Here is a 72,089-nt window from a genome sequence, read left to right as displayed (position 1 = left end):
ACTTCCTAACAGGACAAAAGGGCTCTTTTTCTCTGCTTGAAATTACTTCAACACAATTTCTTCACCTTCAGAAAAATAAAAGGTGATGTGTCTCAACCAGGGAAGGAAAAAAATCAAGACGTTTGATAGTCTGAAGAGAGGAATGTAAAATGAAAGTAAGTATGGCACAAATCCTAAGGTCTTTGCTTAGAATTATTACAGACGTTTAGGTACAACTTCTTTTGGCACCCATGGGATGTTGGTACTCTTGCTTCTCCAAAGGATTTTGGGCAGATCCTCTCCAACAGAACAAATGGCATTCATGTTATTGAATAAAGATGGAAAATGAGAACAGTAAAAAGGCACTGGTAGAATATCAATGCATATTGAGTTTGACCTACATTATAAAAGTTTCAGTTACATTTGCTAAGAACTCATATCATTAACTCCAGTAAATGCACACAAATTACAAACTAAGAGTTACAAACAGCTCTCACACCGTCTCTAGCACCCTAAGCTGTAATTTCTAAGGAATTTAGACATTCCTTCACTTTTACAGTTATGAAAATGTTAATTTTCTTGTTTACTACCAGGGAGTATTGATACAGTAAAACACATTCTATCTAAAAATTGCCCACTTTAATACGGGTTGGACCATTTCATGTGAACTCCCTGTAAAAGCCTAAATATGCCATTCCATCATTGTATTAGTACATAAACTGTGCTTGATGCATCAGGATCACAGCAGAACAAAGTGTGACCCACAGCATGACCTAAGAAACTATTTGTGCTGGTAATATACCATCTTCTCTCTTCATAACAAAAATATGGAATACAAATTGTCTGAGAGGTAAAAAGAGCACATTGTATAGCTCTAGATGACTTAACATTAACCCTTTGGGCAGTATTAACATATTGCCTCTTGCTTCTGATTTACTGGAAAAATATGTTGCAGTATATTGCAAACTCTTGCAATAGAAACAGAAACTCTTATAGAAACAGAAATTAAATTTATTGAGTAAGATGAAGTCCAGTAAATTCAGGACTAAATAAATCCCACACATTGTCTGCCGGTCTCTTCAATACACTGGTGGACATCAACTATTTCATGAGATCATACTTACTAGTTTGTCATCAGATTGTAAAACATTTTACCTAAACTGTCAGTAAATGTAAACCAAAATAAATATTGAGTAAAATGAAAGATGATACTGAACCTAATGATAAATTCCCTTCATCAGCAGAGACTTTTTCTTTCATTCTGATTTTCAGAAGTAAAATATTTTTCAAGCAACAGCCTGAACTACTCAGCCGAGAAGTGATCCAGTTACAACGCTTTATGTATGGTGTGGTTCACAGTAGCAACTTTTTTGACAACTTTTGCACATTTTTAGTTCAGAAATAGTTTGCGGTTCGTGTAGTGGAATAAGTTCTTGTTCCTTTCCACTTAATAACCCTGGAGTTTCTAGCCGTGATACCTTTGAGAAGAATGTTGTGGTTGAAACTTTCAATTGCTGTACTAATGCATCTCTGGTGCTCATTGTAGAACTACTGTGCAATTGAGGGGAAGACAGTAACAACTATTATTTTTAGCAGCCATCTATTTGCAAAGCAAAGTGCTGATGACTAAATAATTTGTTACACGTGTACTGGTCCAGATTCTGCTTGTCTTTTGCAATCAAAGCTCTCCTTGATGTGTCTAGAAGAACTGAGAGTGCAAGCATAGCCAATTCATTCCCCTAAACATTGAAGGACATGTTTTTCTACTTTTCTACCCATTGAGTATGAACACACCCTGGAAATAATATTTGTAGGATCAGTCACACAGTAAAAAAACATTTACTGAAAATGAAAAATTTTCCCTTAGATTTATAACATGCTTGTACAGGCAGAAAAAATATTAAAACTATGAATACTCAAAAAAAAAAAAAAACCACAATGACAATACATATTATCATCTAAAAGCAAGGATGTCACAAATCCACTGCCACTCACCGGTCAGTATCTGAGCTCACATAAGTGATTGTCATTCCTTTGATCACCATATCTCTCAATTTACATGTGCCAGTGGTGTAATTCACTCTTCTAAATGGTATCCAATGGCTACATCTAGGTTAGTAAATCAAACAGCGTTCCCAGAAGCAGGAAATCAACTGTCTCTACTATTAAATTGCCAAAATAGTCCCTGGGATGGCTGTGTCCAAGGCCAGCTAGCATCCTCCCAAGTAATTCTTGGGTGCAATTCGGGAAGAGGCATAGGCCAGAGACATTGCAGTTTGGATCTGGTGACCACGTTTTGAAGGACGAGAGTTTATCATCAGTAGAGATGCAAAGCATTCAATGCCAGTTTGCTTCAGTACCAAAGAATGATCCTGCACACATGGATTTACTTGTACGGGCGTAGCCAGTGAGGACCACGCCAGAGCACAGCCTCCGAGCCCCCACTCATGGTAAATGCAGTTTTTTCACCAGCAATTTCAGGGTACAGAATACGACAGTCTGAATAGCATTGCCCACAAGCACGAGCTTTTCTGTATTACCAGAGAAGTACAAGAAGTTTCAATAACCCTCTTAATTCTCACTACAAGGGGTCTTTCACCAGAAAGCTCTCGCACCCTGGTATCCAGGTTTGAGTTCGGGTCCTGTGATTCATTCACTAGAGGCAACTCCATTGTAGAAGTATCATGGAGATTTTTCTCTCCTAACCTCCAGATGGTTGTTATTATAGTTAGGAGTGACCTAGCCATCAGCTCTGTTTCTATGATGCCAATTCTTTAAGAGATGTTATGAGTGTAAATGACAACACAGTATGGTTTCTTATGCTTGTGAGGGGCTGCTAAAATGTATATATTCACAATTTTTTTCCTTTGCCTGTGGAAATAGGCTAAAGATATATGCACCGTTTCTTTGTGTTTCCACAATAAGCAATTTCAGGACATAAGCTGTGTTCCTCTGGTCAAAGTTTCCATCTGAGGCTTACTTTCAGAAGCTGGAAGACAAGCAGTTGTTTTGCAAGGAAGGGCTGTTGACGTCAAAGCTGTGTTTGAGGCAGGTCTGGAGTACAGTTTGAGATTATAACTTCCCGTATACTTTGGTCCTTTTGAGAAAAGTTGCAGTTAGACAAAAGGCAGTTGATTATTTTACGTGGTTACAGAAGTGTTTGGGTTCCCTGGTAAGTCCGGATGCATAGACACTCACAATCATCTGCAGATATTAAGATTTAAGACCTGGAGATGAGTGAAGCAGAAATTAAAAAAATGCCCATATGCAATTCACTTTGGTGTCCTTCAGAGATGTTAATTTTTACCGATCCTACATCAGTATTCTACTTATCTATCTCCATCCATCTATCAGGCATTTTTACATTCACTGCTGCCTTTTGCAAAAATTGCAGTTCCATGGAACAGCAAATGAGTAATACAAAAGAAAAGCAGAGGACATATTTAGTTAAAAAAGACAATAGAATTCATCATTGGACTTGAAGGAAAAATAATGCATTTTTAACTCATACTTCCCGCACAATCTCATTAAAAACCAGGTAGGTCTCGGGTGCGTATTTGCTCGATCGTCTCACAATGGTATTAATGGAACTAATTTTTTATTAGTTATGACACAACACAAAACAAAGGTAGCAGATGGGTGAAAATATCTGGTCAGAGAGTATGCCCCTACATTTCTAAGAAAGTTGGATGTATGTTTATACAGTTTTGGAAAGGCATAGTATTCACTTCAACTCTGTGCTACTGGCCTTTACCAAACAGCTAGCAAGATATGACAAAAGATCCAAGAAGTGCCTGCAGATGTATTTTAGAATAAAAAGTAGCTTGTTTGTTAGGGAATTTAGGAAATACTTCCTCATGCTTATCAGTCTCTATACGGAAAATAAAAAAGATACACGTCCATTTCTACCGTAGCTTGCAAAAAAGTATATACTAAAGTGCATTATATCAGCACCTCATACAATTTGTTATTATTGCAACTGGGCTGTTATAAAGCTGGGGCTACGTAAGCATGGTGAGAACTGTAAAGAGGGCAGATACCCCTCTGATTTCTAGCTGTTCACACATGCTAAGCAATGTAGAGGCTAATCAGGCCACATTTGGGAAGCATATATGATCTCCTCCATAGGTGCATAGGGGATTCATCAACTGCTGTCAGGATTTAATGCTGGCAAACTCTCTGTTGGACACTTCAGTGGACCTTGACAGATGGAAGTCCCTTCCTTGTAATGACAGGGCCTCATCATAGAACAGGCAGGAAATTCAGATTATCAGTGGTCCATTTTCATCCTTTTTCAGTATGGATATCACGGTTAATGTTTCTGTGGAAGGAAAAGCTCTGCAACTTTTAGATTTGCCATTGTCAAATGTTTTATTTCCAAAGTGAAAGAATTTCTTTTGAATCAAGGAAACTTAAAACTTAATTTGCCAATACCTGAGAGTCCTTTAACTAAGGGCACCAGCAGGCAGACAGCAGGAAGGAAAGGTCTGGGGGGGTAAGTCTGGGTTTTATGGTTGTTGGGGTGGTTTTTTTACTGGTAAAAGTAAAAGACAGAGAAGAGAAGACAGTAGCTGCTAGAGAACTGGAGGAGATCTGGAAAATTGCAGAGATAATGAAGATTATCTGCATGCAATGGTTGCAGGCTGAATGTTATCCTTGAGCATTCAACAGCAGTCTGAGCCACATCAGGTCATAAGACAGACCCCAGGAAAGAGAAGATCCAGAAAGGTGTTTGGAGTCCCCAGTGAAGTTGAGAGAGGGATGTTATGGAAAAGAGGAGAGGAAAAACAAGATTTGCAGTTACATATTGATGAGAAGACCTGAAAAACTGATCCATGAGTGGTAACAGTAACCCATCATATGACCAGGAGAACAATACAGAAGAAAAAGGAGAATTATTGTGCATTTGCTTCATGTGAGAATGGAAAGGAGAAACAAAAGATGGAAGAGAAAGGACATTCTGGATCAGGAAGAAAAGAAATATAGTGGAGACAGTCAATGGTCACAGCTTACACAGAAATCATGGTGATATTTGGGAGATCATCAGAAAGAACAAAAGATGGAATGATACTCAGAAAGTTGGGAGAACAGAAAAAATGGGACTTGAGATCCACACTAAGAAAAGGCAGGTCTGCCTTACAGAGGAGCCCTTGTTAAAGATTAATAAATGTGCAACGGCAGAGAGCAAAAGACTAGAACAGAAAGGTATGGGCAGTGTTAGTTTCAAGCCTTGGAATAGTAGGCCAGCAGGCAAAAGGATCCTTGTGGGACTAGAAAAAGTCCACAATCCATTCTTCAGTTTGGGTTAAATGCCATGGTGTTGTTCCTGTTACAATAGATGTGAATTGACTGTATCATCTTAAAGAAAATGTTCACAGAAGTGCTGTAAATCAAAGGACAAAAACTAGTCATGTGGTATGAAGCAACAACCACAGTTCCACCAGAAGAACTTCTTAGAATGTAGACCACATGTTTGTGAGGCAGGCAGATGGTCAGAGAGAAGTTGAACGACTTTGACAAATTTTCCAAGACATTCAAGGCCAGAAGATCTGGAGCACAGTGACAAGATACAACAGATTTGGAAAACACGTTGTCCCAAATGATCTCCTATCCCTCAGTCAACCTACAAAGTCTACCCATCACTCTACTATCGAAGCACACAAATAAGAGGGCTCATGCTGGCAGAAGATCATGACCTGAAAGCCACTCAAGACTAGCATCTGTTCTTGAATAAACCCTTGCTCATATTAGTACAGATTTGTGATGCTATTTTAGAAGTTGTTAAACTCTGAGTGATAAATCCTAGAGTCTGGCTTTCAGAGAACGGGGCTTACAAACTGCACTAAGGTCACAGGTGGTATGAACATACTCAGTTTTTGCTCTTTCACCAAAGGAACTAGTGAATAAGTGAACGTTAAGATGTTCTTTAAGACCCCCGAAGACCATAGAGCAAGCTTATGAGCACCAGCCTGGGAGGCATTGGCAAGATACACAACATCTGTGTTTGGAGCAGATAAGACACACAGACCCTTGGACAAGCTGAGATCTTTATTCTCTCCCACTAATAACATTCTCAATAGGGTGCAGGTGCCTCCTGTTATTTTGAGGAATTCCATCTAGCTTCTCCTGCCAGGACTTAAGAAGCCAAATATACACAAAGTGCATCCACCCAGTGCATACTCTTACAGCCTGTAATCGTTGTGGAATGGTGGTGGATTATTCACTGGGAAGGCTGGAGGCAAGAAGGCATGGTTTCCAGAGTCACTTGAATGCCAATATTATAAAACGTATATATATGATGATGACCTGCTTTACCTTTTTGCAACATATGGGAAACTGGAGGTAATTTTTTTTATTATTGGAATAATGTCTGGATACTGATGAACTCATTAGCTGATCTGAAAATCTGGAAAGGGCTCCCAAAGGCAATGCAGGTCCTAGTTCAAGAGACGAGGGAAATTAGGAAAGTCACACTGGAACTTTAGTGTATAATAATTACAAATTTTTCAGGATCACTTTATGGTCAATAGCATTTTTATAGCACCTTTTGTTATTGAAATTCTTCACATTTTTTTTCCTGCTTACTTTTTCTGCCTTCACAGAAAAGCATGAGAAGGACAAAAAGTGTTATACAAAAAAAGCAACAACACCTGTTTTATTATATGAAATGTAACACATATACTTCTTTCTCCTCTGCATATATACACCAAATAAATATAGCCCAGATGGCACTCTGAGTATGTATGTGTTCCCATTCATGCCACACATAGTTATCCTTTCAAGAAGTCACCTGCTAACTCGTGCTATTCTGCAGCCTGGAAGTGCTCCTACTGTTGCAATACTGCACCAAAGAAGATGCTGATCTGCAGGGCAGATGTTATCCCTGATAAATTCTAAGTAAGTCTGGTAGTGTATAAAACATTGATTTTTCTGCTGAATTAAGTATTGATTTAATTGGAGCTTTTTCTGCCTGCAATTTTGAGATCATGGAACACTATTTCTGAGGCTTGTACATATTGCTTGGTGGTTTGTAATATTTCAGTAATGTCTTGAGGCTTTCTGTTTCATTGCAATTGCATTTACAGCAATAAATTGTTCAACAAACACTGAATTTTATTAAACTGGCAAAATATGTGATAAAGCAAGCTAAACAAGTCCACAGTCAGCTGTGCCAAAAGCAAACAAGTGTTTTCTTTTAAATGCTAAAATAATGTGCAAATGAGACTCGGCAAAACTAAAATGCAGAATAATTCCAAAACTGAAGTGTGTATAAAATTAAAACTCAAGAGAAGAATGGTCACACCATCCAGCTGCAGTTCCACAACAGAAGGGATTCATCATTCCACGAGTAAGCAAATCTTTAGCCATTTTTTCCGATCCTTGGCCACAGTGTATTGCTCCTTCAATATGGTTAACTTAACCGAGAGACTAGATCCTTGGCCCTGAGCTGGAACAAATGATCTCCTTTTTTAAACCTCTTTTTGGGTTAATTTTCACCTGCCTATGTTTACCAGTTAAGAACCAGCAAACATTTGTACCGGCACAACTGAGGACACATTATGTTCTCAGGGATGAGACAACAGATCTGGACAAGACAGGCAACTCTTTACACCAGCCTTGCTGCCTGATCTTATATATGGCGTAAGTATGGTTCCCCTAGAAGTGATGCCCTCTACTGTCTTTTCCCTTTGCTTTCTACTTTCGTTTCCCATTTTTTCTCCAGTGAACAAGTGTGAAAGAAGTGGGGACAGCCTTGGCGTCGCAGTTGCTGAGCTCCCTCAGCACCCTTGGAAACACCATTAGGGTTCATCTTCTGGCCATCTGCAGCAGCAGTGCCATATTCATGTTGATCGGCAGGCAGCTCACCCCCCAAAACCCCATGTGCTGTCAGTGCAAAATAAAAATAGTTCCTTCGGTGTTTTGTTTTAAATTAAGTACATGTAGTTTCTCCTCCTCTCCTCTTATATCCTGTCTTAAGTGTTACAAAGCTACAGTGTGCATTTTATAGTTTTATCATGCCTACGCATATCCAAGATAGGTAATTCAGAGGTGAACACCAGAAGGCAAAGCAACTGCAGTCATACCAGAAGGTAAGTCGTTTTCTTCTTTCTCATACAAATAATATAGAAAGTCATAGAAACATGAAACCCATCCCCTATTTCGTCTGTTCTTAATACCCTTCAGTGACAAAGACTCCACAGTCAGCCCAAGCAGTCATTTACAGCACTTAATTATCTTTACCAATTTTTCCTTGGTGTCCTATCTTGGTGGATAGCAATCTCCCTGTAAGTGGGACACGGTTATGGCTGATATAAAAGATTTTTTTCACTAGCCAGGGCTCCATTGCTCTCTTTCAAGCTGATCATCTTGTTAGGAACATAAATATTTTGCAGGTTTCTGGCTGGAAAAGCATGGTGGCTCTTCACACCAGTGAAGAACTTTCTTCAAAGCCTCTCTTTTACAAGCCTTGTGACTGCAAAACATAGACATGAACAAAGGAGAATGATTATTTCCTTAACTCACCAATTAGTAAATGTATAAAAACTGGCAAATGTCACTTCTTTACAATGGTGAGAGAAAGGAAGAATATCACCAGAGGGAAGAAAGAAGACTCTCAGGAGCTTTGTGTTGAGAACTTTAATGACGCATTCCCTAAGAGAGAGAGATTTGCTAAAAGCATTGTTTTCTCTTTCCCATTTTCAGTGGCTCTAGCAATGCTCAAGCAAGGGCAGAAGATACTCCTCTAGGGAGAATTCATCTAACTAAACATAGACATTTTCAATAAAGACATCTGCAGCTGAGCTAGTCCTCTTGATTCCCTTTACAGTTAATGGACAGAAATAGTTGCCTGTTGGTTGTGATTTAGCTTATGCCTTGGACACCTACTTTAGGATGAGATGCACCCCACAAATGCATAATTTGCTCCACTGACTACAAATCGAACCTGAGATAAATAGCTTGTATATAGACATCTAGATTGTATGCATTTAAAGTGAAGTGAGATGAACCCTTCTGCTGCTGACTTCTAACATGAACATTTTCCATGTAAGGAGTCATATTATTTGCAAGCAAAATCATAGCCTTGTTTTGATTAAATTTTTTTCTGAAGCTGCAGGCCATTAACACTCACTCATGCAGATTGTAATGATGTATTGTATATTCTTTTTACAATCTTTTGTAACAGGTCTAGTGTGTAACGATGTCATGTAGAATCACAATTCAGATTATTATGGGCATTTGCTGTTTGGCTTGTGCTTTTAAAGTGTTATTTCTCTCATTTGGCAGCCATACTGCCAAGGATGTGGCAAGGCAAGGGAGATGTGCAAATCATCCACTAAAGTTTCTATCCCAAATCAAAGCTAATGACACCCCAGGAAAGTCAGAATCCTCCTTAACTCTGTTTTCATTATCAATCCATGAGAAAACTTCCTCCTCTCCTTGAAATTTTTCTTCCAAAATCAAGCAAAGAGGGCAGAAATTGAGACTGCCTGGTAACTTGGGGTGCAGCTGAGGCTGCAGTGCCAAAAGCATCTGCAGAGAACCTCCCCAGGTCATCTCACGGGGCCGGTTCAGAGCACATCGCTCTGTGCTTGCAGAGGGATACCTGCTATTGCAGTGTCCGTGTTCTACCGCTGCTCTTCTCCCGTCTGCTTCTGCCTCCGAAAAGAAGCCCCAGGCTGAAGAAGAACTGGATGAAGCAGGGTATGCAGGCAAGGCATTCTTGGCCCTCTAATGAATTTCTTTTGATTCCCAGTTGACCTGTTTCATATGTTTGGTGTGCTCATGGCTCTAGTAGAATAAAAATGCAGCTGAGGAGGCTGCTGCCAATACTGATGTACGTTACTACTGCAATGGTGGTGTTCACTGTAGCTCCTCCAGACATGCCCTGTCCTTTGGATATGGACTCTACTTTTCTAACCAGTGACTTGGAGTGTGACAGCAATTGGTTGGACTAGTAAAACAGCAGCTAGCTGGCAGTGTGGAAACTCATAAAGGTTGGCCAAGCAGCCCGGAACATTGTAAGGAAAATGAGGGGTTAAATGACAAATAACAAGGTATACATTGCCACTAAGCTTCTAAGAAGTCAAGGTAGGAGAAGGGCTGGAATACCTAGAAAAATTAATGTTGAAGTTTGACACCTCACAAACCTACCCTAATTGCAGCAGGACCTGGCAGCATATGCTGTGAGCAGCACGTAAAACAAATATGTGTGAATACCTAATAGCAATATGGTTAAAACCAGGAATAAGGACTTTCAAGTTGGACAATTAGATTGTGCATGAACGGGGGTTAAGTAAGTCCTTTGTTTTGCTTTAGGAGTTGAGGTAAGTTACATCAGCTCCCTGTATTTTGATTTTCTCATCTCTAATACTGAGATGAGAAACATTGTATACAGAGACTTCTTACTTCCCTCAGTATGAGGAGATGCCTTGCTCAGGGAACAGCATGGAAGTCATTTCTGCCTCTGCTGAAGCGAGAATGGATTAGGTACCACCGACAAGCTGTCACCATCATTTTGCCTTGGCAGGTATGGTAACCAGTCCCTGTTTCCATTAGGCTTTACCGTTCTTTGTAAGGATAGAAACACAAACCACTGTATCCATGAATAAAACATGCTGCTCTACAAAGAGACCATTTCCCCTGCAACTCCAGTGATCGTCCTGACAAAATCATCTCAGAAACATCGCAAAGATAATGAGATGTAGCTGAACACGAGGAGAGAACTTGGAAAAAGGAATAAAGTTAATAAATAAGGATTGCGGGAAAGCACAGGAGAATTATTTGTGACACAGACACGAGGTTCAGAAATGAGAAGATTTTTAAATGGTCAGGATGTCAGGAAGGTGTTAAAAAAACATTCTGAGAGCAGACTTCAGCCCGGGGAGAGCGCTGTAATTCCCTTAACTTCAGCACAATTTATTTCAAGTCAGTCAGAAAAGACCCCAAATGTATATGACACAGTACTGCAGCTATGAGGAGATGAGTAACGGGGCTGGGAGCTGGAGAGGTGAGTGCGGGAGGGAACACCCGACCCCTCTCGGCCGCAGGCCTGCAGGCATACAGCTGCCTGGTGGCCCCCACCACCCTTGAAGGGTCCATGGGACCTGCTCAGCTGCAGCCCCCCGGCCCCGAGCCCTCCCGCTGCCTCCTCCCCATCCGCTTCCCCGACAGCCGATGGCTGGGGAGCACTGGCACGTCTGCTGCCTCAGGAGAGGGGCTCTCTGTGGCCCCGCCGCTTCTCGTCCTCATTTCTCACGCAAGAGAGTACTCATCGCGGCAGGCACGTGGGCAAGACATTTATCTCTCCTGCTCTGCCCTTAGAGGGGTATTGCTGCTTGCTACGAGCAAGCATGAGACCGCCGAGCCCTGCAGGCCTGCTCAAGGAGAGCGGCGCATTCACGCTGCCCGGGGAGCGGAAGAGAAATTGGATGAAAATCGGTAATTTGCGCACGTTGCTCCCTCCCGCGCCCGGCACCGCTGTCAAGGAAGACTGGGGCGGCAGGGCCTGACTCTGCCCATCTCCCAGCTGGGCTGGCCCCGTTCTTGGTGCCCACCAGGAGGAAGAGGAGGCCGGCAGGCACGCGGGGCATCCACGCTGGCCCCCGGCTGTGCCCCAGCCTGACGCCCCCTCCTCAGCTCCCCGCCTGCCCCCAGCAAAGGCTACTCCTTACTGCAAATTTGTTCACTTTAGCTGTAGGAAATAACAGCTTCCAACACCAAATTTGAGCTTCTGCAATGTATTACTGTTAATGGATTCTTGCATTTAATTAATGGCCACAAGATCTAGGTGAGACTCTGAAAAAATTCTTAATTAAGTATGCAGAGAGCTGTCTTTGGGACAGCACTTTCAAGCTTGTATATATTCAGCTAGTAAATGCTAAAAATGAAGCACATATTACCTTATCATATGAACTCAGAAACTTGGATCTGTGGTGTTTGTTCACTTCACGGCCATTTTAAAATCAATCTCGGGAGGCTCTCAGGATACAGTTTAGAGTATCGAGCTGTAGAGCAAGTGCTGTTCGACTTGCTTAAGGATTGTTAACGTTGTCAATTCATCAAGTTGATTTATATTTCTTGTTTTCCCCAGCTTTCAGAAAGTGTCTCCTCTTTGCCTTTTTTCATGGCACGCTGAATGATGTAATTCTGGCATGTTGTCCATCTGCAAGTGTCAATAGCCAGGAAGGTTTATAGCTCAGGGATAAAAAACTCCTCCAGCTATGGTCTCCTCTTGTCTTTTAGTCTGATAGTCAGAAAGAGGGAATTGATTTTAAATTGACTTTAAATACTAATGCTGAAGTACAAATTCAAAATGTTACTGCTTTGCTACATATATTCCAATATATAGTAGTTTGTGCTACTCAAAATGATAAGGAAAAAACCTCCAAATTTTCCAAGATGAGTTACAAAATTTTTACTTGGTATTTCTTATTTGTGGTGATGCTGTGATAAAACTCAAAAACATGTTAAAATGTTCTCCTCTCTATATTATCCCTCATAATAATCCCCTAAAGCAAATTTATTCACTTATTTTCTTAGCTATTTTTCTTTCGTGTTGGGAAATTTTAAGCTTGATGTAACAAAATATCTGAAGTTCCAATGTTAATAAATGAATGCCAAGTTGGATCAGGCTCAAAGGCAGCTACATTAAAGCAGAGTCCTTAAGTCATGTGATTCAAATTTCTTGAATTTCCTGTATTTTTCATCCACTAATTTATCTTCTGGGACTGATCTTTACCATCACTACAGAAGTTAATAGTATCTGTAAACGTTCCATACATAAAATGAAGTTTGTCCATATTCTTGCACAGTGGGAAAGTGCATCTTAACAAGCAAATGATCCATTTGGTTCACACAAAAGAGAAACTAGCACTTTATTCATTCACAGCGTACATGGATCCTACATGTGTACGTTCTCCCTTGCGCCATGACTGTCCCGGAGTTGTTTTCTCCTGTCTCATACCTACTTGAAGGATGCCACCACTGTTGTATTACTAAACTAACCCCAAAATTACTAAACTAAAATAGATTCTAGATCCTATTAGGTGATGAGCCCAAATATCTCTGTATGTCCCCTATCTCATGCACAGGACACAGACTTCCACACTTTGCTGTATTGGTAAGCTGTAAATAAAATTACTATGTTCTTCCTTAGTAGGTGTCACTTCTCTGAACCATAATTCTGAATGAATTATTATTGAACTGACTGATGGGTTTCACAATAAAAGAGAAAGGTCTTCTAACAGGAAACTGAGCGAAAAAGGATATTTGTTAATTTTTTTTTCATTTTCATTTGGTAATACATAGAACTAGCTGCGATACCTTTAAAAAGCCTATGCTGAGTTTTCTGCATTTTTAAATAGTCCCCTCAAAACACCTTGCATTTACCATTATTATGTGAGATTTGGATCACCACCTTTCTGGTTGGTTCCTGCAGAAGTGGCACAAGAGCAGAACATGACAGATCCAGAAAAGAGATTTCATATGACTATTGCCTTTTTAGAGCATTTTAAGCTTTATTAGCAAAACACTTTCAACTTTGAATTAAGTGATGGAGCTCCTTGGCATTAGAAAATGGCTTTCAAAACCACTGTTTTAGTTTCCGAGAAGAAAAAGCTTAATACCAAAACCATTTCTGTTTCCAACTATAACAGTATCTGGCAAAATGGGATATTGTAACAATAATTCCCGGCTCTTGGTGAGTGTGGATGGTTTTCTCTTCCACAGTAAGAGCAGAGGAATGCGGTGGAAGGGTCAGTTTTGAGCTCGGCAGACAGCAGTGTATGTGATTTTAGGCAAGTCATTCAAGACTACGTCCAAAAAAGGCAGCAGGCAACACTTACAGTGCATAACTTCAGGATCCAGTCTCCTCTTACAGTGCAGGTGGAGGGCTGCACGTCTTAGGAAGCAATCCAACATAACCGGGGAGCTGTCTACATCTAGCTAGCAGAGAGAACAGAGTTATCGCCGAGAACAGTAACTGGACCGAGCGCCTGTGAGGTACTGTCTCCTGCCTCCTGCTGAGACAGAAAGCTGTGGGCAGGTGCAGAAGCAGAGCTAGACGCCCAGGGAACTGAAAGTCCGAACCCCTCCCAAACATTTCAAACACACATTTCTCAAATTTCAGTTCCTTCAGCATTAGGTGGCAGCTGACAGGGCTTTTAAAAGGATCAAAATTTTGGATTTATATCCTTAAAAGTTCTATCTGCATCCTACATTAGGAATTACTGCTAGCTCAGCAATCCAGCAGCACTGAACTCTGCAAGCTAATTTCTCATTTTACCTCAGCTATTTCAGTGTTACCCTGTAATGTGCAGAGCAGGTGTGTACTAAATGCTTCATGGATCTGGCACGTAACCATTCTGCATTCATTCCTTTACCTGTAAAAGAGGAGTAATAGTTCCCTACCCACGGGAATACTATGAGAAAAAACACATACATGTTTCTGGAAGTGTTCAGATAATACAGACACTGGCATTGTAAAATTAGCTGGAAGTACAGCTGTGCTATACAAGACCTAAACAAGTCAGTGACTTAGAAGATCAAAAACCACTTTTGGGGGAAGAAAAATTAGGCATAGAGAGTCTTTCTAGACCACCATTTGAATTCTGGTTGAGGCCTTTTAGCTGTCAAAGTCATTACATGTAATTACACTGTAGATTATATTAAGAATTAGTAGTTTATTCTAGTTCAGAAGCAACACAATAAATACAGAAACAGTTTTCTTGATACTAGGGTACATTTGCAGGGGATTAATTTTAAGTATGGAGTCTGAGGCACTTCCCAGAAGAGATCCTGTCAGAGTTGAATGTCAAACAAGTAAGTTTCTGGCGATATTTTCTAAAAACCGGTTCCTTTATGAAGTTAACTCCTTTGTGAAGTTAACTCCTTTATGAAGTTAAAAATCCATTGCCATTTTTTAAACATCTTCATCAGAGATGCATTTATTCTTAACAACTACACAGCATTGCGATCGGGAGAAACCCTTCATCTCCGTGACTGGTGGTCAGCAGATGCCACAGTGTCGGGTAATAAATGCCGGCGAGGAGCCAGCGGCGGGCCCGGCCCGGCGGCAGGCCCCTGGCCCACTCCTGGCTGGGTGCCTCCAACACGAGGCATCGGGTGGTTCGCCCGTGGCGGTTCGTCGTCTCCAGGAGCCGGGGGCACGAAAGGCACTGGCAGTCCACAAGCTGAAAAGACACCACAGCGGGCGCCTCCTCACGCAGCGCGTACTCAAGGTGTAAAACTTTGTGCCATGGGAACTGGATGTGGGGAGTCTCATGCGCATTATAAAATAAGAGAAATTAATCTGCAGCCCTTAGTGCCGCCTCTGGTTCAGGCGAACCCAGCAGCCACTCTGCCCCTCAGTCCAGCTAAGCCAGGCCTCTCCGGCCGCGGGCAGCCCAAGCCCCGGGTGCCACGGCGGAGGCGGAGGCACGTCTCCCCCGCTCACTGCACTCTCGAAGCAAACGCAGATTAAAAAACCCCAAGCCCGGGACGGACAAGCGGTCCGGGCCAGCCCGGCCCCGTCCCCCGCGGCCCCGCGCCCGGCGGGTTCACGCCGCCTCCCGCCGGCCTCGCCCGCCAGGGCGGGGGCGGCGGGCGGGATTGCGCGGGCGGGCGGCGCGGCCGGCGGCCGGGCGCGGCAGGCGGACCCGCGTCCCGCCGCGGGGCGCCGCCCGCCCTCCCCGCCAATGACGGCCGGGGCCGTCACGGCGGCGCGTCACGGGGGCGGCCGCCAAGATGGCGAAGGTGTCGGAGATGTACGACGTGACGTGGGAAGGTAACGCCGCGGCCAGCGGGCGGCCTCGCGGCCGGGCCCGGGCCCGGGCCCACCGGCCGGGCGCAGGGCGGGGGCGGCGGTGCCCGCACCTGCGCGCTGCCCCCGGAGCCGCGCTGCGCGGCGGGCCCGGGGCGGGCCGGCGCTTGTGCCCCGGCAGCCGGTGCCGGGCGGTGGCGGTACCCAGGCGGGGCCGGAGGCGGGCGGTGGGTGGCCGACACAGGCGGGGCGGTGTTGCCCGAGAAGCGGAGCTGGCGAGCTGTGGTCACCCCCGCGGTGGGCGGCGGCGCTCCTCCGGGCCGCCCGCCGGCTCGGAGCCGCCCGCAGAGCGGCGAGGGCCGCCGCCCGGCCGCGGGGTGCGGGGGGCCGGCCTCCCTGCCGCGGTGCCGCTGCGGGCGGCGGCCCTCAGCCGCTGCCTCCGCTTCGTGGGGAGGGACCCCCGTTCCCCCAGAGTCTGGCGTTCTTGCCGCTGCTTCCCAGCTCCCCAGAATACTGATACGGCGCTTGCGGGGAAAAACGGCCCCTTGGCTGTGTCAGGGGCGTCTGTCCCAGTTCACCTTTTGGAACGCCTGAAAAGTACCTGATGTTTTCCTCAAGCTCGATGATAAGCGTTTGCGGAGGAACGCCCAGAAGCTCTGAAGTGACACAAAAGTTTTTGAAAATCCTGCTCTCCAAGACTTTGTAGCTTTCATGTCTGATTATTTTTTTTAATAGCAATACTTTTTGTGGTTTACCTGGCATTCCAAATGATTCTCTTGTAGGCAATACATGTTCAAATGTGAGTTCATACAGTACTCAAGCCCCTTACAGTCTCCTATCAGGAATAAATTAATGCTTCTCCATAATTTTGTCCGTAAAGGGGGAACTTTTAGCTAGATGGTCCAATACATTGCAAACATTATACAGTAGAGGAGATAACGCAGAGAGAAGCTGTGTGATCTTTGGGTTTTTATTTACTGCTAATATGTGAAGAAATAATTGAGCAATAGAATAATTCCCTGAGCATAGATTATTGGTTTGTTTGGTTTTGTAGTATGCGGATAAGAGGAGGAGCATTGCATGGGATGTATTTTAGCAGATGCTAGTAACTTGCCCATCAGAAATAGTGCCCGTGCTGTCTTTCCTGCAGCTTTTTGTAGAGGACTCAAAAAAAGTGGAATTTGAAATATTCCATTTTCAGCTCAATTTGCATTAATCTCAGAAAATATTTGAGATGGTGTTGAAGAAAATAGTGCTGTAACTGAATGATTAAGGATGAAGAAAAGGGCTTTCTTGGCAGCGTGTCTAGTGGTTGGTTTATAGGTAGTTTTGCTCTGGTATTTGGTTGCATCACCGTGATGTCATTAGACTAATTTAGCACTTTGGGAAAAGATTGGTTGCCCATTCTTTTATATCCCTTGTGAGAAGGTACAGTGGTTGTGAAGCTCAGCTTGGATAGAGAGCAGGCGGGCCACTGTATGGGAAGGGAAGTTGTAAAACAGCTTGTGTAAAGATCTTTTCTAGTTTTTTATTTTGCTTGAACAGAAATGGTTAAAAAACCCCAGAGATTTGGGTTTTTTTTCCCCTCCTGTTGTTTTCAGGTGTCAGGGATTGGAAAGAGAAACGAGATTTTTCACAGGAGAGGTAACATGCACTGTGGATATGTTTCTGTACATTTAGCCCTAGATTGTTTTGGCTCAGAGTTTTGCAGAGTTGGTGTCTTTCTGCTCTAAAGTAAAGGCCGAGTATAGGATGCTCAAGCTTACTGCTTTTGGACTTGGCTAATTTGTGCTGAGGTGAGCATCCTACACTTGGAAATAGCCTCCATATTTTACTTCCAAGACTTTTGATTGACATTTGTGGCATTGTGCTAGGTGCATGGTTTTGCATATGGGTATGCTGCATAGGAAATTTTAGCTAGGTGGGGAGTTTTGTCATATCAACTTTTAAGTAGACTTCCAGTTTACATCCAAATGAAAGACTTGGAGTGTAGGGGAAAACCTTTAAGATCTGTGTTGGTACAAGCAGCTGTCTGCATTTTAGAAGGACAAATTTGAAAAAAAATATATTTTTTTTTTTCCTCTAGTTTAAGAGATACAAAGTAAAGTAAAAAAGAACAGATTCCTGCAACAGGCCATGGCTCTCCTCAGAGAAGGCGGCTCTTCTCTCTGCTCGATGTGTACTTTAACAGATCCCTGGTGTAATGAGGCTTTTCATGAGTGATCTCAGCAGCATTGTGACCTAGTCCCTAACAAAGAACTTGAACACAGCTCTGGGAATTGAATGTAGCTTATCTTGAATTTGTCTAAAATGCTTAATTTCTGTGAAACCAGGTGTATGGTTGGTATTAATCTGAAAAATGTCCTTTATGTACTCGGTCCTTTGTAAACAAGATGCTCTTTACTTACATATTGCTCAAAGATGAAACTGTGATTGGAGGTTAGGGAAGAAGAATAACATGAGGCAGATGAAATACAGTTTGTAGCTTGCTTTGCTTTTCACTCAGGTTCTTTGGGACAAAGGTGGGAATTTAACAATGATTAAATTCTATGTTAGGTAAATGCATTGTACAGGTGATTAGGAAAGAAAACTGACAATAACTCTTATTTCCACTGTTGGAGATGTCTTTATTTTTTCTTTCTTTCTTTACTTTGCCTGCAGCTGTGTCTTGAGCTTTATAGTGTATTTTTAAACCCTTGGAGCAGGAAAACCTCTCATTTAACTTCAGGATCTTGATCAGTGGACTTTGATGATCAAAACGTGGCTTCAGGGTGCTACTGTATTAAAAGAAATGCTTATATGTGGACATGCATCATATATTTTACAGCTTACTTATTTGAGACTAAGGTGATATGTTGCTCTTTTTTTGCCACTGTTGCTAATTATCCTGTAGAAAATGACATTCTGTTTCCTGCTTCCTTCATATTTACAAGAATTAGAAACTACTTGAAGTGACAGGGAGCCAAGAACTGCAAGTCTGGCAAAGAAGTATGATGTAGTTCAGCACGTCAGTCATAACTGGTGATGTGGAGCCTCTTACAGCAGCAGCCTCTTAAGCCATGTAGAACTTCACAGGGACTGTTAATAAATATTGAACATGGTTTCAGTGGTACATTAAAGATGAATTTGGCCAGTTGGTGGAAATATTTAAGGAAAAAAAAAAGAAAAACACACCTGTATAACTTCATTTTAGGAACCGGTTTTGTAGCACACAAGTTTGCTTGCATGTGCAGAGTTAGTGTGATCTACAAATAAGAAGCAGTCATGATAGTCAAGAACTAATAAAATGACAATTGGCTTTCACAGAAAGCCAATCTGGCATATTGTCAGAATTGAACAAAATAAACCAGGTTTTCTTTTCTTTCTCTACCTTGTACAGAAGCATAGTAGCATTAACATCTCAAACCCAGCTAAAATGAAGCAGTGATTTTTGGCTATCTGGAGGTCTTTGAATGCTGTCATGGCAATTCTTGTTCCAGTCAATAATTCTTCTTCACTGGATATCAAAACCAAAAAGAGAAAGGGATGGCATATTCTCTAAACTAGATTTCTTTTAATGTAAATTGAAAACAGGTGAAAAGAATATTTTGGAAGATTTTGAATAGCTCATGATGACTGTTGCTTAAATTACTGAAGTTTTCTGGATCATTAAATTAGTACTGCTGTTTTCTATATTAAAAATTGCACTGCTTAAGTAGTGGCACACTACGAGTTTTTGTTACATGTTCATGTGAGACTTTTTTCATGGAATCCTTTATAATTTTTGAAAATATAAAATGCTTTAGAAGACGCAATTTAACAGTCTGTATATGTGGGGCCATTTTCTTGCAAATGTATGTATCGGGGAACAGCATATATAACAAAGAAAATCCCAAATTAATTTTAAAAGTGAACACTTTTGTCTGTAGTGTCTCTAGTCGTTAGAGTCCACTTTAGGTGACAAAATTAATTCCTTGAACTGGTGGATTTGTGGGTTTTTTGGTTTGATTCATATTTTGTAAGATGAGGACGGGTGGAGCTGAGGTGTGGTGGAAGATTTGGTGTCTGTAACAGAAGAACAATATATAAATGAGCTCTAGAAATATAATGGTTATGGGGTCCCTGCGTGACCGCTGGTGGTAGCGGTTGTTATATGTCAAGGTAATGTTTTGGAGTATGCAGTGTATGTCTCTACTAATAGGGGTACCTTCCTTCATTTCATCAGGTGTTTTTAGATATCAAGGACTTGAAAACTATGATCCAGCTGAACTATCGAAGTATAAGTAATTATAAGAGGATTACTTCATATCTCGTTGCTAAGGCCAAATTAACTGATGCCTTAACAGACACAAAAATAAAACACAGGTTATTTCTTTTGGCTTCCTACAGACTGCTTGCATGTTTTTAGGGAACAACAAACATTGTGGCAAGTGCATCTGCTCCTTTGAACTTGTAATGTTTTGATTTATATGTGCAAAGCTTGCTAATTTTAGAGAACCTAAGACTAAAACAAATGTCTCAATTGCTCTGCACCAGCCTATATACGTAACAGGAGTAATTGTAATTAAAACTAGACATTTCTTTAACAATTTTTTTTTTCTAAAATCCCTGATTGCTACTGCCCAACCTTGTATTACATGCTGTATGTAGATTTGCCTCGAAGACTTAAATTATTATTGGCTGACTCTCTTGATAGCTTTCGTAGTAAAAAATTCATTAAGTTTGACAACATTGTAAAACGCCATGTGTAAATTTTACTGCAGTTTTTATCATTTTCTTTCTTCTACATTTACGTAAAATTCAGTATTGCCTCTCAATAGATTCACGTGAATGAAAACACTTATTTTTACTTTGTTTTTTGGTCATCAGCTGATGTACTCTTCTGTGTCCTGCAGTTTTTTTCCATAGCTCTAAATACTGTGCTTGGGTGATGAATGGTAGATGTGTGTTCTGTTATACATAATTCAGACACTATTCCATTTGGAATCACACTGGAATGGAGGCATTGATAATTTCCAAGTAAATGAGTAGGTAGAAATCAGACAGTTTATTTATTTTTACGGGTTTAGCTTGTCAGCTTTTTTGAATGTTTGTGTTCTCTCACATTCTTGCTGTCTAACCTTGAATTTCCAGGGACCATCATGTGTCTAGAACCATTTAACTTTACCCGTGCATACGAAATGTAACCCTGTGGTGGTTTTGGTTGAATTTCAAAATACAAAATGTAGCACAATAACAGTCTTATGAGCAATCCGAGATCACTTCAGGTAGATGGAAGAAAGTTCAGCGCTTAATTTTTACTGTCAGTTATGTTAACTATGCATTTTGAAGTGCAAGAAAAACTGACAGTGTTTAGATCTGTCCTTGTGTTTGTTTTTCCAGCTGCTGTAAATTTAAAAAAAAATATTGGCAACTGCTGTCCTGGTACCTTCCTATTAGTAAAGCCACTGTCTATTAATGAAAACTATTTTCTGTTAAGTTTCCTCAGAATTTGTTCTTGTATATGGAACATCCACACGTATATAAATGTATATGTGTATATAAAATTGCATTCTTAGCAATTTCCTCATCCAGAGGATAAATAAAACCTAGGCTAGGTAGTGCTCTCTAGCTGACTTCATGAGTATGCGTGCTCTCTTGGAGATCTGAGTCATAGTAAATGTACTCTTGAAACAAAAATCCTAGTGCTAAAATAAACTGTCTTTTCTGTCTCACCTAGATAAACAGTGATAATTTTTATACTTTTGGGCACTTCCCCGCTGTAGAAAGCCTTTCCATGTCTGCTTTTCTTGAGGCTCCTTTCCATAGGAGCGAGTAGATTCTTTTTAGATTGCAAGTTCACAACATTTATCTTACACTGATAAACGTGAGCAGTGATTGAGTTCTCATAGTTTTTCTAATACTTTAAGTGCAAATTTATTCACCTGGAGCAGAAATGCAATTTTGATACTGTTTGTAAATGTGTGAAACTACTTAGAAGAAATCTCTTTTAGCCTATTTTTCCTAACCGTGTAATGTCCATTAAATTTTATTATTTATTGGATAACTAGGTATAAGGGTTTTTTATTGCATATGGTACTAACCTGAGAGACTGCAAATTTAGAAGTTGAATCAATTATATTAGAGCATGAGCATGGTTTCAGAGGTCTGATACACCTATCTGTTCTCTAGTAGTTTTCTAGTAGTAGTAGTTTAGTGGAAGTCACTTTTTTAGATCTATTGCTCTCCAAACCCATTCTTCATATGTATATTTTCCAGAAATAAAATTCAAATTACATTACTGTCTGGAAATCTCAATATTTTCTTTTTAATTTTTTTTTTTCCCCTTTGCTCCCAGATATGCGTGATAAAATGAGGAAATGGAGGGAAGAAAACTACCGAAACAGTGAACAGATAGTGGATGTTGGAGAAGAGTTAATTAATGAATATGCATCTAAACTTGGAGATGACAGTAAGGAAACAATAATTATTTTTAAAATTTCCATTATCTGATTTTTGTTTTCTCTTTTCAGCCTCTATTTTGTACTTCTGTGTTGCCTTTCTGTATCTGCTGATGTTGATGAAAGATATATTATTTTCATAGTCTAATAGGTTGCCAGAATTAGTAGATTTTATTTCTTTCCGAAATATGGGCTGCAGTGAAAAGAGATGGAAAAATTACCTACTAGAACTGTTAGTTTGCTGGATTGGTGGTTAGACCATTATGTGAAAACTTACCGTGACACTGTTATCTGGCTGTCATTTGACTGATTTTCTGTTCTTCGACAAGGCAGCAAAAATTGAAAAGTATCTTTTTATAACAGAGAATGCTATTCCTTAATCAAGTCATACATACTGCAGGAAGTAATATTAAGGCTGTTTTTATTATAGCATTACATTTGTGCCATTGTAGTTGAATGTAAGTCTAAGTTTCCACTGTTCATGAAATTATTATTTTCAGGGGATTTTAACTACCTCATACTAATTTCAGTAGACAGAAGCTTGGATATAATGCTTCATACTAAAAGAAAATTGTTTAGAAACATGTCACAATGCAATAGCACTCTTTAAGTATAAAATAAAACAAAGTATAACAAAATGCTGTCAAGAATTTATAGGTTTGCATATTAATCTCACACAGGTTTTGATTTTAATGCTGTTTCTTTCTTCTTTTTCCTTTTTTATAATTCAGGTAATTTAATATAGACATTCTTTAATACACTTCTCTTGTAGTTCTTTCATTTTACTCACTGCTGTTTTGTAGTGACAAGTGGATTTTAGCAGCCTCTGTAGTGCATTGTATTTAATAAAAGTTACAGTATTCCATATGATTAACTTTGTTCAGTTAGTTAACTTGTTCAGTTGGTTTAGTAAGGCAATTTTAATTTCAAATACCTAACTTCATACAGTGTTCCATGAATTAAAATCCACATAGTCGTTTCAGAAAGACACTTTGCCTCCCTTTCTTGTCAGGTGAGGAATCTTTCAGTATTGTGTTTGGGGTTCTGCAGATAGGATTTGTTTTATATCGATGCGTTGCTCTGGTTCTGTCTTGCACCCTCCGAGCTCTAATTCTGTTCTGGAGTTCTTTCCATCGTAAGGAACTTGGCCACTGCAAATGTTGTACTTTTTTGGGTATAAATACATGGATGATCTACCCAAAGTATCACCTGTTGAAGACACCGCTGTGCATAGCAGTGAGTCATGAAGTGCATTTGGAGATTCAGTGCCCGAAGAAGGTACTGCACTGTGAGGGGGTCTTGCACTGTAACTGTGAGCAACATGCTTGTTTTTAGACGGCATGGGTAGGCTTAATACACCCACCTGCAAGAGAGTTGCCGTAGGTTCCCTCTGCTTTAGAAGAACTTTGAGAACTAACCTTGATTTTACTTTCTTCTTACCATGTTGCTAGTCATTTATGAGAACTATATTTTAGTAAGAAATTGTTGAGGAGCTTGATACTCCTCTCGGATCTTACCGATGGCTTCCTGAAACATTGCTCTCAGTAATACAGGCTGAGTCATTCCTTTCTTGTCAGTGTTGAGTTTGTCCTTTTCAAGATATATGTATTTTATTCTTTCATAAACTTGGCATTCAGGATTCATGAGATAAATCGGCTGCAATGTTCCAGAGGTTCTTAGCAAATGCATAAAAGTATCTGAAATTTATTTATGTATTTGCATTTTGTTTAATTTTTTGTTTAAAGTAGTATCAGAATGGCAACTGTATACAGTTTTAAGAACAAAGAAACAAAAAACAACCACCAAAAAAACCCCAAACACATATAGTAGACCTAGAATTCTTTCTTGGGTAGCCACGGAAGGTGGATGAGTTGTATATGACGGATGTTAGCCTTGTTGCTTCATGTGTTTTCAGAAGATACCTGGATATTACAATGGCTAATTTCAGGATGCATATAGAAGGGAGAATAATAAATGCAATGGGGTAGATTATTTGGATATCTCTGTAACTTGCCTCCTCAGGCAGAAGACATCCAGTGTAATTGGGGAAAAAAAGAAAAGATTTTATTATTAGTGTTTTCAAAATTAAAAAAACTTATTGAATATTCAGTCTAAGGGGTGAGGATACTATTATCCATGTCATAATTTTAATAAAAAGTTGGGATTTTCTGAGGGACAATCAGTAGTCTAAAGCTATAGAGATGGACTTCAAAGTAGAGGAATAAGGCCTTTGGCATTTTTTTTCTTTGTTTTTTTTTTGTTGTTTTTTTTTTTTTTTTGTTAAGCTTGAACAAGAAAGCCCTAGTACAGATTAGAAAAACACATCCCTCTGGGCTGGATGCATGATTCTCTTACAAGTGTTCTCTTACGTAATACCTGACACTACCTGTGCTAGAGTGTCAAAGTAGAGGCTTGATCGAATGGGGAGAGCAATGTCCTAAACCATAGAAGTATCTTATTCCTGTGTTTAAAATTCTGTTAAAAAACATAATATATAATTTATAGAAGGGATATATGTTATCTGTATTTTATCTATATCTATGTGTGTATTTTTACATTCATGCAAAGAATGTATACATTATCTAATAAAAATAGAATATATCTTATAAGTAGTTCCAATGGGGAAGAGGGGTTACAGGCAAATTAATACCTGTTTCTCTTCTTTTGTATACTTAGCAAGAAGTAGTAATTTCTTTAAAAAATATTGGAAATTCATATCATAGAAAGTATTTTTAAAAATGAGAGGGCCTTTGCTTTTTTTATTTTATATTTTATTTTTATTTTATATTTTTGTTTTGGAAGACATTTGCATCTGTTTCAGTTCTATGAAATATGGGGTGCACCTGATTGGATTTACATGAGTTCAAAACACTCAGTACTTCTAATACTCGCATTACATGTTTTCCTCTACTATAGCCTCTCTTTTCTGCAACGTAGTAACTGCAGTGTTAAGTTCTTTACATTCAAGACCTTGGTAGGCCTAGAACAGAAATAATGTAATCTGTTACTGATTTAGAGAAATTGTTCAAATTTGGGAAGAAGACAACATTTGTAGGACTTTCAGCAGTGAAACAGTTAAAGGAAATTTGTTTTCTTTCTAGCCCAAATGGCTGTTCTCCAGGTCTGATCAGAGAGCAAGTCCTAGTGGGGATCTGTTTAGAAGACTGCAGCTATAATGTTAGGAAAAGCAGAGAATTAGAGCTTTTTTGCCTTTCAAGATGTCAAAAGGTACTTTGTTACTAAAAGCAATAAAATTGCTTAAACGCGTTTTTAATTAATTCCAGCAGTTCTTAAAATGTCCCTGTTTCAGTAGTGATCCATGGGAGTAGAAGGGGAAAAATATACAGACAGAATTCATTAATTTTATTTACATTGTAGGTGTTTCCCGTTATCTTAAAAAAAAAATCAATTATCTGCATTTAATGTCTCTTTTGTGTCCAGTTTGGATAATATATGAACAGGTGATGATTGCTGCCCTGGACTGCAGTCGAGATGATTTGGCATTGGTAAGTTTTCAAGTTGACTTTACCCTCAAACCTTAAATTTTCTTCTTGGGTATCTCTTCCAGATAGTTCTTTGGTCAGATAGGATATCTGTATAGGGTATTCTGTACTCCGTAGCTTGGACTTGTAGAATATCTATCGAGAAATACACTGCTGGGAAGAAACCGCCTCCACCCACCTTCTCTAATGTGTAACTTTTGTTTAGACAGATCATGTCTCTTCCAATAGCCATGAAAATATTTACGGCTACTCTTGTATGGGCTAAATGTCAAGAGTAATATTGAAGTTGCCAGATTGTACAGAGAGTGTTTGTTTATTGAAAAACTCTCAAATTATATTGGTTTTTTGAATGTTTTGAGGTAAAATGTCCTGTCATGCATATCATATTAGATGTCATGTTGGCTATCATCAAAGAAAGTCATTGACATATTGGAGCAAGTCTTCAAGATGAATAAGGAGCTGGACTGCATAATGTGTAAGGAAGGGCTGAGAGATCTGAGTTTGTTAAGTCTTGAGAAAGCTAAGAAGGGATTTTATTGCTGTCTTTGAATATGTACTAATGGGAAGGTATAAAGAAGGTGGAGACAGATTTTTGCAGGTGTGGAGCAAGAGACAAGCTGCAACAAAGGAAATTTCAGTTAGATATTAGGAAAAAGTTTTTAACAATGAGGTTAGTGAACACTTTGGGACAAGTGGCACAGAGAAGCTGTAGAACATCCTTTGGAGATGCTCAGAAGGGGATTGGGATATCGCCCTGCACTCACTTGGAAGCTGGCTCTGTTTTGAGTGGGGATTTGGAGCAGGTGACCTCCAAAGGTCCCTTGCAATCCAAATTATTCAGTGATTCCTGATAAAAATATTGTTATTGGATATTTGGGTTTAATCAATTTGTATGCAAATTTATTTGAATTATACAAATAACAATTTAGATAAAATGAGTTTATTCAGAACTGTAACACCTGTTCGCTAGATTAAAAATGAAAAAACACTGAAACAAACAAAAAAACCCAACAAGCTTAGCTAATCCTTTAAAGGCAGCAACTGAAAAAGTGGGTTTTGCAGGCAAATTTTAATAATCTTTTCATCCCTCTTTCACAAAACACTGGGGGGAAAAAAAAAAAACAAAACATTAGCTTGTCTTGTGCCCTGAAAGCCAGCAAGCTTGAGCTTATACTGCATAAAAAGCAAGATATTTTCAGGAGTCCAGGTCTTTCATGGGGATTACTCTTCTAGTGCCTTGTTCTCTGTCAGATGGCAAAATACCTCATAAAGTCTTTGAGCTTCATGTGATGTCATTTGGGTGAAACTTAATGGTCTGTGATATACAAGAGGTCAGACTAGAGGATGTAGCTGGGAGAAGGGCAATTTGAAAGTAGGCAGAACTAGACAAGTTTATCTGGCATCCCATAGGTATATGGTAAAATGGAGTACACTGGAAAATACGGCACAACACACTGAACTTGTTGTGAACCCACTGAACTTCCCTTTCCTTTGTTCCTCAGAAGAAAATACTGTTGTAGTATAGCTGTCTGTTTAAACAAAACCAAATAGACTTACTGTTTAAATAAATATATTTCTGTTTTCTGTTGTATATCTAAAACAGTTTTGGTCTTTATTTTCAGGGTCTTTTTAGGAAGACACTCACAAAATTGTTGAGGGAGCCAGTGTTGAAAGATCAGTTGTGAAACACTAGTTATTTTTACTAACCCTGGCAGGGATTTTAAATTTCAGTTTCTGTGCCCTCTAAGGAATATTGCTTGAGATGACGGAGTGCAACATTTTATATGCAGCTCAGAAAGGAGGTTAAAAGCTTAGAGGGAAACTTATTTGGCTTTTTATTTTTTTAAATTTGTTTGATTTATAATAAAAAAGTAGTTAATTCGAACAACTCAACATCATATGTGGCTTTTTGCTACAGCTGTAGCCTGAAAGTAGACAAACAGCTTTGGAACTTCTGTTTTTTAGCAGAAGCTTTTGACAGCTGTGATGCATTTTGCTTAGGGGGATAGGTCTCATCTGCTCCAAATGAGGAGGCTGAGATGATTTTCAGAGTCATTTATCTGACTTTTGTTTTTCCTTTTTCTTTCCTCTTTTTATTAGTTGTTCTCTCTGTCCTGCACAAAATGACTGTGCGTAATGCATGCTTCAGTCAGCCAGTTCTTTCATGCACATGTTTTAGTGAAATCGCCTACTGTTAACACGCACTTGCACTACCAGTGTTTCACGTGCTGAAGTCCAGGTTTATATTTCTTTGCCTTTGTCAGACCTTTAAAATTAAAAACCTACGTGATCAAAAAAATCAGAAAGCAAATGAACTGCAAATTACAGTGTCACATACAAATGAGATTTGCCATTTTAACTGCTGAGTTTCTGAGAGAACCTTGAAAGTAGATTATTGGCATAGTGCAGAACCAGTCCTCAATAACATAAATGATTATGGGGATTACAGGTTAAATTTAAAAAGAGGGCATTGCCTGCTGCTGAGTCCAGAATATTCTGAAGATATAGCTAGTGTAGTTTGTTCATGCACTTTTGTTTTAAAAAGTGTGCAGTGAATTGTTTGTGACTGTCTCACAACTTTTCATGTCACTTTTTTGTGTCTGATGTCTTAATCTACAGGAGTTTATTTTGGCATTGTGGCTGCTGTATTTAGCTGAATAATGATCATGTAGTCAGATCTAATTTGAACAATTCTGGTCTTGTAGTACTCCGGCACTTGAGTGCTACTTCATCAGCTTTTTTTATATTGTCGATGGCGTTTTTCTAGATGTAAAAGTCCATCTGCAGATTGTGGAGTTTAGTATTATTGCAAATGTTAAAATTTTTGACATTTAAAAATTTTATTGGAGAAAAGCAATGCATGTTTTTGTACTGAAAATCACTGTCCTTTGGGATTCCCAGATCACTGGGCCACAGGGTGAATTTATTGTCTGCAAAAGTTGTTTTTAAAACCTGAAGGGTTGTTTGTACAAAAGCTGGAGTGAAACTACTTTTCTGTAGTTTCATGTAAGTTGTCCTGTCTCTTAAGAATGTTCACAGATTCGTTCATACCTCATATAAGGTGCTGCTAAGTACACACAGTTTTTTGTGACAATTTCTTGTCCTGAGCAGCAACAGTTCACCTAGACATCACTCAAAGTGCCAGTAAACTGTTTCTGTACTAAACCTGAGTCTTGCTATGTAAAATTGCATTGTTGAGATCTTGGTTCATTGGAAACTAAGATGATCATGATGAAAATATTCTGTGCTTAGTGAGGTTAAGCATTACTTCTTTGATTACTGTTTTCTTTCTCTCTTCCTTCTCTATTTTTTGGCAGCCAGCAGAGATGTTAATATTTCTCTTTGCTGTGCTCTGGCAACCTGTTTATCTACAGAAACAGAGAGGGAACCTACTAATTCTTACTGATTTGCTTCTGTATTTTTCCTTTGACCAGTGGACGTGGTGAGATGGAACAGATTATGTAGATAGGCCTCTGCTGGAGTCTTCGGTCTGAAGAAGAAGTTTATAAGCTGAGTTGTATAAATAAATGCCTGGAAAAGGAGGGTTCTGTGTGAAGCTTTTAATGTGATTCAAACCACTGGTCTTTTTGAGAGCCTGGGGACTGTCCTGCCTCCCACTGTAATGAGTCAGCTACAAACTTTGCAGTGCTATCTAGCCACATTCATGATATGATGAGAGTTAGTTTGCTCTGGGGAAGTTGACTCAACCCTTCTACCAAACATCCTTTTTTGCTAATCCAGAGAAATCTGCCTGTGATTAATTCCTTTTATCCAGCCCAGGTGTCTCATTGATTTCAGGAGTTAGAAGCTATGCCTCTTCTGCCAGCAGCTCAACCCAAGCCACTGACAAACATTTTCTTTGGATTTCAAAGTTTTATTTTAAAAATAAACACAGAGCATAGTATTAGCATAGTTTGTTCCATTGTGAGATATCCATTTATTAAAGAAGTATCACGTAAGCTCTTTCTTTATTTTGTTTTTTACTGTCTCGTGTTATGAGGCAACTAAGTAGACTTCAAGTTTTAATAGTATCAGAACTGTTTTAGTAGATGAGTTTAATTTTCTAGACAAATAACTATTTCCAAGAAGGTCTGATGATCTGTATGGACGATATTTCTTAGAATTAGTCTTCTAACAGACAAAGTTTTAGTTTCTGATATTCTCTTTATCAATGTACTTTATTGCTTATTCCGAAAATTGGTATTTGCTTTTACTCAGAAGTGCTGTTCAGGTTGTTGAATTATCAGCCAAGGACTTTTTTTTTTTTTTTTTTTTTTTCCTTCCAGCTTCTGTGTAGATAATTTTATTCACAATAGTATTTTTGATTTTATTTGTTTAGTTTTGTCTTCAGGAGCTAAGGCGGCAGTTTCCTGGGAGCCACAGAGTTAAACGATTAACTGGAATGCGATTTGAAGCTATGGAAAGGTAAAACCTCAATTAAAAAAAATTACTTTCTGTCTGAAAAGGTGCTTGCTATTTCTTAAAAAGGCATTCAGGCAGTATAAAAACATGGCAAAGTAATGTTGGGAAGTTTCTTTATAGAAAATAATCGTGTGCATGTTCATATTACAATGTTTGGACATTTTTATTGCATTTTTGTGTGTATTATGTGGTGTTACATTTTTGCAATCTTCCTATCAGACTTCATAGATTAAAAAGATCTCTTACTTGACAGCATAAGTCATTATACAGTAAAACACTAGGCACTTTTTTTGGTGAAGTCTGTGAGGTATACATTTCATCTCAGAGAGGCAGAGCAGCATATGAAAATCAATGCCAGTGGTTTTTTTGCCTTCATTGTTCTCCTATGCTCCTTATTACTGCAGGATGTAGCTGTTTTCCCTTGTTTTCTGAGTGTGGATAAATCCAGTAGAACTTAGTAAGGATTAAATCTATAGAGTTTGTTATAGAAACAACTCAAAAAACATATGGAATAGAATGGCAGAACCTAAAAATCAGACTGATCTTTTTGAAATATCCTATAGAAGGGTTATAACATAGTAAGTTTAACAGGAATTATTAAAATAATGAACAGCTTAAAACTTTACAGCTTTCCAAGATGAATGACCTCAGGGCTTGAGTTTGACCTTTCTTGTCCGCCTTTCTCCTTGGATACATCTTTCATATCTGTGATGATATCTATACATCTATCATGATATCTATACATCTATGACTGGAGTATTGGAATGGAAGGATGCAGGCTCTTTAGGAAGGACAGGCAGGGGAGACGATGAGGAGCTCCACCTGGGGATGGATGAGGAGCCAACCGAGAGTTTATGGGTCAGGATTAAAGGGAGGGCAGGGACAGGTGATGGTTATAGTGGGGGTCTGCTACAGGACACCCGACCAGGAAAACTGAGCAGGTGAGGCCCTCTATAGACAGATAAGAGCAGCCTCATGTTCACAAGCCCTGGTCCTCATGGGGGACTTCAACCATCCTGACATGTGTTGGAGGGACAACACAGCAGGGTGTAAGCAATCCGGCAGTTTCCTGGAATGCGTTGATGGTAACTTTCTTCTCCAAGTGATGGAGGAGCCAATGAGGAGAGGTGCTATGCTGGACCTTGTTCTCACCAACCAGGAGGGGCTGGTGGGGAATGTGAAGTTCAAGGGCAACCTTGGCTGCAGTGACCGTGAAATGGTGGAGTTCAAGATCCTTAGGGCAGTGAGGAGGGCGCACAGCAAGCTCACTGCCCTGGACTTCAGGAGAGCAGACTTTGGCCTCTTCAGGGATCTGCTTCATAGAGTACCATGGGGTAAAGCCCTGGAGGGAAGAGGGGCCCAAGAAAGCTGGTTAGCATTCAAGGATCATGTGCTCTAAGCTCAGGAGCGATGCATCCCAGCAAAGAGGAAGTCGGGCAAAAACCCCAGGAGGCCTGCATGGATGATCAAGGAGCTCCTGGACAAACTCAAACACAAAAAGGAAGCCTACAGAGGGTGGAAGCAAGGACAGGTAGCCTGGGAGGAATACAGAGAAATTGTCCCAGCAGCCAGGGATCGGATTAAGAAAGCTAAAGCCCTGATAGAATTAAATCTGGCCAAGGATGTCAAGGTCAACAAGAAAAGCTTCTATAGGTATGTTGGTGATAAAAGGAAGACTAGGGAAAATGTGGACCCTCTCCGGAAGGATATGGGAGACCTGGTTACCTGGGGTATGGAGAAGACTCAACGACTTTTTTGCCTCAGTCTTCACCGGCAAGTACTCAAGCCACACTGCCCAAGTTGCAGCAGGCAAAGGCAAGGACGGGGAGAATGAAGAACTGCCCGCTGTAGGTGAAGATCAGGCATGAGACCATCTAAGGAACCTGAAGGTGCACAAGTCCATGGGACCTAATGAGATGTATCCATGGGTCCTGGGGGAACTGGCAGATGAAGTTGCTAAGTCACTATCCATCATATTTGAGAAGTCGTGGCAGTCCAGTGAAGTTCCCACTGACTGGAAAAGGGGAAACATAACCCCCATTTTTATAAAGGGAAAAAAGGAAGACCTGGGGAACTACAGGCCAGTCAGTCTCACTTCTGTGACTGGCAAGGTCATGGAGTGGATCCTCCTGGAAACTATGTTATGGCACATGGAAAATAAGGAGGTGATCAGTGACAGCCAACATGGCTTCACTAAGGGCAAATTGTTCCTGACAAATTTGGTGGCCTTCTACAACAGCTGGTTACAGCATTGGTGGATAAGGGAAGAGCAACTGATGTCACCTACTGGAAAGGACCGATAGAAAATATGGTTTTGTCTCGACCTTGCCGCTGTAGCGCCATCCGGCGTTGTGCTTCGAGAACAACCATCTTCTCCACAGTTTTGAGAAAAATAACCTCATGCGCCTGCGCAGGGGCAAGAGGCACGAAAAGAGCAGAAGTGGGGACAGCACATCCGTGACAAACCGCACGTACACATTTGCGATCTGCGCATGCGCAAGAACCCCTATATAAAGAGCACACGTGCCCCGCGGCGGCACGTGCGACCACTCCTTCCCTTCCTCCACCCTCAGGCCCCCCCCTCAGTCCCCAACAAAGCCTGAGGCCACCAAAGACCCAGCGGAAGATCCTCAGACTTGGGAAGGTGGCGAAAGACTCCTTCTTCTCTCTCTCTCCCTCTCTCTTATTCTTTTCCTCTCTTCCCTTGCCCTCCCTCATCCCTCCATTCTCTCCCCCTCCCCCCAAATAAAAGTAAAAGGTTGTACAACATCTGACCGATTTCAGCGTCTTAATCTCATCCTTGGGATTGTATCAAAATCTCCCCCGACATTGGATCAGGACACCTACATGGACTTGTGCAAAGCATTTGACACTGTCCCGCGCGACATCCTTGTCTCTAAATTGGAGACACGCGGATTTGGTGGATGCACCACTGGGTGGATAAAGAATTGGCTGGATGGACGCACTCAAAGAGTTGCAGTCAACGGCTCGATGTCCAAGTGGAGACCAGTGATGAGTGGCATTCCTCAGGTGTTGGTATTCGGACTGGCGCTGTTTAACATCTTTGTCTGCAACATGGACAGTGGGATTGAGTGCACCCTCAGCAAGTTTGCAGATGACACCAAGCTGAGTGGTGCCATTGACGCGCCTGAGGGACGCGATGCCATCCAGAGGGACCTGGACAAGCTCAAGAAGTAAGCCTGTGTGAACCTTAGGAAGTTCAACAAGGCCAAGTGCAAGGTTCTGCACATGGGTCAGGGCAATCCCAAGAACAAATACAGGCTGGGGGATGAAGAGATTGAGAACAGCCCTGCAGAGAAGGTCTTGGGGGTACTGGTGGATGAAAAGCTGGAGATGAGCCGACAATGTGTGCTTGCAGCCCAGCAAGCCAGCCGTATTCTGGGCTGCATCAAAAGAAGTGTGGCCAGCAGGTCGAGGGAGGTGGTTCTGCCCCTCTCCTCTGCTCTGGTGAGACCCCACCTAGAGTACTGCATTCAGCTCTGGGGCCCCCAACAAAAGAAGGACATGGACCTGTTGGAGCAGGTCCAGAGGAGGGCCACAAAAAAGACCAGAGGGATGAAGCACCTCTCCTATGAGGAAAGGCTGAGGGAGTTGGGGTTGTTCAGCCTGGAGAAGAGAAGGGTCCAGGGAGACCTTACAGAGCCTTCCAGTACCTGAAGGGGGCCTACAGGAAAGCGGGAGAGGGAATTTTTACAAGCACATGTAGTGATAGGACAAGGGGTAATCAGAAAGATGGTAGATTTAGATGAGATATAAGGAAGAAATTCTTCGCTGTGTGGGTGATGAGGCACTGGACCAGGTTGCCCAGAGAAGTTGTGGATGCCCCATCATGGGAAGTGTTCAAGGTCAGGTTGCATGGGGCTTTGAGCAACCTGGTCTAGTGGAAGGTGACCCTGCCCATGGCAGGGGGGATGGACTGGATGACCTTTAAAGGTCCCTTCCAACCCAAACCATTCTATGATTCTATGATCAACATTCTGTTCTGAAGCACTTGTCTTGGGTGTTGAGAAGGACTTCCAGCTTCCAGTGCCTTTGAATGCTAGCAGATCTGTTCCGTGCCACATTTTGCATACGGAGTTGGTGAGATTTGGAGCCTTTGGGCCATCTTGATACAAAGGAATTAGAAGTAAACCCGAAGTGCTTTTTTTTTTTTTTTTTTTTTTAATTTATTTATTTAGCACGTGTTCTTCATCCATCACATTCTTGCAAAATTAACTTTGAAAATGTTATTTGATGTGAACTACCAATGAATGGCCATTGCTTGCATCAAAAAGAGTGGATAACTGGGCTCCACAACCACAGAAGCAGTTTCAGGGCAAACAGATGTTCCATATTTCACACTCACTTTATATCAAATACACATTCATGAAGAATTTCCATTAAACTTTGCTCTCTTTCTGTCTTCATTTGATATAGGGTAGGAAGACAGTGAGAGAATGGCAGGTTTCCCCCCCTTCTTGAAACCTGTTCGGAAGTGCAAAAGATCATAATTCTGTTCAGGCTTATGTGACTACATTGAAGATGTTATTGCATGGGAGCAGATCTTTGTGGGAGATGACTGCTGCACAAACATTATGTGTTGTTTCAACAATGAAGTGCTGTTGAGCCACAGTTTTCTGAAAGTGCTCGTACAAGTTCTTGACAAAATATGTCTATCAGGTTAGATCTTTGAGATTGGAATATCAGGGGAGCAGAGGCATCCATGAAAGCTGAGGTTTCATCTTCATAGATTTTCTCCAGAAGTCAGGGAAGAAAGAGGCCTCAGCTCTGGGCTGTCTTGAACAGGAACCCATCTGCAGCTGCTCTAAGCCGTGCCCTGGAGAAGCCTGCCTCTCTCCACTGACTGTAAATGAAGCCTAGGGAGACTTAGGCTGGAGGGATCACATTTCCAGTTGAAGAAGTGAGCTTCTTGTTAAATTCTAAGTGACTGCTAGGATCTAGGAAGGATCCAGCCTTCCCCAGCAGGAAGAGAAAACAGTGAAGAACATCCCTGTAGACTGAGTCATCCCTGTAGGCACTTGCTAATCAAAAGAATAGTACTGGAACTTCACCCTGTAAATCTCGGCCATCATGTTCAGTCTTGTAAAATACATTTGAGAAAGTAGCAACTAACAGAGAACATGAATACAGTGTTTTACAGCACGTCTGCTCAAGTCTGTAGCAGTCACCTTCTACTCATTTCTGCTTTTGTGCTTCCTTTTGCATTTGTTCTCATACCTTATGGTAACTGAACTGGACAGCTGAGCTATGCTTATGTCAGCAGTGTTTAGGGAGCAGTGAGAGTACATAAATGGGTGTCCAGGGTGAGAAGGGGATGTGTAGCATCAAAATCAATCAGCAGTACCTCTGGAAAACTACTTGTCAAAACTATACATGAAGACACAAGGTATGCCCTAGTTATGTGGTGATAGCACAACAGCTGTGTAGTCAAATGTGTTTTGAATTGAATTATTTCATTTTTCCGGTTTGGGTCATGTACGCAGCTGGCTGAACACATGGAGCTGTTTCCCAGAAGGTTTAAAGCATTAATAGAAGCTGGAGTAACCTGTTTTGAGCATACTTCAGATAGCAGAATTAATTAATAAAACCTACATAGTGATGGTGGAAAATATTTTCTTTCAAGATTTATGGTATAGTCTAGGCATGGACTCTTGTGTGAATCCCCCCAGTTTACTGTATGTGGCTGCTTATACTTTATAAGATCGTAACAGAAGAAACTTACATGAAGTTTTAAATTACAACAATGAAGTGAAAAGTCATAATTTTGGATGGTCTTTCAAATTTGGGGTTTTCTGTTTCTTGGGAGAGGTGAAAGGGAGAGTTGGGAGGTGATGATTGGACCTATTGAGTACAGAAAAAGAAAGAACAGACAGGAGAGTAAGAAATTGGGTGTAAAATATATAAGTTGCTGCTGAAACAGTATTCGATGAACCAGTTACCATATATTTTTTTAACTTGGTGACATAAAATACTGCTGTTCGTATTTAGCACTCACTCGAGAATTTTGTTTGAATATAATTTGCTTAAATATATTCCATATAAAATGTGCAGGAGCGTTAGTAACTATTGCAAGGACAGTCAAAAAGTCAGGAGTTCTGTCTTAGCAGAAATAAATGTGAATGATTTCTTTCAACAGGTATGATGATGCTATCCAGTTATATGATAGAATTTTACAAGAAGATTCAACTAACACAGTAAGTTTAAAAGATTTTTCTGAACTGCAGTGGTTTGTTGTTTGAAATCGTGATTACATTTTGTGGGTTTCACTGTGGAAAAATGTGTGTCTGTATTACTGTATTTGTTTCCTTTAGTTTCCTAGTATAATAACCTATGTTACCTTCATTAGAACAAATGAGATTTGTTTCGTGATGAGAAGGCATGATGTAATACCTACTTAAACACTGAATTTAGAAGACAGTATTATAACTAGCAACCTTTCCAGCAGTTTTAGTAGGGTTTAGATTGAGCCATTCAGCTTTTCCATTTTCCCTGAATATTTAGTATCTAAAGGACCAGTATAGTTTGCTATGTGTCTTCTGTTTTCCTTATGGTTAATCTTACTTAAAGATTAAGTATGAATACACTCAGGTAGTGCTTGAATAGCAGTTATTTTGATTTATTGTCTGGGACACTTTACTAGCTTTTGAATGAAAAAGCTATAAAGCTTTCCAATTGTATAAAACAAAATCTGAGACAGTCTGTACTTTTGCATTTTTTGAATACTGGTTGTGTAAGCAACCTTGAGCTATTAGATGCCAAAATGAAAGTCTAGGGAAACTTGTAGCAATATATTTTCATACTTTTTTTTTTCACAAGGATAAAACGAGGAATATGCAGAAACTGTAGAGTTTCAAATTTTTATATCACATGTTGCAAAGTCAGTTAATTATTATTAATCATTGTCCGTTTGAGGGTATATGTTTGTCTGTGTTACTTGGTTTCGAGGAACTGGTTCTCTTTATTGGGTGAACTTCTATGTAACTGTAATACTTGGGCTAGTGCCTATGTTTTGGCAGTCTCATGTAAACCTTCCTTGGTGCGTTTTGAACCTTTGCCTTTTTTAAGTCACCTTATTTGATGTGGTCTGCTATTCAGGAGGGGAAACCCCACAGAAACACAGATAACTGGGGTTAACTAGGATATGCCAGAGCTGGATAGAGATGAAGTGCCATCACTTAAACTAAGTAAACCCTTAAAAAAACCCACAAAACAAATTAAGAACAAAATAAAACAACAGCCAAAAACCACCCAAACCCACCACACCAGAAAATTATTTTCAAGGCAACACATCTGAAAATGTTAATACCAAGTTAAGCACTCAGACGACAGTGGTAGATTAAAGTCTGTGTCTTTTAGCAGTGATAGAACTCATATTTTTTGTGCAAGGGTAAAAAGAACTATTTCAATTCTTCACTCTTATTTTTCACCCTCCCTAGAGCAGTACTACTTGAACTGCGTTCTGCAAGACAAATGTAGGTGATCTGCAGTTGTCCTTTGAAAGTCTATAGTGGTTTTGAGCAGAAGTTTGAGCACAAGGTGCATAGCTGTCTGCAGTAAATGTTGGTGGATTTTATCAGTGTACGGCCCAAAGAGTTTCAGAGACACTAAGTCTTCAGAGTCACATTAAAACAAGATGGAACCCATCTGCAGTGAAGGCACAAGAATAGGTCACCTAGGTGCCCGTTTTATGACCTTTTGCTGAAGGCAGTGAAAAATGGAGCACCATATTACAATGACTTCTGTGGACCAAAGATCTTTGAAGTGTGCATTTTGGGCAATTCTACTCTTCAGCTGTCTCAGCATGGCTAACGTCATCTGAGTGGTTTGTTGGACAGTTTTATAAAACAAAATGATATATTTAAATAAGTAATATGTATGACTATTACCTAATTTGGATTTCCTCCTTAACAAAATCATACAGATCCATAAAATGGTAACATTTAGAAGTGTAAGATGTAAATATTAGAACAGCTGCATGATCTATTGGATTTCTTACGATCTGAGAAAAGAAGTGGAGTGTTAAATGCAAAGCAGAGGTTCCTCGCTATATAAGTATAGAATAGGTTGGCTAAGCCTTGCATGTGAAGAGTGAAAGTTAAATAGAAAGTTTTGATAAATTGTCGTGTGCAGATTTCTTTGTGTCTTTTACCTGTTAATTATTTCCATGCACACATGTGGCTGCTGTAGGAAAATAAATATTTCAAGATTTTAAAAAAGAAACTGTTGCTGAGTTTGTCTTGGCACTTCCCTTACCTTATAGCAATTTCTTCTGGTTTGCTGACACATGGAGTTGCTTATATACATTAAATGTTTTGGCAAGTGCTGTAAGTGAAACAGAGACATTTGTTCACACAAATCATACTTTGCATCAACTGACAGTTTCAAATAGAAGCATGGAAAAAGCTTTTTCAAAAAATTCTTTTATTTTAGACACCTAGCAGACTTTTCCATTATGAAAAGTGAACTTTGAACTCAAATTATGTAATGGACATTGACACTTTTGGATGAGGTTTTGTTGCATGCAAAACTCTGAAACTAAGATAACAGTAATTATTTCATTTTTTAGGCTGGAATTCAAAGTACTCCTTGTTTTTAAAAGGTGAACATCTCTTAGTGTTTTATCTCACTATGAGCTTACTTGCTGAAAAAGGTGACTCATTTGACAATGGAGCAATGTTAATGTTGTCACTTCAGAGATCCTGTTTCCTTTTTCAAAGCATGTAGGTATTGAGTAAGAGTCTGTCCCTTCTCTAAAGAGTTTAACAGTAATGAGTGAAATGTGACTCTTGTGAAAAGCACCACTTGTGTGCGTTTTAATAGGATAAGAATGGGAACCTTTTCCATTCTTCTCCATTTTGGTTGAAATGAAGGCTTATTAGAGCTGTAGCTGGCATATTACTCTGTTATTAAGGCTGCATAACATTTTCCATTGTAGGGACTTTTTTATTAATTGAAATTTAATGTAGTATCCAATTGAAAATCTTTATACTGGTGCCAAACAGTGGCTGAGTTGTTTGTAGATCTTCAGATAAAATGCTTAGTCTGTTTCTCAGAACAAAATAAGGGGGACATTGTTTTTTTTAGTAGGGTTGGTAGAAAGGACTTTTTTGTTTGTTTTTGCTGTTAATGTATTTCATTGAGAAATCCTCATCCTGCTCTGCTTTGGAGGAAAGCCTTGCATACCAACAGGAAAAGAGCTCTTGGTAGAATGCAGCTTTTATTATACTATGAGAAAAACACCCAAGCTGGCTAAGTTACAGGCATTTGAAAATCTTTGCTTCATGTTCTCAGTAGAGACTGCTGGAATTTTTATTAAATACATCTTCTTAAAATCCCGTTTGTATTGAGCATGATCTATTCCAGGCTACAGAGATGAAGCAGGACTTCCTTGCAGTTACTCCTCATGGCTGTAGGGCTGTGGGAAAGGGGCAGAAAGTAGGGAAACTCCTTTCCTTTCTGAGTTGCACGCAAACGATGAGCAGGAGAAGGGAAAAAAACATCCAGAAGGAACTGAGTAAAAAGAGAAGGAAGCAGAACTGTGAGGACCAAAAGAGAGAGGGACACGTAATGGAACGTTAGGTGGTTAGTTAACAGGAGAGGTCAGATCAGATGTAGCCATGCAACAGATGGCTTGAAGGGTGGGTAGGCCATCAGAACAGAGGGATTTGTATTAACGTTAAAGTCTTGTTTTTTTTTTTTTCTCCCTAAAAAAATAAATCACATTTTGCCTTGAGGCACTGTATTTTCTGCTGTCAGTAAATAGCTTTGAGACCTACTGGTGAAATGTTTCTTATTCCCTGTGGTACCTGGTGTATATTAGTTCTGTCAGTAACTGGTTTAGCTCTGATAGTGAAGGCATATACCATTTGAATGCTGCACATAACCAAACTTGTAGTTTTACAAGGTGGAATTTCTGTTCTTTCTCTAAAGAAAACCCAGGTACATTTCATACCTTCTGGAGATAAGGCTGGATGCTCAACCACGCTACTTAAAAAATGCCAGAATCTGCATGCCCTTAAAATGACTGGTAGTCTTTTGAAGTAAGTAGTTATTGTTTAGCTGTATCCTTTGTAAATTCAGATAATACAACAGCTAAACTTTGATATAATTTTGTAGTATGAGGTGTCATGCCACACTCAAACTCTCAGGCATTTTTGAATCTTAAGTTGATCTTCACAGTGTTCTCAGTATCTTTATTAGTGTTCTGGATATTACATTAGGGATTATGTTTTGGATCATAGAATCATTAAGGTTGGAAAGGATCTCTGAGATCATCGAGTCCAACTGTTAACCTCACTGCCTGGTCCACCTCTAAACCATGTCCCTAAGCACCACATCCACATGTTTTTTGAACGCTTCCAGGGACTGTGATTCCACCACTTCCCTGGGCAGCCTGTTCCAATGCCTAACCACTCTCTCCGTGAAGAAATTTTTCCTAATATCTAATCTAAATCTCCCCTGGCACAACTTGAGCCCATTTCCTCTTGTCCTATCGCTTGTTACTTGGGAGAAGAGACCAACCCCCACCTCACTACAACCCCCTTTCAGGTAGCTGTAGAGAGCAATAAGGTCTCCCCTCAGCCTCCTTTCCTCCAAACTAAACAACCCCAGCTCCCTCAGCCACTCCTCATAAGACTTGTGCTCTAGACCCCTCACCAACTTTGTTGCCCTCCTCTGGACACGCTCCAGCACCTCGATGTCCTTCTGGTAGTGAGGGGCCCAAAACTGAACACAGTACTCGAGGTGCGGCCTCGCCAGTGCCGCATACAGGGGCACGATCACCTCCCTGGTCCTGCTGCCCACACTATTCCTGATACAAGCCAGGATGCCATTGGCCCTCTTGGCCACCTGGGCACACTGCTGGCTCACGTTCAGGGGGCTGTCAACCAACACCCGCAGGTCCTTTTCCGCCAGGCAGCTCTCCAGCCACTCCTCCCCCAGCCTGTAGCATTGCATGGGGTTGTTGTGACCCAAGTGCAGGACCCGGGATGGATTGCTTGTGTAAAATTCAGTAGGAAATTTGCATGGAATTAATATATCCATATTTTCTATTTGATACGTAAGTCCTCATTTCTGGGAATGGGGCACTTACATAAGAACCTTACAAATGGATGTAGTATCGTGAATTTTTTTTTCTCTCATTTATCTCACAGTAGCCATGTGAGATGAAACAGTACTGCCATTTTACATAGGGAGAGCAGATGAAAGCCCATCTCTGTAAAATTATTTAGAACTTGGTTCCTAAACAGGCAGTTTTCTCTGATATTGCTATTGATTTCAATTCTGTAATGAATATTAAATGATGAATTTTTAAGCTATGTGTACGTGTCTGTGTCTGATTAAGTTGAATGCCTTTTTGCATTATTTTACCCTGGCAAAGATTCTGCTTTTGGGGAGCAAGTCAAATGTAGACCCATCTGTTTTAATCAGATAGCTAAATATTTTTGTCAGTCAGGGCCTTCTCGAGGTGGCCCGTCCAGGAGTGCAAAGAAGACTGGTGATGAGAAGGGAAATTTTGTTCATGTATTCAAGACTTAGGTTGGTGTCTAATCCAGTCCACTGTCATCCTAATGCATCTGCAGTTTCTCCTGATTCTTCAACTCAACTATCAAGAAGGTTGCAGAGCACTTGGTCAGCACCAGGGGAAAGTAAGATAAGGCACAAAGTTCTTCTTTAATTCTAATCCACAGAAAATCTGATGTCTTTATTGGGATAATTCTTCTGCCGTTTTTTTTTTTTTTAAATGCTTTTTCAACTAAGCTTTTAATATAGCAAGACACTGTATATGCTTGCTTAGCTTAGGGCATGTGGATAATCTCATTAACTTCATGGGTCTAGTAATATAATTGTGTGAACGAGGAATTAAAAATAGGATTTTCAGAATAATAAGATAGTGTTCTGAGTGAAGCTGTTGTCTTTCAGGGTTCGTAAAACACTAAAAACTTTGTTGTTTATGGGAATGGGCCATACAAGTGTATGGACAACAACATGGTCATATGAAGTTATACTTTCCCGTACTATGTTGAGATTCTTTTTCTAGCCAAGCTGGACATGTTTCAGAAAAGGCACAGGAGGTGGTTGAAGACATGTGGGAATCCAGATACTAGAAATATTCAGAGCAAAAATTTAGTATCATGTGAATAGGCAGCAATTATGTATCATGAATATCTGAGTTCATTCTTCCTAGCATCTCTTTCTATCATTGTGCATTACTGCCATCTTGACTGTATAGGTAACTTTTTTTCCCCCGTTCTTATCTCTGTCAAATAAGAAGAGAATAATGAGCACTAAGACTGAGCATTGGCTATCTATTTATCATCTGAGCAGTGATAATTCTTTAAAACACCTGCAGTAGCTGTGCATTCATTTTGAAGAGACAAGAGACCTCCTGTTAAGTTCTTGCAGATCTGTATATTTATCTAGAGGACACTTCAACTTGCAAAAAGGAAAATTGCTCACCAAATGAAGTGCCTAACAGAGGGAATTTTCTGAGATGATGTGCCTATGTTTCATTAAATATGTTGCTATCACTGCCAGGAAAGACACAGCTAGTTCTAAACTTAAGTTTGTATGGTGATACTTTTAAAGGGAATCAAATAAGATAGCTTGGCACTGTGTATGATATAGGATGGAGCTGGTGAGAGATGTGAAGAGCTGCAGCTGCTGCTTCAGATAGTCCCCAAGGAGGATGGATGATTAAGCTGGGGATGTACTCCATGGATCCTAAAAAAAAAAGTTTTCTTTTGACATTTAGCTTTTGTCATTTACCTTTGCTAGGTTGGTTTTGCTTCTTGCTCAGTCGTGATTGGTGAAGTGAGAGAGCAGAGTGCAGCATTTTTCCCATGTTTTACTTTTGTGAGTGTAGCACTTTTAAATGTTGGTGGAGATTTTGTCCCTTGAAATTGTGTATTTGAGAACTTAAGAACAGCTATACTGGAGTCGTGCCAAAATCGCTTGTCCTGTTTCTGACAGTGACCAATAGCAGATACTGGGAGAAGTGTGTAAGAACAGGGCAGTCATAGAGTGCGCTCTGGTCTCTTCTGCCAGTTTCTATTCATTTTCATGTTAAGGTTTTCCTGTGCCAGAAGTGATAACTGTTTGTAATAGCTCTTAATGAAATTTCTGCATTGATTTTTTTTTTTAACTGCTTTTTGAACTTGTATAAATTTGGTTGCACGTGTCTACATCTTTTGTAAATGAAATTTTGTTATTTATTCATGGATTGGGTAAATCTCCCCCCCCCCCCCAACTTTCAGTCTAACAATGTTGATATCCCTAATTCATCTGTTATGGTCAACAGTTGTTTTCTGTTCGCTTTATTCATGCTCATGATTTTAGGGATCTTACGCATTTTTCTTCCTGCTAAGCTGAGAAGTCCTAACTTGTCATAAAATCATAGAATAGTTTGGGTTGGAAGGGACCTTTAAAGATCATCCAGTCCATCCCCCCTGCAGTTGGCAGGGATATCTTCAACTAGATCAGGTTGCTCAGAGCCCTGTCCAACCTGACCTTGAATGTTTCCAGGGATGGGGCATCTACCTCCTCTCTGGGCAACCTGGTCCAGCGTTTCACCACCCTCATTGTAAAAAATTTCCTCCTTATATCTAGCCTGAATCTACCCTCTTTTAGTTTAAAACCATTACCCCTTGTCCTATCGCAACAGACCCTACTAAAAAGTTTGTCCCCATCTTTCTTATAAGCCCCCTTTAAGTGTTGAAAGGCCGCAATAAGTTCTCCCTGGACCCTTCTCTTCTCCAGGCTGAACAACCCCAGCTCTCTCAGCCTTTCCTCATAGCAGAGGTGTTCCATCCCTCTGATCATTTTTGTGGCCTCCTCTGGACCCGCTCCAACAGGTCCATGTCCTTCCTGTGCTGAGGACCCCAGAGTTGGATGCAGCACTCCAGGTGGGGTCTCAGCAGAGCAGAGGAGAGGGGCAGAATCACCTCCCTCGACCTGCTGGCCACACTTCTTTTGATGCAGCCCAGAATACGGCTGGCTTGCTGGGCTGCAAGCACACATTGTCGGCTCATCTCCAGCTTTTCATCCACCAGTACCCCTAAGACCTTCTCTGCAGGGCTGTTCTCAATCTCTTCATCCCCCAGCCTGTATTTGTTCTTGGGATTGCCCTGACCCATGTGCAGAACCTTGCACTTGGCCTTGTTGAACTTCCTAAGGTTCACACAGGCTTACTTCTTGAGCTTGTCCAGGTCCCTCTGGATGGCATCGCGTCCCTCAGGCGTGTCAATGGCACCACTCAGCTTGGTGTCATCTGCAAACCTGCTGAGGGTGCAGTTGATCCCACTGTCCATGTCATCGATGAAGATATTAAACAGTGCTGGTCCCAATATGGACTCCTGGGGGACTCCACTTGTCATCTGTCTCCATTTGAACGTTGAGCCTTTGACCACCACCTGTCCGTCAGTTCTTGTTGCCATTCTGTGCCCTGAAACCCTGCTGCTGTTCTGAGTGTCCTTTCTGGTTTGGTTTTTTTTTTTTTTTTTTCCCCTATATTTGGATGAGGAAGGAGAGGACAGAACTGCAGTCAGTATTAAAAATGTAGGAGCATTATGGATTTACACAGTGGCAAAGTGATGCCACTGATGTATTCTGTTCTGTATTCTTTTCTGATAATTCCAGCATCACAGTGTTGTAGGTTTTGGTTTGTTTAAGACCTCTTCTGAACATTGAACTGACATTTTATAGAACTGTTTATTGCAACTCCAGCCTCTCCTTCCTAACTGGGCAAATTCAGAGATCTTTGCTGTGTACATTAAATTAGTATTGTTTTACCCTATATGCAGCCCTTTACCTACATTAAATTTCAGGGGCTGTTTTATCATGTTGACATTCACTATTGTGAATGCTATTGTTTGCAGTTGACTTTTGTTCTTTATACTTCAATAACTCATTATCATCAATTAACTTTAGCACATCACTGTTATTTCCCTTGTTAGATCACTTACGAAGACACTGAGCAGTAATTTTTAGTACAGACAACTCTGGGATTCTCAATGCAGAGAAATTACTTGTAGACAAGAACTCTTTTCTCCTCTATTTTATATCTTTTGTCTAATTTATTTATCCATGTGAAGACCTTCCCCTCTTACCCTGTAGTAGCATAGTTTCCTTCAGAGCTTTCGGCTTCAGAGTGAGAGATCTTGTTGAAATTAGTTTTGAAGACAAAGTAGACTTTTAAATGGATCTTTATTCATCCACAGTCTTAGTGACTCCTTCGAAGAACTCCAGTAGATCTGGGAAGCCTTACTTGCCTCTGCGTAAGCTGTTCTTACTCTTCTTTGGTATGTAGCATTTTTCATGTTTTCCGATTCCATGCTTTAGCTTTTTAGCTTTTATAGCTCCTACCAATTTGCCGTGTGCTGGTGTTAGATTTATGGGCTATTTTTATTGGATTCCTCCTAGAACACCGTAAAAAGTTGTGTTCACCATTGCTACTTATGCTTTGACATTATCCCTAAAGGAGCCGCTTCAGCTCAGCAGCTCTGTGCCTGTATAGATTAATTTGCAAGATTTGGCCTGATTTAGCTGTCTTCCCTGGTTGACTATGAAAAAACTCTAAGTCTGGTAAGAGTACATTCGTTGTTGTGGTTGTATTCAGATTATGTGATATTTTTTGACATCTGTGTAATTCCTTCCCTTTATCTTTGTTGTAGTTGTTTACACTTCTGTTTTGATTTGCATATTGAAGTTTGAAGGAAATTATTTTAATGTGTCAAACTCTTAGGCCAAATGCACATTTTCTGAAATGTGAAGTCCTTGATAAAAACAAATTCAAAAAATTGAAGAATTTCTTTTTGAGATGCAAAATAATTTGTTTAATGCTGCAGCAATTATACAGGTAGGAAATTGTTCCTTTCTTAGAGGTGTCAGTCCCTGAAAATTCTTCTACTAGTACTTTCTTTGCACCCATGAAATTTAGAACAATCTTAGACTCTTGGTATGTTTTACTAATCAAGTGCAGAAGTTGATAAATGTTCAAATCCTCACTTCACTTTGAGTCTACTTAATGTGTGTTAAAAAGCATCATGACAAATGGAGGATTAGTTCTTGTGCCAGATTGGGGATTATTAGTCTTTAAAAGAAATAGCTTGGAAAGGTTCACTGTTTAATAAATACGTGACATACTGAAGTACCTTAGTCCATATGATACTGATTACGGTATAAGTGTTCTTTAAGATGGCATCTATCGTTCCATTAAGAATGATGGATTTACAGAATCTGCCAATAACCATACCAGTGTTCTGTTTTAAACTCTGGAAAACTGATAGGGGGAATTCCGTGTCATAGGTGCCGCATGGTCAAACACTGCAGATCTTGTTGCAGCACTGAAATCTTTGTCTTTTCCTTTTGATTTAAGGTGGAAGGAGAAAGGAGGTTGAATTAATTTTTGTATCAAACTTTTTCTTAAAAATCTTACTGTTGTGATGCAAAGAACCGAAATGTAACTCTTGAAAGTTATTTTTCTATCTTTGTTAACAAAATTATTACAACTATTTTAGTATGCTTCGTAGATTTCAAAATAATTTGAAATCTTGTAGTTAAAAATAGGTTTGTCATGATTATTCTTAGTGGACTTAAAATTAATGATTGAACAGATTTGTACTTTGCATTCTGCCGTTTTTTAGTATCTTGCAGTAGGTCCCTTAAAAATGAGCTTATATTTTGAAATGTGAGATTTTTGCTAAACAAAGCCCTGAATCATAATAAAACATATGAAGTGGCCTGGTTTTCTTATATCAGCTGATACTAAGGCAGATAATAAATCGGATGTATGAAATAAATGCTAGGTAAAGCTTCTGTAGAATTGGTGGGAGTCTGCCTTTCCTTACAAAATAACTAGGTTTTGTCTGATAAAGTGGTTGTTAGTGTTGGCAGTGGTTCTGTGCAGTCGAACATTTTGTTTAATTCAATGGAAATAAAGAAAAATTGATGCTATGTGTGTAAATTGTTGTTAGTTATGCCACTTTCCTCAGGGTGCTCAGTGAGCATGGTGAGCATGAGTCCCAGCTCACTGAGGAGGAAGCTGATAGACACAGGGAGGGAGGTAGGGGCTCAGGGACAATATAAATCAGAATAAGCATTAGAAGTTTACAGAACACAAACCGGTCCATGTCCTGGGTTTAGCACAGGCTTTTTCATATATGCTTTTCTTAAAGCATTGCCTACTGGAGTCATATTGAATTTCAGTTTTTATTTAAAAAAAACCCTAGCTGATAGTCTTCATGACTCAAAGAAAAGCTAGAAAGTCAGGTGGGAGAGTAGCCTGTGAATAGAGACAAAAGCAATAGTGGTTTAATTTCTTTATTTTTTAGTCTGTCTTATCACTCCTAGGAATCACAGATCTGAATACTTCAGATCTACTGAAGACCTATGTGTATGTTTCTTGGCAATGCATTCAGAATACGTGTGTTACAATTTTATTTATGTAATTGAAAAATGGTAGTAATTGCTTAAAAAACCCCCTACATCCTTATTGACTTCTTCCCGGCAGTTTTAAAGAGACTTTCAAAAATTCTGTGCTACTATACGACATTTTGTTCATCCTTTGAATGTCAGCACTGTTTTGAGTGTCTGAGCCTCTTTTCTGTAAACTAAGAGTTCTCTGTAAATAAACTGACTTATCCCAGCATTTTTGAAGGTTTATTTGAGGGTGAGGAGAGTGTAGATTTCGAGCCCAGGTGCTGCTTTATTTTTGGTGATAAGAAAGGTGGATAAAAAAGGAAGTTTTAAATTCTACTTTTCTCAAATAAGAAACAAAAAGTGTAATTTTGAAGAAATATTGTGAGATTTGGTGCCATTTAGAAGCAAATAAATCTTGTCAAATGTATATGTAATTAATTTTACTCCTAAGTGCTACCATCAGAACATGTTAATTATGTCAAATCCTTTTATCCTCATTATTTGAATGCATTAGATGATGTGCTGCTTATAGGTAAATATCAGCTTATATTTGTGACTAGAAACAGTTGTAGCTTTTCATAAATTCATGTTTTGAGGTTACAGTGATTGACGTTATTTGGGAGTGCTGTGGTTAAGAAATAAAGCAGCCATGGAGAAAATGTGTTTCCGGACCCTTTTGGAGGACTGACTTGCATGCGATTGAAGGAGTTGCATTAGAAACAAAAAAGGAGGGTGACTTATGCAGGCTGTTCCTGTTTGCCATTGCAAATTAAGTTGTCAGATGCATTGCTTGATTTTATATATTAAACAGATGATTGCAGTTCTCAAGCAGTTTAGTTTTGATCAGTTCCATCTCTTGGTTGTTTTTTCTTTAAATTTTGAAAATACCAGCTGAATTTTTAATCCAAAAGTTACATTTTAAAGTAGATGGTCACCTGCAAAGAACTTGGCTTTGTAAGCCATGATTGCATGATACGGGCTGTGCATGCTGTTATCCCCGCTTTCCCTTCTTTCATGTTTCGGGCTCAGTGGGCAGGTCACTGGGCTGTGGATAATATCAGCCGTGGGTAGTGAGTTTAACACTGCCCTGGTGTTCCCACCATGGCAAGGGTAGTGACCTGCTTTGCGAAATGCTTGAAGACCTCTTCATAAGACGTGATAGAGAGCAATGGGTGCGGGTTTGGTTTGGGTTTTTTTGTTTAGTAATAGTAGCAATATGATAAGCATGTAGAATTATTTTTTGTGTTTAAAAAAATAAGTTTAATTACCCTGTTATCTTTAAAACCTCTAAAATAACATAAACAGTGTGTATTATTGTTGTAGTGATAGATGTGGTCATCAGTTAAATTTTCCAAAGTCAGTTATGGCTTTTAGCCAAATATCTCCCAGTAAAAGTAGAATGATGGATTTAACTTCACAGGTTGCAGTTTGACAAAGAAGCAGTGGAAAACAAAATGACTGTGGGTAAACCCACAACGCTGCCTGTGTCCTAATGTGTCTCTTGATCATTCTGATGAATTTTCTCTCTGCCCGTGCCTTGCCTTTAAGCAGAAAAGTGAAATGTTTTTTCCTCACTTGAGTAATTTTCACTGAATTTTCATCAATTATATGTTTGTGCAGGAGGTGAAGGAGATGAATTCAAAGGAAAGAATAAACCTACAGTTAATGTTAAAAGCCTTTCTAGCTCTGCTGTTTTGGTAGCTTGAACTAGTTTACTTAAATACTACACTCTTCTTCTGGAAGCGATAAATTTGTTCAAATGATGATCAAAGGATAAGAAATTACTTAAGCAAATAGTTATGTTCAAAATACTGTAAAAATACAAGAACTCTTTTGGAGTATATGTGTCTGTGATCTTAGAGAGGTACATCATGAAGAAGCGTAATTTCAGAACTATCATTCTTAAACGATTAAAATCGTTTAAGGTTTTGTTGAAGAGTTGTCCATTCCTGTGCTGTCAAGGCTTCTGTAAGGTGATACCCAACTGTGTAACTTCTTTATAAGATATAAAATGGGATGAGAGCTATGAGGGGAATAAATCGCGGGACTTCGTTACTGGAAAAGTGTGCTTTTTTTTCCCCCCCATTAATATTATCTCATGGAGAAATGGCATGTAAGTGTGTGTGTACACGCAGACACATCACGCACACACCGTCTGTCTTCTCGTGTCTGACTACAGCGGTAGTGATCACCCAGGAGAACAGGGGTTATAGGCAAGGCAGGAGGCTGATGGCCTTTGTTCTTTGAGGCATGTTACGCTGGAATTTGGTTTTACTTTCATTCTGTCAGATTCCTGATCTGATGACTTTCAGGCTTGCTGAGGTGTAGTGGTGTTTGCTCCAAACTCTGTCAGACTGCTGGGAAGATGTCCATTGTTTTGAATTACACCTCAAGTGTATCTTGATTCACAACTCCTAGAGGTCTGAAAACTGCTTTTAGAGAACTGTAACCAACATACTTCAGAAACTGGAATATTGGATTAAAGTACAGAATAATCAACTATGAAAATTCTGTCTATCTTTTCTCCTGGTGGTCTGTAACAACTTTTATGGAGTTCAAAATTTAAATACATTATAATTCTTGTAACTCATTTTTATGTTGTTTATGTTGAAATACATTTTCCACCCACATATGAAAGTAGTGCTCGGTTTTGCCATTGAAATGTCTATTTTGTATTCCCTTTACATTAAAGAGCCTACTTTGTGCTCTGAGAACGATGAGAAATTTGTTCATGAAATTGGTGTGTATTCAACATTAATTAAAGATTGCATTCAGCACTCCAACAAGAATCTTTAAAAAGTCGTATTTGTACAGTGGCAACCAAGATGCATCTGTGAGATTCTGTAAGACTCAGTCACCGTCTCTCCTCCATAGTCATGGATCTTGTGAATGACAAGGTGGGGGTCTTTGGAATGGCTGAAGATTAGCAATCCCCTGCTGTTTTGTAATTATCAGAATCTGGACAGTCATTTATTTGAATGAAATAATGCATACAGTTTGTGCCTCCAAAGAAAAGCATACATAATGTGATTGTAAGAAGAGGTTTTCAGTCTCTCAGTGGGATGTCATAGGGTATGTTTATAAACTTCAACCTAGCAGTTGCTCTGCAGTGGAATTCCACTGGTATTGAGATAATAATTTGCACAGTCAAATTGCTTTCTTTACAAAAACCCAGGGAATTATGAGACCCTAATCCTTTATTAATGTCAACCCATAGGCAGCAAGAAAGCGTAAGATTGCCATTCGAAAAGCCCAGGGGAAAAATCTTGAGGCCATCCGAGAGCTGAATGAGTATCTGGAACAGTGAGTGTCTTACAAGAATACGGATTGTGTTTTGCTATTCTGATAAATCTTTTTAATTAAAATGGAATTTGCATTTGATTTACGCTTTTGCTTCCATGCTGGTCATCTACAGAATCCCTTGCACATTCTTTCTTTTTTTTCTTTTTTCCTCTCTTGTCTTCTCTATACAGATTTGTTGGAGACCAAGAAGCTTGGCATGAACTTGCAGAACTTTACATCAATGAACATGAGTAAGTTGTTTGCTAAGTCCTCATAAAAACTGTTAAATTGAAAAGTACTCTGTGTAAGTCAAAGACCTCAGTGATTTTTTTTTTTAAGGACTAGTGTTAGAAAGTATGCTGTCTCATGTCCAATATAACAAGCATCAACAGGAAATAATTACTGACCTTATTTGACTACCAAATGCTTTAAGAAGGCACTTGATTTTAAAACCGAAACGGTTTACTTAATTACCTGTATGTTTCAGTCATTTTTTTAAATCCGATACTTTAGAAGAAGTGGTTTGAGTGTAGCAGGGAACAGCACTTATTTCCCATAATTTTTCATTCAAGTGATGTTTTTTACTAGTTATAGGTTTTAAATTCTTTACTTCTAAAATCAGTTGATCATGGCAACAGATATTCTGATTTTCTTTTGGCCTATCTCTGCAAGAACTTTTAGTAACCTTTAAAAAAACAAAACAAACCCAAAACATGGATCCAGGGTTAGAGGCATCTGGTCGCCTGGGTACAAACCCCAATGCAATCAAGAATGCTGAATGTTGTAGTAACTTGCTTATTGGATATTTAATGTTTTTGTTAGCTTTTTTTTTATTGCTGTAGTGACAGGAGGAAATCCCAGTGTGAGAGGATTAGCTCAAAGCCTTAGTGCAAGTTTTCTAATATCGCAGCATTAATTCTAACCTCCACCCAAAGGCGTATCTTCTCTTTCCCCCTTCTTTAGTTCTTCAGCCCAGCCTGAATTATATCACATTGTTTCCTTCCTTCCTTTCTAGAGAGTAGTAAAAGAATCAAATTCTCAAGGAAGAAATAGCCATTCTCACTGTGATGATAAAATTGTTGCCTCATCACCTTTATTTCCGCCCCATACTCAAAGAAAATAATTATTAAACTCTTTCAAATGCTGACTTAAGGAATAATCTAGAATTTTGATATGCAGATTTCCATTTGTTTTGGGAAATTCACCAGTCACTTTTCCAAGAAAATAGATGTTTTTTTTTTCAAATGGTTAGAAACATATTTAAGCTTGTCAGATCTGTCAGTACAAAAGTGAATGATAGAGTGGTGGAAGCATACGTGTTCCACTAATGGGTTTTGGGTTGGTTTGGGGGGTTTTTTGTTGCTATAATCTGTATTACAAAACTGTGTAATAAAACCTGAGAAAGAAATTGGTTTTGCTTGTATTTGTTTTGGTCTGTTATTCCAATAAAAAATAATATGTAGAACTTTTTGCAGTTCATTGAAAAAATTGACTGTGCTCTCTGTACCTTTATGAACATCATTGTTGTTATTATTTTGATGATTAAATGGGGAAAAATTGGAATCTTGGCTGAAAAGCAACTAGAAGTTGATTTTTAAAAAAAGGAAACAATTCATCAGCTTACCTGTTTTATCAGTTTCACGAATTCAGTCTCGCTTGTGAAATCACCATGCTGTTACCATTGTTCATAAACACACTTAGTACAAGGTTTATGTAGTCCTCAGTTCTACGCTCTGTTCCGTTATGAGGACTGTGGCTTCTGCTTTTGGAGAATGAGGTGGCCATCCTTTTATCTCCAAATTAATATTTGAAATACGTACACAACTATCATAATGTGCACAGGAGAAAACCACAATATATTCGTTTTAAGAAATAAGATTTTATAGATTATATGGTTTAATATTGTCTCAGAACTGCTAGATTGTTTTTACTCTGATATTAAATATGTACCCACACTGTCATTATAAATATTGCATCTCTGAATTTTGGAATCCTGTCATGGAAACTCTGTGCAACAGTGCTGTCACATATGTGTAGAAGAAGCAAATTCTGCAGGAAAGTCTATTAGTTGAACACTTATGAAGCTAAGATTTTTATAATTAAATAAACCTACATTTTGAGCTTGACTTCTTAATTCTCTCTGAAAGCTTTAATTTAAATAACAAGTACTAGCCTTTTCTTTTGCAATGATAAGTTGTTGCCCATTTGGACTGGTATGATGCTATATATAGATTTGAACTGTTTGCTTTTTAGAACTCTTCTTAGTATGGTTTTTTGATGTCACTTCTGTGGTTGACTGTGAGCAGGTCAAGTTAACTGGCAGTGTAAGTGCTCTGGTTTGTAGCTTGATTTGTGAATCCTCAGGTAGCTGAATCTTCTGGTAGAAAAAAATTAACTATTTTGTAGTCTGAGTTCAAATGTCTTGTAGTACCTAATGCCTGTTTCTACTCATCACTCTTGTTGATCAGAAATGGCACTTACTAATAAGAAATGAGTATACTAAATGCTTTCCATGAGCTGTTCTGTATATACCTAGACTATTAAATTTTGTATATTCTTCACTATCTATGATGTAAAAATAGTAACTTGAGGTTTTGAACATCATTTTAAAAATAAAACATTTTTCTTAATTGTGAATCACGTGAAGTTATAGGGGGGAAAATAAGACTACTTTTATTGTGCTGTAAAGAAACTGAAGCAAAGAACTGCATATTCTGTTTCATTTTGTCACTGTGTTTTATATTCCTCAGCTATGCAAAGGCAGCCTTCTGCTTAGAGGAGCTTATGATGACTAATCCACACAACCACTTATACTGTCAGCAATACGCTGAAGTAAGTATTTTCAGAAAAACCAATTATGTTTGAATACATACTCTGTTTTTATGTTACTGAAGTGGTGAAAATGGAATAAAAATGACCTCTTTAATTTTTCCCTAGGAGATTTAAGAGAGTACACAGAGAATGTTAACATCTCATAGAACTTAACATGTTAACACAACTGTGTTTTCTTACTCAGTGTGACTAAGGCAAATGTAAGCGTAAGGGCAGGAATTATTGAAGATAAAGATTCATTTTAAATGAGCTATTCCTGTTGAAGTGTTTATGCACTTTTCAAATTAAGTGCATGAGAAGTTAAACTCTTCCACAACAATGCTGCCTAGGAGGTTATGATATATTGCCTGTTATTGTGGAGACCGATCTTGGAATCCACGTAGGAGATTTTGCCTGAAAGAGCACTGGGGGCAGAGAGGGCCCTTAGAAGTTTTAGCTCAAGATTTTTAGCCATTTGCACTCTTTTTTTCAGATGTATATTATTTTTTCCCCTAAATTATGCTGTTAACTGCTTTGAATGGATTTAATTTCTTTTGTTAATGTGGATAAAATTAGTTTAACGTTAAAACTTGTCTAAATAGCTTTCTGGTAGACTGTGAAGCATGTCTTCTATATTTATCCCTCTTTTTGTTGATCTAATAACAGGCAAAATTAATAGAAAAACAGTGGAGTAATCTAAACTTTGCGCTATTTTGCAGTTGAATAGATAATGAAAGGCATTGTGTTGTTTTGTGTACTGGTGTAGTGCTGTGCTGAAGAAATATAGAGTTAGTATGGATTTATAGCAGTCAGAATTTAGCTTTAGATTTAAAATTTAAAATTTTCGTAAGAGACTATCCCAAGGTTATAAGTGTGTATAGATGCAAAATAATCACTTTTTATTCTTGTAGCAATTAAATTAATGCTGGCTTTTTTTTTTCTCCTATAGTTGAATATTTTAAAATATTTGTATATTGAAAAGAGCCAGTATTTGGCCTTTCGTAGGACTCACCTGATTTGAAATATCATGTGAAACAAACTTGAAGTGAAATTTCGTAATATCTTTGCTTCAAGAGTGAATGCCTGAGGTATGGATGACATGTGCAAGTTTCAGGAGCTTATAATTTTTACAGGTTAAATACACTCAGGGGGGGCTTGAAAACCTTGAGCTATCAAGAAAGTATTTTGCACAAGCACTGAAGCTTAACAACAGAAATATGAGAGCTTTGTTTGGACTTTACATGGTAAGCATGATTATATATTTTCCATGTTATCACTTTGAATATGTTTTTATGCATGTATATTACCTTTTACCGTTTGCTGTTGGTTGTTTTTTTTTTTTTTTTTTTTTTCTTTTGGTTGAACTTAATAGCTCAGATTATTGACACTGCTTTTAAATACTGAGTACGGACAATTTTATGCCAGTAAGTACTCCTTACTTGAAGTGCTCTTAACCTTTAAGTCTTGACCATGTTTTCCAAAGAATTATAATTATTGGCACATGAAGATAAATTCTTGAAAAAGGATTTAAAGTCATACTCTTCTCTACAGGATGGTGAACTGCTGAAGAGTACCAGCACAGTATGATGGCTACTTTTGTTCCTTTCTTTTTTTTTTCCTAACCAGCCCATTGTTATTGTTTTTGTTTTTTCTCACTCCAATTTCTAAATACAATTTTCTACTTCTGATTTCAAAATGAGTCTTTAGCTTGCACAGCATTGTTGGCTTGAGTGTGGCCATGACTACGGGTAGCGTGTACTGGCACCAGTTCTTCAGTTTCTCCAAAGATACTGAGGCCTCTATTTAAGGTCTTCCTTTAGATCTTAGATCTTTTAAAAGATCATTTTAGGGACAAAACCAGAAAGGTTCTGGTTTTTGGTTTGTGTTTTTTTGGGTTTTTGTTTGTTGTTTTTTGTTTGTTTGTTTGTTTTGTTTTTTTTTTTAAGTCCTAGGCCACCTTTTTGTCTCTTGGGAGGGGTGCAGTTTACAGAGACACATCAGGCAGGTAACTTTGAAACTTCCTATAAATACCAGGCAATAGGAGTTTCCTTTCAGGGACTTGTTAGGCATCACCTTTAAGACTCAAAGAGACTTGGACCTGATCTTCTTAGCCCATCTGCAGAGAATCTTGGGTTGGTGATTGTATGTTCAAGAAGGAATAAAAACTGGCTCCTTGCTGTTCCTTAGGTCATTTAGCTTTTTAGGAGTAAAGTTTGTAGCAAATCTGTTTATTGGCCTAAACTGATTTTTAAGGTGTGTATACATATAGACTTCTGCATTGATTCTAGAACAGGCATGGGGATTTATTATGGTCAATACTGGCTTGTCCTCTTTCAGATCTTACGTCCTGCCTGTTATTTCAGTCTGAAGTAGATTTAGAGCCTGTTATCTATGATGATCTGGCTGGCAACCTTGAGCTAATATGACCCAAGCATTTGAGAAACTTTTTGGTTTGGCAGTGCCTGAAACTCATACATATAAACCCCGATTTGCATAATGCAATTTCATTACTGCAAAAAATGTACGTATGCTCTCTTTCAGTTTTTCAGTTTTGCTCAGCTGGCTACTGTCACATTTCACTAGGTGGTTTTTACCATTGCTGCTTCTGTGTCTACCCTTTGGCTCCTAATTTCTGTGTAATGCTGTTTCCAGGCTTTAGGATCTGATTTTGCTGTGGCTGCTGCTTTTGTACCTGACAGACATGCCCAGCATTCGTAGTCCCCAAAGAATGTCCATAACCCTGGTAAATTCTCCACAAAGGCTTTCAGCTGTATCTACCGAGGAAACTGGTCAGTACTTCATCGAGTTCAGGAAACCAGAGAGAATGATGCCTCATCTTAGGACCCTGCCCCTGTACCAGATCACAAATTCAATTCATGTGGGCATGGCTTCAGAGAATGCATTCCTGCATTTGTGGAGGCTGCTTCTTTGACGTCCCACTCAGAGGTAGTTCCAGGGAAGTAGCTGTAAGGGAATGTTCATTCAGTTTGAAATGTAGTATTCATGTAGACATCTGCGTCCATGCTCCTTGTTAAAGTCTTCTCTGGAGGTTCTTCATTGATGGGTGAGAGTAGGGTTCTGTGGTTCTTTGTATTCAAGTAATTTTGCACTCAGGAAGGTGTTTTGGGAGGGAGTAGCAGTGATTCCTTGCGAAGTGGATTTATTTATATAAGTGGAAAAGTCTCTGAGATGAGTTTGGTTCTTAAGTAATCTTTTTTATTTTTTCAGGTGAAGATGGGCATAGTTTATGTATAGAGTCTTACCTGCCTTTAAAATGTGTTTTCTGATGCCACAGGGAAAAATGTCATGTTTTTAATGGCAGTTTGGACACACAAGTCATGTATTTTATATAATCTCTGACAACAAATTAAATGGGGAAGACTGATCCTTAACTCTCACTTTAGGAAAAGCAAATTGGATTAACTGATCATGTCCAGGTTTGGTTCCTAACTCGGTACACAACTGAACTGAAGTCTAGTTTAGCTTTAATTAGAACAAATGTTTAAAAAGTTTAGCTGATTCTTAATTGGATGCTGTTTACCAGTAACTGTTTTTATTTTTTCTCTTTTTCTGCTGTCACTGTGCAGGGGGCTCTGAATGCAAAGGTGCTAAATGCTCTCAGTTTATTACATGCATGTATATTTTGTAGTTACACTGGTTTTATTTTTGTATTCCTAGTCTGCCAGCCATATTGCTTCCAATCCAAAAGCAAGTGCAAAAATGAAAAAAGATAATATGAAATATGCCAGCTGGGCAGCTAACCAAATAAATAGAGCATACCAGGTTAGTACATCATTGTTTTATGATACTCTTAACATGCTCTGTAGTTCTTTTCTGCACTTTTATCAACTGCTGTTCAAGAGGTTAGATATGAGGTGTAAATCAGCATAATTTGCTTGGATTTTTTGTGTTCTACTTCTGTTTGATTTCCTGGAAGCCTTAATTAATATAAGGTTGATATTTTACAGTTATTAATTACTATTATTTACTTATTAGCTTTAAACAGATTTTTTCCACTAACAATAACTGAATGTACACTAGTGTAATGTTGACCTCCAAGACTCAGTTCTAAGTATATACTCAGCTAAGTATTTTAATAAAACTTGTTATGTCTTAATTATTATAGTAGCTTGGTCATCTACTTCTATTTTTCTAGAAACAAATGAAAATTCTAGAATTTCATTTTCCTTCTGTTTATTCTGACCTTTCAAAATCATATTTAATGGTGTTCCTAATAATTACCTTAGTAATTGTGACTGAAGTTGGTTTTGTGTAGTTCTATAGAAAAATGCCTGTTGAATTGTGAAAATGTAGATTTTGCAGGCCACAATCAAAGCTTACTGAAGTCACTAGGAGTCTCTTCAGCTATTTGAAAAGTTATACATAAACATCTATATTTGCTTTTTGTATTATAAGCCTCTATATTTTTCCTGTAACTATGAATGAAAACAGGTTTTAGCTCATAGGTTCTGTTGTCCGTGCATCCCAAACATAGTATGTCTATTCGACTCCGTTATAGCTATTCTTAATGACCTACCCATCAAAGTTTATGTATAAGTAATCCTGAAGATCAACATCATACTGTCCAGTTCTCCCCAGAACGTTTTCTGAGCAAAACTGTTGGTATTAAATGCAAAGACTTTATATACATGTAATAGTCCTTTCTCTCTGTAATATTTCAGCGTCAGAACCCAGTATTTAATTTTTCTCTTGCTGCTGCTGTTTCACAGTTAGTACTACCAAATGGCCTTTTGACCAGCTCCATCTATTATGGAATTAAATTAGGATTTTCTTTCATGGCCAATGCAGTTTTCTTGATACACTGTTTCATTGCCAACAGCACAGCTTCTGGTGGCTGACCTGTTTTTGATGTATTACAACTTTGAAGTATTTTCCATTTCCCCTGATTGGCCCTGTAGCTTCTGACTGTACTTTACAGTGAAGAATATTGTATTCCTGAGGACATAATTAGGCGTTTTATACTTGTGTGCCTAAAGTTTCTTTCTGTGTTTTGCTGTTTAAATGACTCCCTGCTTTTCATTAATACACCATTTACATGCTCATGACAGTAAGGTGTGTATGAATTACCATCTTTGATTTCCCGTAAATAAGCAGGACTTCTTTTGACTTCAGTATGTCTGACATTCCTGTAAGCATAATATTGATGGAAAACACAAGTATTGCAGGACTTAGAAAAAAACAAACACCCCTCCTCCCCTCCAAAACCCCTTGAAGTACAGAATACACAGTGGATTCGCTACTGATAGAACAAAACAGGTTTTAAAAGATGTGTGAATTTTGAGTGAAAACTATTATTCCGTGTTTTACATCTTAATAAAATGAACTGCTTAGATTAGAGGGGATTTGAACAGATGTTTTAAGTGAATACTATGACTGAAGTCTCCAGTTCAAAGCACCAGTAGAGACTGATTAGCACTTCTGGGAAACAGCCCCTTTCAGGGTACATCAGGATGGAAATGTAAACCCAGTGTTGGCTGTGGAATGGTGGCATACCAAGATTAAGACCTAGAAATAGGTATCTCCTGGTTATAAATATAATGAAAGTTTAATTATGACAGCTTGTAGTTGACTCACAGCCAGATAAGCTTGCCTTTTTTCTGTTTTGTTTTTTTTTTTTTTCCTCTCCACATGGCTTTCTGTTAACATTACAATGTTTCTAACAAAATATGACTCGTATTGGGAGAAGTGGTGGTGTTGGAGGCATTTCTGGGTGTGTGTATGTTTTTTTGGGTTTTGGTGTGGGGTTTGGTTTGGTTTTTACTGTGTGGTGGGTTGACCCTGGCTGGACACCCCGTGCCCAGTAAGGCCGCTCTATCACTCCCCTCCTCAGCTGGACAGGGGAGAGAAAATGTGGGTTGAGATAAGGACAGGGAGAGATCATTCACCAGTTACCATCACAGGCAAAACAGATGTGACTTGGGGAAATAAGTTTAATTTTATTACCAATCAAATCAGAGTAGGGTAATGAGAAAATAAAAACCAAATCTTAAAACACCTCCCCCCCCACCCCTCCCTTCTTCCCAGGCTTAACTTTACTCCTGATTTCTCTACCTCCTCCCGAGCAGCACAGGGGGATGGGGAATGGGGGTTGCGGTCAGTTCGTCACACGTTGTCTCTGCCGCTCCTTCCTCCTCAGGGGGAGGACTCCTCACACTCTTCCCCTGCTCCAGTGTGGGGTCCCTCCCATGGGAGACAGTCCTCCATGAACTGCTCCAACATGAGTCCTTCCCATGGTCTGCAGTTCTTCACAAACTGCTCCAGCGTGGGTCCCCCGCGGGGTCACAAGTGCTGTCAGCAAACCTGCTCCCGCGTGGGCTCCTCTCTCCACGGGTCCACAGGTCCTGCCAGGAGCCTGCTCCTGCATGGGCTTCTCACGGGGTCACAGCCTCCTTTGGGCACATCCGTCTGCTCTGGCACGGGCTGCAGGTGGATATCTGCTCCACCATGGACCTCCATGGGCTGCAGGGGGACAGCCTGCCTCGCCATGGTCTTCACCATGGGCTGCAGGGGAATCTCTGCTTTGGCACCTGGAGCACCTCCTTTCCCTCCTTCTTCCCTGACCTTGGTGTCTGCGGTGTTGTTCCTCTCACATAGTCTCACTCCTCTCCTCTGACTGCTGCTGGTGTTGCACACTTTTCTTTTTTCCCCCCTTCTTAACTATGTTATCCCAGAGGCACTACCACCATCGCTGATGGACTTGGCCTTGGCCAGCGGTGAGTCCATCTTGGAGCCGGCTGGCATTGGCTCTATGGGACATAGGGGAATCTTCTAGCAGCTTCTCACAGAAGCCACCCCTGTAGCCTCCCGCTACCAAAACCTTGCCATGGCAAACCCAGTATATACTGGAAAGTGCAATTCCACTGTTTCTGTGAAACTCTTTTGGCTCCTATGTTAAGCATTTTTCGTTGATGCTTACCAGAATACGTCATGTTAACAAAACTAACATATTTAAAACACATGTCATAACTTCTTTGTGACTTCATACTTTTGTGATATGTTGCATAGTTCCGCTGCTCTTTTTAGCTGTTTGGGACATGAAGTGATGAACACCACATCTGACTGGAATCATAGGGGGAATTTAGCTATACAGAAGATTTAAGTGCTCAAGCTGGGATTTACGAACAAATGGTGTGAACACCCCCCTTCCTCTTCACAGAAGTACCACAAGAAGTAGTGACTACAGCTGGACAGGACTGCCCCAGCCCAACCCTACTGAGCTTGTTACAAGGCTGCAGAAGGGTTTGGCCACTCCAGTGTGTATGTCAGAGACTTACCACATCCAGCTCCTACAATAAATGGTGTTTGGTGATGTAGTAGGTGGCAGTTTCCCCTATGAGTCAGTATTGATTTGTTGCTCCCTTAGCATGTTGAGCAGTTGGAAATTGTCATCTTTTGGACTGAAGAATGAAACCTTGGTCGCTTGTGCCAGTGGAAGCCCTTACAGCATTCCTCCATTACTGGAGGGTTGTCTAGCCAAATTTTAAGCTAGATACTTATATTATCTCTGTAAATCCTCCCCACTTTCCTTGCATTATCCAAAGCGCTTTGTAAAGTGTAATAAGAGCCTTAAGAGCTTGTTGAATTTGGCATTGACTTGTTTTATTAGTTGGCCGTTCTTATACTGTTAAATGCAATTTTTCCTGTAGTCATGTTCTAGAGAATAAGATGCATTTGGAATCCTGACTTGGGTGCCTAGACAAATTCTATGAATTTGTGACTTTAATATATGAAGTTATTAATTCAAAAAGCTACTTTTGAGCAATTGTCTTGCAGTGAGATCATTCTTCTTTTTCAGGCTGGGTTTGAACTTGAATTACCAGCAGTTTGCTCAGTAATTTTGGAAACCTGCCTTTATTTTTTCAAATTCAGCACTGGCTATAGTTGCATTTTTTTATTTTATATGCAATTTACTTGAAATATTTTTTACTGGTCCCCTTCTTTCAATTTATTCTCTCATTCAAGCAGTTTGCTTTGGCACTTGATTTTTGCTTTTCCTGTGCATTCCTGTATGAAATCAGAGGAACTTTTTCGTTTATTGTCATTTAAAGACAACAATCTTCTGGTGTAAAAAGAAAACCTCACTTTCACCAGTGTGGGTTAGACTGTACAGCAGTTTCTTTACAGAAAAATATGGTGTTAAATAATAGTTGAATTAAATAATTTTATGAAAAGCACAGATATTTGATGCTCCATCTGATTAATATACCTATTTTGATGTTAAATATGTAACCCTCAGTGCTGATTAGTACTTCTCATCTGTGCCTAATCTAGGAGAAATGTAAACTTTCAAAGGAAGAGAGAAAGGTTTTGTAGCTAGGGCTGCTGCATGGAGCTGGAATTCCTGTCTGCTAACACATGGTCTGAAAAAAAAGGTCATTATTCTCTAGGCCACTTAAATTTAATTGACTGGGTGGGGAAAAAAAAAAAAAAAAAAATTTTATCTTTTATTTCAGATGTTAGAGAAGTACTCATTATTCAAAGAATTATTATCAGTTTATTATTATTATAAGCTTAGTTTTGCTTTATCACTGGGAAACTGGATTATTCTCTCTGTGCAGACTCTGTGAAGAACGTATATCTGTTCTGACTGAGGACGTGAGTCACAGTTACTTTAACATCGAAACAAAATATGGCTACCTAGTGCTCTTCAATTAGGTAATTGGTTTAGCATGTCCTCTGGTAGAAGCGTTTCAGCAGAGGCAGGCAAGTTTGATTAATGCTCACAAAAATCTTTAATGTGATCCTACTCGTAGTAATTTTCCAGATACATGCTTCTTGGGTACATTGCTAAATTCTTCTGTGTTAGCAATCCACATGTTATTTATGGTTGGAGAGGTGATTTTGTTACAAACCGTTTGGGAAACAGAAAATTAAATCATGATTTTAAGAAATGGATTCCGGCTCAATCAGTCAAATTGCTGTGTAATGGCAGAATAGACAAAATAATTGTTCGTCAGGGCAAATCTGAAGTGATTACATTTCCAAGTACACTTCTGTTTGTTATGACGCGGAGTTCGGTTTTATTTGCTCAGCTTAAAGTACACGTCAGTATCATGAAGGCAACCACTCTTGAAATTAGCAAGTAACATTTTTTAAACTAATGTCTTATGTTGGTTTTGCTTTCAGTGTCCCTGAAGAGAAGTAACATAAGTAAAATTCTTATTTTGAAGCTTTCCTCTGCGTGCTTTCTGTGTGTCTTGCCAAGCGTGCTTTTTGACCACAATATACTCAGGCTTCCGTGCTTTTTATTGGAATCTCTGAATGCTTTGAATTGAAATAATTTTTCAGTTGAGCATTTTGAGTTCTGTTTTTTGATTTGCTTGTTCTTATGAAAGGATTTGGACTCCTCAAGTATCTGCTTGGGACTATTCTTATTTAGTATGAACAAAAAGAGGATATTGTATTAAGTGAGATCTAAGCAAAAGTTACTTCTCTCACCTGGGAGAGTGTTAAGAAATCTTTGATTTTCCTCTGAAGTTGACTATTGCAGGTCACTGTGGAAACTGCACAACCTGAAAAATGGGTTTATACATACTACTAGAGTCAAAACATAGCACATCGGTTCATCATCTGGAAATATGAAAATACGGTGTTTTCAGTATGTCTCTTAACTATGAAGTAATGTCACAATAATAACATTTCATTCTCCTAACTATTTAATTTGAAATAGCATTTCATTTACTGTGCCAAAACTGTTTTTTTTAAAAACTCAGTACTGATTGGGAATCCCAGTGTTAGATTGTAGCCTGGGGGTCAAAAGCAGGTTAACAGGTCCTGCAGCTTGTTGCTGGTGTGATATTACCTGGGTTTGATGACTTAATCTTTCTTAACAGGTCATGAAGAGTTTGCTAAATTAAGTTAATTACAAGAGAGAAGGGACACATTATAAATCAAGGACTAACTATGCGAGACACCAGTGGTATTTGAAATAAAAAACATTAAATTGAAAATTTATTGAGTGTTTAGATGTTAACATTTAGGTAGAGAGTAGACTATTTTACTACCAGTAAGTTATAGTTACTGCTTCTGTGATTTCTTTACCACCCCTCCCAACCCCAAATGCAAAACTTCTTAATGCAGGTGTATTAAAAGTGGTTGAGAGTTTCATTTGACTGAAGACCAACCTAGTCAATAAATCCACTGTGTTAGATATGGCTGATGAGTGATGGGAATCGTCAGTACAGTTAGAAAAACCCTTTTGAGGTCAGCGTGGGGTGATGAACATCCCCTACCCTTCTACCCCTTCCTTTCCCAAACTTGGCTGCGTGTGTCTTAGGGAATCTAAAGCCATAAGTAGTATTTAAGCTGTATCTTTCTTTGTTATCCAGATAGACTTTTTTTTTCCAAATGCTCCCTGAAATTGCTGTTGTAATAGTAGGTTACAATCCAATACAAGGTCATTACTCACAGTTACTTTGGACCATAAAATATAATTATATGATGACTAGATTATTTTATAGTAGATTTTCTCTGTCTCACTATAACAAAAACAGAAAATAGATTAGCTTAAATAGCAGGTCCAAGTCTTGCTGCTATTTAAATTATGAATATAATCTAATTTGGGTCTCACAAAAAAATTCAGGTCTGAAATCAAAATTATGTTAAACTTTACAGAGCAAACAAAACAACAGGAAGATCTCTATTCAGATAAATGTTAAATTTAAAAGTGGAATATTTGTTAGTGCTGAATATTCAAATTCAGAGCAAATGAGTGAAATTAAGGAGTTCTGTTGTATTTTTTATTACTTATTAGTGGAAGGGTGATATAGCTTGTATTCTAGTAAAAATGCTGAGGTTTAGTGAAACAAGAAAAGAGGCTGTGCTTCTAGGTTTATAGTAATTAGAGTAAATTTTTGGTACTTAATGTTTAGAACCGTTACTTGTACAGGATCTATGCACAGAATTTCTGATATATGACAAATAAAAATGCTTTTTTGTTGTTGTTTAGTTTGCAGGTCGCAGTAAGAAAGAAACTAAGTACTCTTTGAAGGCAGTGGAAGACATGTTGGAGACCCTGCAAATCACTCAATCTTAGGATGGCACAGAGATCCAATATTAAATTTTCCAATTCCATGATCAACCTGTAACGACCTATGGGTTATGTTACTCCAGTGCTGTTAAAAGTTAATTTTGTATTGATTAACGTGCTATCTAAAATAATGTTTTATGAAAAGTAAAATGCCTATTTATTGCTGCTACGAGAAATGTGACGAATACCCACTGAAATGAATAACTTATCCACGAAGAAAACATAAAGAAATAACGTGCTGCACATCAGTCTCTTTAGATTTTTATATCTACAGTACCTGCTTTTAAGCCATAATTTGTAGAAATAAACTTGTTAAATGATTAAAACAAAATGACAGTGATTTATTCGACTTGCAAATGGAAATTATGAATTTATATATGTAGACGAATAATGTATGTTAGATATTTTTATCTTATTTGCATATTTAAAAGTAAAAGCATGCTACAGATGTACACTTTCTGGTAAATATTTACCATACAGCAAGGAGTGATTATGAATACACCTTATTAGAGAAAAAAAGTTGATGTTAATGGTTTTATTACTGAGTTGGTATCTGGTGCTGTAGAAATGAAGAAAACCTATTTGTGTATTTTGCTTCAGAGGGGCTTTTGTACTGGCTTAAGGCCAAAGACATTCTTCTCTGTGGCTTTGTGGGCAAATGCTTCTATGTCCACGTAGTTCTCCAATCAGTATCTGCGTATGCACTTTTTTTGTTCATTCTGTGTGTCCTTTGTTGTACATATGTTCCACATCATGAATTTCAAAACCATCTGAATGTAGGGCTGCATGCTGGTCTGTACGGATTTTGTACCTATGCTATGGGTACCCCTTCACTGTGGTGTAAGCTATGGTATAGTAGCTTCTCCACAGTAACCAAGTGTTATGGCACTGTAAGGATGAGATAGTTTGTTTGACTGCCTTGTACTTACTGGAGGATAAAAGTGTTTTTACACCATTAGCATGAAGCATCTATCACACTGTGAATCTATATTGTATTTGTCTTTAGATGCTTGTTTATTTACTCAGATAATTAGTCCAACACCCTAATTCATGAATTTTGCAGTTCTGATCATTCTGGATGTTGTTCAGATGCATACTGTGGTAATTCAGTTGCACAGCTATCCTTTCATTTATTACAGCTTCAGTAAGATCACATGACAGCAGCAACATGGCCTTGATAAATTCTAATAAAAATATTGCGATGTCATTTTCATGACGGTTGCCACCATCCAAGCTGATTTGAGTTTCAGATTTTATACTGCTTACTCTATATAGAGGGTAGGTTAAAAGCTATTTATTAAAATATCCTTTTTATGACCCTGGACTTGATGTAATAAAACAAAGTTGAGCTCCTGCTTGAAAACAAAGCAGCAACAAGAACTTCCCTTGTGAGTTCAAAGCTTGAAAATGTGTGTAACTGACCTGGTTGTTGCATGGGACTGTGCCTTTAGGAAACATGTAAGATCTCATTCCAATTATCCATGAAGTAGGTCGGAGTGCGATGGTGTGACGGGATGGGTGCTATGCTGTGAGAATTAATTGAGCGTGGAATCTTAACTTATTACTGTTGAAATACAAAACTGCAAATACTGCATAGTATTATATTAAATCACCCAATTCTAACTTGGGGAAATAGTGCAGATCCTTTTATAATAGTAATTCACAATCTGGCCTCAAAACAGTATATGCGGATAGATTATGTATGTTTCAGGTGGAAAATCAAGAAAATATCATAGGTGAACCTATGTATTTCTGTTCAGATTTATAGTCTTTTACTGTATGAGTGTGCCATCTAGAGTTTTAAACACTCATTAGTCTTTTTTTTTTTTATTTTACCTGCATCTCAAATAACTTGGTCGCATTCTAAAATTAAAAATGGTGGGAAGCTGTAATGTAGACTAAAATGACTTAGAGGTGCATAACATTTTACCTCCAAGGTATTAAAAAGCAGCAGTGCAGTATTCTTGTGCAGCAGGCATCTATGCTGCTGGAAAGTGTCGTTTATAATGTTTTATTCAGAGGTAGCTTTTAACGTAACAATGTCAGACTTGGGCATATAGTATATCAGTTTCTCTGTAAGGAAGTTTGCACTGTTTCTTGTTTTCAGTGATTTGATGGCAAATCTCATCTCATTTGGCTGCTTAGAACCTTCTAGTTTTCACTACTGCTTAGCATCCTTTTGAAATTACTGTTTAGCACTCTGATTTGTGCTTATATTTTGGCATAATTCCCGCATAGTAGAGCTTACAAATTGACCTAACAAATATTTCTGACCAATTTGTATTTATTTCAAAGGTACAATAAATTACTCCTATGAAAATGCATGGGCAGTCTTTGATAGAACTATTGAATTGCAGGAATGGAAATTCAGGGTTTTTTCCGTATTCAAATGAAAAAAAAAAATTAAAAAATCCCGTGTCTGTAGGAGAAGTAACTGTATGAAATGCCCTGCAATCTCAGCAAGCAAAGGGTACGGAAGAGAAGCTGTGATATGATGTGATTTTTATAAAAGTAATTTTCCAGTTCTAGTAAATGATTTTGTAATATGTCACTGACGCAGTCTTGCATTAAAGAATAGGTTTGCAAAGAATGGGTTACTTAGTTAACAAATGAACTTGATTATGTTCTGTATTGTGCTCTGACATTGACAAATGCTACGCAAAAATATTAAGCGTGCAGTCTCCTCTTTCCAAAATAAAAGGCTATGTTTTCATATTGTTTCAGTCGACAGCAAGAACTTGAGACCTTTGCAATGCCAAACTGCATAGCGATGACTTGTGTCTTTATTTTTGCAGCCATACTTTCATAATAGGCTTGATAGGGAGAGCTTGGTGTTATCTGTTGAAGTAAAGGTCATTGCAGAGCCAGCAAAACCTCTGATTCTACCTTTGTAATACAAGTTACTGGTGACTTCTTAAAAACCTTTTGTCCAAATGTTATACAGTTCATATTCTGTAGTTGCAAAAAGCACATCTCGTTTAGGATATATCCCTAAATCTCGTCAGTTCGGTGCCCAGAATATCTTGCCGTTGCTATTGGAAACTCTGTTATTAGTCAACGGAGGACTTCCTCTTGGCAGCGCTGTATTTGTGATGGCATCCATGTTTGCTAGTCGCTGCATTTACAGTGGAACTTGTATTTCAGCCAGCTTTAGGAGGGAGGGGAAAAGGAAAGCAAATTAAACTTGACTTAACTGGCATGAATTTGTTAGCTTCTTGTTACTTGCATCCTCATCTTCCAAGAACACCAACTGTAGCTGTAGTCAGGTTTACAATAATAACTCTTCTTCTTGTAACTCAAGAGCTTCCATATATTCAGCTGTAAAACCAACACTCCGTTAAAATCTAAACCATACCGATTCCAGTGAAACGGTGCTGTGCACTGCGCACGTACCCCAGTATGCAGGGAGAGGACAGTTCTCCTGCCCTCCCTCAAGCTGGTGTCAGAGCGGAGGAGCGTTAGAACAGTTCTTGAATGTGGTTTTGTCTAGAAAACTAATACTGCTTATTATGTCTCAAAATATTGCTTATTACTTGCATTGCTCAGTGCATGAATAGAATTTTAGGACTAACTATTGCTTAACTACAGCTACTTGAGTCTACATGGAGAATAAGGTATGTGAAATTAGTCATTAGTCTTATCTGGAGTGACTCGGTGCCCTTACAGATCTGTATCCTCTTGATAGGCACCAGCTGGAAGTTGGATTCAACCCACAGACTAGTTTTCAGAAATAAATGGTCATTAATCTATCTGCCTCTTAAAAAAACAAACAAACAAACAAAAACAACCAAAAAAACCCAAACAAAAAACCCGAACAACAAACCCCCAAACAAAAAAAAACCAACAAAAAACCCCCACCCCAACAAAGCTGAAGCACCACCCCACAAAAAAAAAACCAAAAAAAAAAACCTAACCCCCCGAAAACCGCCTCTGGTCGAGAAAGTTGTTTTTCAGCTGCTGGATGCGAAATGGAGACCTTTTATCAGTGCACTTGATAGGCGAATTTAATTTGTTCTGTGGTGATGAAATCCCCTGTGCAAAGCAGGGCAGTCCTTTTAATGCTTGCCTAGAAGGACGAGAGGCTGGAGAGCAGCGCAAAGGCCTATTCAACCCATATGGCGTAGTAGGACTTCCCATGGCAAGTTGCAAAGAAAACGCCATTCATCTGCGCTTCGGATCCCAGAGGTGAGCATTCCTGGTGAGCAGGCACCATTGCAGCTGAAAAGGGCTACATGAGACGGGACCGGCACAGCCCAGAGCCTGCAGAGTGGGTGCTGAGAGACCCGACACGGCTCGAGTCTCCACCCAGCTGCTGGCAGGGCTGCACATCGACAAGAGTCTGCCTGCAGGTTTTTGCCCCTACTAGGGACTGTCGTCTGTTTTTTAACTTTTCTCCCCTTGGCCACTGCACAGCAGGAATCTTGCAGAAGCTTGCTGCCGATGTGGTACCCTACCGGTTTCCCTGGGGCTAGGCGTGGAGGTGAGGGTAGGATGGATTGGTTTGCTGGACTGATCCTGGATCTGCAAAGGTTTTGCACACTTAGCTGCAGTGCACAGCTAAAGGTCAGCGCATAAGCCTTTGCCTTGGACTGAAAGGACGTCAGACAGCAGACCTGTCCTGTTAAACATCTGCAGTCTGCTTAGCTCGTTTCTGGGTGCTTGACAAAGAATGTAAGTGGGTGGATTTTATCCATGCTGAATGACATGCAAACGTACAGAAAGATCTATTACTCATGGTGTCATGGTGACCGCAGTTTAGTTCTCGCAGTCACTGGGCCTTTTTCTGTGTGTGTGTGAAAGAGCACGGAGTGAGTAACTTGGGGAAACCACTTCCAAATGGGATGTCCTTTATCCAAGGGGAAAGGGATGGCTGGAGGAAGCCAGAGCCACCGTTTCAGCTTGCCTGAGTCAGCCTAGGCCCAGTAGTTCTCTTTGCTGCAGAGGATGATAAAATACGCTGTGTTTTGCATTACGTAAATAATGAGAGGTGTAAGGCTGGGTTTAAAAAAAAAAACCCTGAAATTGCAGTGCAAAGATATTTTTCTCCTCATCCCTGTGTATTTTAACTTTTCAGTGTGACCTTGATGTTAGGGTTTCTCATGCCATTTGGCTAGCACGTAGGCATCTGCCTCAGGGCTACCAGTGAAGAAAGACACATTTAGAGTGACTGCTCACAAGGGAAAAGTTCCTGATGGGCTTCCATCATGGCACCTCATGACCTGTTTGCATCAGCAGTAGAAGCACTACTTGTCCCGCAGACGGTTCTCACTTAAATAAGATTCCTCTTAGGATCAAGGCTAATTTTCCCTAAAGACCGAAGAAGGATCTTTTCCCAAATTTACACAGTTTTTCTGCAGCAAGCTTTTAGGTTTTGACTATGGTGTTTGGAAGTGAAACTTTAAACCAGGCAGATGTAATTCTCCCAGGAAGAGACTGCGAAAATCAACACTGAGGCAGTTTCAAAAAAGTGAGCAGCAAGTAAAATTAACCATTACTTCTGTTTATTTAGGTAATTGAGCTTGACACAGTGGTGTGTGTGACAAGCTGGTTTGTGGGTTTTATTCCATTAAATACAGATACAACACTCAAAGCTGTCACTGGCTGTTGGAGAATATTTGTTTCAGTTTAGACTTTGGAAATTGTGTAAATGTGGGCAGCAGGGTAAGAAAACTACCTGGTAAACCAGTATCTCTTTCCCTGGACAGCTGTTGCCGTTTGTTCTGTTTAAGTTAGAATCAAGAATGAAAACCATGAAATAGGTCTATTAAAAGTCAATGGCTGCTGTGTGCTTTTTAATTCTGTAATCAACATTGTTATTCCTTTAGGTTTTTAATTGAATGATTATTGTATGGACTGCTTTGGGCATTATTAGCAGCTTTTATTGTAAGCTGGAAATATGTTTGAAACATTGAAAGAGAGGATGAAAATTCTGAAAAGCCTATAAATATCTTGGTCTTTCTCACTGCAATTGAGATAAATTGTATATAAAATGAACACAGAATTTCTGTTTTAAACATATCAATAACATTTAGTGACATGTAACAATACTGTAATTGTAGCCATGCCAAGCTTTTTGACCAAAACTTCCCAGAAATGTGATGTCTGTATGGAGCCAAAGCTCTAATAAGCTTTTAAGTAAACTTTGATTTAGTTAAGTGTAGGCACCACCCAGACGGAGAAAGGAGCCTTTGCTAATACAGATAATTTACTCCTCTTGGGAAGCTCCCGTATTCAGGTAATTTTGAGCCTGATTAGCTGTATGCAAGAAACAGCTACACCTATTAGCAGAGTAGTTTCAAGGAACATCAAGGCTTTTGCACGTACAAACCATCTTCTCGGTAAAGCAGAGAAGTAGAGGCAGCCATTTGGGAGCAGACTGTGAGAGCAAATCGATACGTGATACCATCGCTGTGGGAGGGAATTGGATGAAGCAGCCTAGCAAGAGCTTTATGTCTGGTTTTCCTTAGGCCCTTTTTTTTATGTGAAGTTTGCTGAAAAAGCCCTCTGCGAAGGAAGCTCATTTACATTGGCTGCTCTCTGTATTTCAGCTGTCTAACTACGTAACAGAAAGTGAATTTTTAGGGGTAGGAGCCTAACAGGCTGGTGGGCGGCTGAGGTCCGTGCAAGGAGCAGCCTTACGTGGGTGCCAGCTCGAGAGCACCCGGGCCTTGGCTGCCGAGGCGACAGGGCCTGTTACTCAGCTCTGGCATCTGTCTTGAGGGCAAGAACAACCTTTCTCCTGCCCTTTCAGTGCCCAACTGTCGTATTCAATCTTCTGAATGCCTGTATAATATGAATAGTGCTTTTTTAAAAAATTCCGGTGATTTGCCAGTTCAGAGGGGATCAATGATCCGATTTATTCCCTCCAGCTCTAGCCAGCGTACATACAAATATTTCGTTTAAAATGAGCTCCTGGGCCCTATTCCTGGATTGCAATTTAGGCAACAAAATAAGGGATGGAATTCTCCAAGTCATCGGCTCCCATTTGGCCTTGCTGGCACTTTTTTGATTCCAATTTTTTTTTTTTTAAATCAAACCACATATTTAAGTGCTTAAGTGCTTAGACGTGGATTTGATTCTTAAATTTAGGCACCAACTTTTTTTTTTTTTTTCTTCAAGTCCTTCATTTGCCAGACTCCTAAGTGGAAGCAGAATAGATCGTTGTCTAAATCGCCCCGGCTGTGTATTTGTAAGCAATTGAAAAGTGCCTTTTCATATATGGCCATCTATGTGTAAAGTCATAGGAAAAAAGCAACAAAAATGACTGCTGACTAATGCAGTAAGAACAACATTTTAAACAAAATGAATGCAAGAAAGGCTGCACAGGCTGAAATGGTAGAAGTTAGTGAGGTAAAAGGTCTACTTGAAATAGAGATTTAAGAAAGCCTGTGCTCTGCTGGGCTCTGGAGCCCCGTGGTCTTTTT

General features: G+C 39.4%; 1 protein-coding gene across 2 annotated transcripts; it reads left to right on the top strand.

Annotated features, from left to right (window-relative positions):
* Positions 1 to 15,689: 15,689 nt before the first annotated feature.
* Positions 15,690 to 65,655, top strand: EMC2 (ER membrane protein complex subunit 2). 2 transcript variants are annotated; one of them, XM_082330415.1, is made up of 11 exons: positions 15,690 to 15,763; positions 22,056 to 22,169; positions 25,600 to 25,664; positions 30,001 to 30,086; positions 36,241 to 36,298; positions 50,740 to 50,825; positions 50,996 to 51,055; positions 53,555 to 53,636; positions 54,749 to 54,859; positions 57,294 to 57,398; positions 64,585 to 65,655. In XM_082330415.1, exons 1-11 carry the CDS (start codon positions 15,724 to 15,726, stop codon positions 64,669 to 64,671), a joined length of 894 nt encoding a protein of 297 aa, XP_082186541.1. In that variant the 5' UTR covers positions 15,690 to 15,723; the 3' UTR covers positions 64,672 to 65,655. The 2 variants fall into 2 exon arrangements, with proteins under 2 accessions (XP_082186541.1, XP_082186542.1); XM_082330416.1 differs by lacking the exon at positions 50,996 to 51,055 and having other exon boundaries at positions 15,714 to 15,763.
* The last annotated feature ends 6,434 nt before the right edge of the window (positions 65,656 to 72,089 follow it).

This window comes from Platalea leucorodia (genome assembly GCF_965183815.1).
Source record: "Platalea leucorodia genome assembly, chromosome: 1".
Taxonomy (NCBI): Eukaryota; Metazoa; Chordata; class Aves; order Pelecaniformes; family Threskiornithidae; genus Platalea; species Platalea leucorodia.
This window is presented reverse-complemented; position numbering and strand designations above follow the sequence as displayed.

What these genes read in the sequence shown, in the direction of transcription:
- EMC2 (XM_082330415.1), top strand. Translation starts at nt 15,724, where the DNA reads ATGGCGAAGGTGTCGGAGATGTACGACGTGACGTGGGAAG. An exon ending in AAGAAGATTCAACTAACACA is followed by an intron (nt 36,299 to 50,739) that starts GTAAGTTTAAAA and finishes GTCAACCCATAG; the next exon opens with GCAGCAAGAAAGCGTAAGAT. An exon ending in CTGAATGAGTATCTGGAACA is followed by an intron (nt 50,826 to 50,995) that starts GTGAGTGTCTTA and finishes TTCTCTATACAG; the next exon opens with ATTTGTTGGAGACCAAGAAG.